Source organism: Hibiscus syriacus, unplaced genomic scaffold (genome assembly GCF_006381635.1).
Source record: "Hibiscus syriacus cultivar Baekdansim isolate YM2019G1 unplaced genomic scaffold, ASM638163v2 tig00110410_pilon, whole genome shotgun sequence".
Taxonomy (NCBI): Eukaryota; Viridiplantae; Streptophyta; class Magnoliopsida; order Malvales; family Malvaceae; genus Hibiscus; species Hibiscus syriacus.
Window position 1 is genome coordinate 983780 of NW_024062726.1, and position 72089 is coordinate 1055868.

At 33.8% G+C, this 72089-nt stretch overlaps 5 protein-coding genes and 3 pseudogenes across 7 annotated transcripts; 5 read left to right on the forward strand and 3 right to left on the reverse strand.

Annotated features, from left to right (window-relative positions):
- The first annotated feature begins 10357 nt into the window (after positions 1–10357).
- On the forward strand, positions 10358–12558 carry LOC120124038 (annotated as a pseudogene).
- Positions 12559–12762: 204 nt separating this feature from the next.
- Positions 12763–14774, reverse strand: LOC120124039 (annotated as a pseudogene).
- A 106-nt stretch (positions 14775–14880) lies between these two features.
- LOC120124040 lies at positions 14881–19078 on the forward strand (annotated as a pseudogene).
- A 3684-nt stretch (positions 19079–22762) lies between these two features.
- Positions 22763–23952, forward strand: LOC120123991 (tropinone reductase homolog). The gene is made up of 4 exons (XM_039142765.1): positions 22763–22871; positions 22953–23160; positions 23263–23586; positions 23670–23952. Exons 1-4 carry the CDS (start codon positions 22783–22785, stop codon positions 23877–23879), a joined length of 831 nt encoding a protein of 276 aa, XP_038998696.1. The 5' UTR covers positions 22763–22782; the 3' UTR covers positions 23880–23952.
- A 90-nt stretch (positions 23953–24042) lies between these two features.
- Positions 24043–28665, reverse strand: LOC120123990 (transcription factor EMB1444-like). 3 transcript variants are annotated; one of them, XM_039142763.1, is made up of 10 exons: positions 28210–28665; positions 27682–27882; positions 27280–27373; positions 27138–27179; positions 26882–26941; positions 25388–26470; positions 25172–25273; positions 24794–24925; positions 24555–24680; positions 24043–24466 (listed from the first exon to the last, which is right to left on the reverse strand). In XM_039142763.1, exons 1-10 carry the CDS (start codon positions 28305–28307, stop codon positions 24356–24358), a joined length of 2049 nt encoding a protein of 682 aa, XP_038998694.1. In that variant the 5' UTR covers positions 28308–28665; the 3' UTR covers positions 24043–24355. The 3 variants fall into 3 exon arrangements, with proteins under 3 accessions (XP_038998694.1, XP_038998693.1, XP_038998695.1); XM_039142762.1 differs by having other exon boundaries at positions 24794–24940; positions 28210–28664; XM_039142764.1 differs by lacking the exons at positions 27682–27882; positions 28210–28665 and adding an exon at positions 27456–27505 and having other exon boundaries at positions 24794–24940.
- Positions 28666–54790: 26125 nt separating this feature from the next.
- On the forward strand, positions 54791–56888 carry LOC120124041 (wall-associated receptor kinase-like 20). The gene is given in 4 exon segments (XM_039142802.1): positions 54791–54986; positions 54989–55579; positions 55677–55739; positions 55813–56888. Coding segments are annotated over 4 exon segments (1911 nt in total). The 5' UTR covers positions 54791–54805.
- A 566-nt stretch (positions 56889–57454) lies between these two features.
- LOC120124047 (CASP-like protein 5B2) lies at positions 57455–60061 on the reverse strand. Its single transcript, XM_039142807.1, has 3 exons — positions 59575–60061; positions 58279–58411; positions 57455–57734 (listed from the first exon to the last, which is right to left on the reverse strand). Exons 1-3 carry the CDS (start codon positions 59703–59705, stop codon positions 57534–57536), a joined length of 465 nt encoding a protein of 154 aa, XP_038998738.1. The 5' UTR covers positions 59706–60061; the 3' UTR covers positions 57455–57533.
- Positions 60062–62081: 2020 nt separating this feature from the next.
- Positions 62082–64798, forward strand: LOC120124046 (uracil phosphoribosyltransferase). The gene is made up of 12 exons (XM_039142806.1): positions 62082–62267; positions 62405–62512; positions 62612–62690; positions 62826–62884; positions 63028–63105; positions 63208–63289; positions 63397–63445; positions 63667–63728; positions 63894–63961; positions 64428–64483; positions 64578–64625; positions 64708–64798. The coding sequence occupies exons 1-12, from the start codon at positions 62130–62132 to the stop codon at positions 64757–64759; spliced, it is 879 nt and encodes a 292-aa protein (XP_038998737.1). The 5' UTR covers positions 62082–62129; the 3' UTR covers positions 64760–64798.
- Positions 64799–72089: the final 7291 nt, after the last annotated feature.

Consider the following 72089-nt stretch of genomic DNA (forward strand, 5'->3'; position numbering starts at 1 on the left):
TTGAACTAGTCGATTCACTTGGTTATCCAACTCTTGAAAATGTGTCTCGGTTCGACTTTGGAACTTTTCTTGGGATGTAACCAACTTTTCTTGTGAAATTTCTAACTTTCCTATGAGTTCCTCCAATGATGAGTTTTTTGTTTATTGTTAAGGAGGAGGCATTGGTTGATAAGTTGGTCTTGATTTGCAGCAAAGCTAAAGTTTGGGTGGTCTCGCCATCCTGGATTGTAAGTATTACTGTATGGGTTGTATTGTCTTTGTAGAGGTCCTGGAAAGTTTCATACTGCATTGATTTCTGTATTGCCTCCTTCTTGTATCAGCGGGCAACAATCCGTTGGATGGTCTAGCTTCGTGCATATCCCACTTGCTCTTGTTACTCCAGATTTTCCTGCAACAACTGAATTAACTATTTCAGTTAATTTATCTAACTTATTTTCAAGATAAAATGTACTTATCTCGTGAACTCGTCAGCTGGGTTCACTTAAAAACTGTTGAGAGATGGCTGCCATAGTTGAAATCAATTCCCTTGCTGTTGTTAGGGTTATGTTGACTAATCCTCCTCCATTGGCGGCATCCACCATTTTCATCTCCATTGGTAAAAGGCCTTCATAAAAATATTGAAGTAACGTTTGCTCACTTAATATGTGTTGCGGATAACGTGCGCAAAGGTTTTTAAAACGCTCCCAATAGTCATAAAGACTTTCTTTGCTCTTTTGCTAAATTGAAAAAATGTTCCTTCATAACTCGCTTGCTTTAGCCACTGGAAAGAACCCATCAAGAAAAATTTGATTCATGTCAGCCTATGAATTAACTGAATTGTGAGGTAAATAAAATAACCAATCTTTAGCCAATTCAACTAAAGAGAAAGGGAAAACTCTCAATTTAATTTGATCATCGGTAACTACATGTGGTTTCATACTAGTGCAAACCATATGGAATTTCAACAAGTGTTTGTACGAATCTTCAGTGGAAAGCCATGGAAAGTGGGAAGAAGATGAATGAGTCTCGTCTTTAATTGAAACAGAGTCCTGGCACTAGGAAAATTGATACATAATGGCGTCTGAGTGACAGGAGTTGTGGCTAGTTCTCAGATTGTTTGTTCTTCTTCTGCCATCGGAATATTGTATGCGTCCGCTTCAGAGTCTGGATTTGATTCTGTTTCTGATCTCTACTCTTATTTTTCTTGTCTTTTTCTCTTTTCTCGAAGCGTTTTTGCGTGGATTCTTCGTGCTCATGCTTTGATCTCCGGATCTAGATCTACTAATTCACATGGGTTCCTTCTGGTCATAAATCAAAAACTAGAAAAATAAATCAGTATTTGCCGTTAGTCCCCGGCAACGGCGCCAATTTGATAACCGTCATTTTGTTATAAAAATAATGATGGCTTCTTAAATAAATATAAAGGAAAATGTAGTATAGAGAAGAAGGGTCGATCCACGGAGACTATGGTTTTTGTGATTTAGTAAAGCTGTTTCTTGATTTTAGGAAAATATAGAATTCCAGGTAAAATTGAAAAGGTATAAAAAATAAATAATTATAAATTTAAAAAATAAAATAATAAATAATGATTTAAAAATAGTAATGAAGATAAAAGGGTTTTAATTATTTAAAGAATTATAAAGAGATAAAAATAAAATAAACAAATAAATAAAATAAATAAATTGGGATAAAGAAAAACTATTGTGATAGCAGCTTCAGACTTCAGCTTCGCCTCAAAATCCTTGAATCATCGAAACAGATTTTTACTTCAAGATTAACGTCGGCTTACAAGGACAATTCTTCGCTGCCGACTCGGATTGTGTCGTTTCAACAATAACTGATTCTAATCTCAGTTTTCTCTTAGCAAATAACTTTGCTTAGCGTGTCCTCGGGAAGTTAATATGCTTCAATAAGAAAATCCTTCTTCAAATGTTAACCATAACAATATACGGACCAATGTCGAAATCGTTTTGATTTGAAAAGTATGCTCAGAAAACAGAGAGAAAAATCCGAAGCGATTTAAGTACCTTAGAATTCTCACGTTTGGAATTGAACCTTCGCTTTAATCTTCGGCTTGAAAGAAAATTAGCTAAGCATGACCAATGTCATACTTAGCATAATTGAAAACGAAACTCTAAAGAAAAATAAAGGAGTATGCGAAAATAGAGAAAAACTATAGAGAAAAAGAAGATTTTATTTTTCGATGAGATAGATATGTTTTTAGGCTTACCCTGAGAGGGTATTTATAGCCTTCAAATTCCTAAAAACAAGCTAAAACATCTTAAATCCTAATTAAAACACTTAAAATTATTTAAACTAAAATACCTAAAAATAATAATAATATTTACAATAATATTCTAAATCCTAATTAAAATACTAAAACCTATTTAAACTAAACTACCTAAAACAAAGATAAAATATAAAAATAATATCTTAAAACTTAATTAAAATACTAAAACTTATTTAAACTAAAATACCTAAAATAAAGATAAAATATAATGTTTAAAATATTATCTTAAAACAATTTATGTTTAATCTAAATCCGAATTCCAGCCAGCTTTAATTGCGAAAATAAAAAAATGCAAAATTCTGTTCTTTTTGTGTAATTTCTAGAATCTGACGTTCTGCATAGAAAATGAATCAAAATGAACAATTAAGCCACAAAAACCAATGATTAAGGAGTAATTTAATAGTAAAATATTAACTAAATTAAGCACTTATCACCCGAACAATCATAAAAAATTAGAATCGAATGAGGTAGATTTATCAAATATCAGTGCTTTGATATGGGAAATATAGAAGATAGCTAACCTGTTTCAATCATGCAACTTCAATTTTTTTCCTAGATCAGGAAATCAAGCGGCACATGTTTTAGCAGCTGGTGAAAGGGTTGGGGAAGGCGACAGATTCTGGGTGGAGGGGCCTCCTTGTGTGGAGGTACAAGCGGAGGAAGATAGGAGGTGTTTAAATCTTCCATGACTGACGATTTGGAGTGTTTGGAAGACAAGATCAATCTGTTTGTTTCATTTCTTCAAAGCTGCGTTCGTGTGTTGCAGATATGTTCTTCAAATGAAGAGGAAAGTTGGCGTTTAGTTTGCTTTATTTTTTTAATCGTTTTAGTTACCCAAGTTACGAACAGTTGTGTCCCACTTTATGGGCATGTTTTTTATTTAATAACAGCCAGTTTCCTAGGTAATTTTTTTTTAAAAAGGTTGAGCTTTGATTATGATTTAATTAATTATTAAAAATGATATTTGGAGTTTATATTTTCGGATTTGTAGGGTTTAAATTAAAATAGATTCCGGGCCACTTTGTTCATATAATAAACCAAAATCATTATTTTTCTCTTATTTTTAAATATGTTAACTTTATCCACAAATTTATTTAATTATATTAATTTTGTTCTTTGATCAGTGTTGATTATTACAATACTGACATGATAGTTAATTGTGTTGGTGTGACGATCTATTATATTGACGTGGCAGTCAATGATGTTGACATAATAGTATACATGTTGTTGTAATATTAGAACGATTATTGGTAAATAGATAAACATGACCGAAAAAATAAAAATAAAACAAGATTTATATTAATATGTGGACTTTATCATATAAACCTTTCTTATGACTAATTTTATATTATATTGTATATGGATTTAAACGTTATTTTAAATATGATTTTTTTTTTGAATAATATATGTAACTACCTAAATTTGAGCATAACGTTAAGGTTGGGTCTAGGGGGTTATACTTGGTGGTATCAGAGCTTTCAGTTTTAAATACTCGGACTGTGGATGAGTCCTAAAATCTAGATTTTCAGGATATTTTTGATATTTTCAAAAAAACTGTCACCTTATTTTACGAGTTTAAATATATTTAAGATTCATGATGTCAGTCTAACTTATGTTCAAATTCTTTCTGTAGAGCCTTGTATAATTATATGATGAGTGCTGATAGAGGTCGCAGGCCAGGCTATGGTCATGGTCGAGGGCAAATGACTCGACCTTCTGTTACTATAAACGATCTGATGTCATCGCGAGATCCTCCTATTCCGTATGTAGATCCGCCTATTCCCAGAGATGAGACCCTCCCGTCACTGAGGATGATGACACTAATATGGATAATGGATGAGGATGCCATTAATAGAGTTGTCTTTTGTATGTTCAGGAGAGCTGCTAGAGTCCCTGGTAATATGTATGCGTTCGAGATTTTGAAGTCTTTGGTAGATTTTGGAGAAGTTCCGTTCGAGGGCATTACTAGTAGACCTCCGACTGACGCTGAGTATTGGTTGGATGATACATATTGGATTATGGATGAGATAGACCCGAGGCCTGAGCAAAAGTTATAGGGGGCCTTAGCTATGCTGAAGAAAGAAAGTTTTAGGTAGTGGCAATCGATTTCTAGTAGTATTCCGGAAAATCAGTTGACTTGGGATCTTTTCAAGGAACATTTTTGAAGTCGCTACATCAAAGAGAGATACTTGTAGGAACAACGCCAAGAGTTTAAAAATTTGGAGCAGGGTGATATGTTTGTCATGAATTATGATATTGAGTTTATCAGGTTGAGTCGTCATGCTACTGGACTTGTTGACACTGAATCGGATCAGTACTTGAGGTTCGAGAATGGACTCAGGTATGAGATCAGGAGTCGAGTTGCTACTCACCGGGAGAGGAAACTTGATGTCTTGGTTGAGATAGACTAGACCGTTGAGGAGATAAAGCGAGTGGGTATGGAGTGCATGAGAGATAGAGACCGAGGCCGATTCAGGAGGCCTTATGGTTCTGTTGACTTTTCTGCACTTTCTAGCAAGAGGGCAGATGTGAGCCTTTTTCAGAGAGGTGGTGCGAGTGTCAGGCTTGTGCCGTCAAGTTCGTTAGTAGTGACACATTCTATTTAGAGTGGTACTTCTGGATCGCAGTCTTTGTCGTCATGTGAGCACTGTAGGAGACGTCATTTTGGTGAATGCAGAAAGAAATTGGGTACCTATTTTAGATGTGGTTCTGGTGACCATCTCCTGGTGGATTGTCCAGAGCCAACTCCTAGAGTTCAAACACCAGCTCGTACTCCTGCTCGTACTCAGAGTATAGTTCAAACTCCAACAGGGGGTCGTAGTCAGAAGAAAGCACTGATATTGGCTAGTAGAGGTTGAGATTCTCAGAGTAAGGGTCCAGCCAGATCTGAGGCCAGACAGCTTGTGTTGGTTTACGCTGCTAGACCTCGATAGGATTACGATGAGCCTAATATGATTGCAGGTACTATTACTATTCATTCAGTTCCATACTTTACATTATTTAATAATGGTTCTACCCATTCCTATGTGTCACATTCTATTTCTAAGGGTCTTAATATCTCAATTGAGAATATTGAGAGTTTAATGATAGTTCAAAGTCTCATAGGTTAGTCCCTAGAGTTAGATCGTATTTTTAGAGGGTGTCCTATAGAGATCCATGGGGAGATCTTTATGACCGACCTGATAGAGTTATTTTTGGAGGAGTTTGACTTGATTCTTAGCATGAATTGGTTGAGCAATTATCAAGTTAATCTCGATTGTGAAACCAAAAGAGGTGTTATGAAGACTCTAGATAACCGAAAGATTGTGATTATCGGGGAACATCGTGGATTCCTGACGAATGTTATGTTTACTTTGGTAGCTGAGAGGATGACCAGGAAGGGTTCCAAGACATTTCTTGCTTGTATTCTGGTTACTAGGAGTTCCCAATCTGACATTGAAGGCATTCAGATTGTTAAAGAATTTCCTGATGTTTTTTCTGAAGAGTTGGCTGAATTTCCTGAACAACTCCTGGATTGCCCCGGTTTGATGGCTCCTTATCGTATGGCCCCAAAGGAGCTTAAGAAACTGAAAGACCAACTCCAAGAGTTATTGGATAGTGGATTCATTTGACCCAGTGTTTCACCGTGGGAAGCCCCAGTTCTCTTTGTTAAGAAGAAATATGGGACATTGAGACTCTGTATTGATTATAGGAAACTGAACAAGCTCACGGTTAAAAACAAATATCCTCTGCCTATGATCGATGATCTGTTTGACCAGTTTTGAGGGGATTCTATCTTTTCAAAGATATACTTGAGGTCTGGTTATTACCAACTCAAGGTGAAGGATTCTGATGTCTCAAAAACTATTTTTCGCACTCGATATGGGCATTACAAGTTTTTAGTGATGTCATTCGGGTTAACTAATGTTCCTGTTGCTTTTATGGATCTAATGAATTAGGTGTTTCGACCTTACTTAAACCAATTTGTAGTTGTGTTCTTCGATGACATACTGGTGTATTCTCGAACTGAAGTAGAACATGATGAACATTTAAGAATTATTCTATAGACTCTGAGGGAAAACAAGTTATACGCAAAGTTGAGCAAGTGTGAGTTCTAGCTCAGCGAAGTGACTTTTCTTGGGCATATCGTTTATGTTGAGTGTATCCGGGTGAATCCGAGTAAAGTGGAGGCTATTCTGAACTGGAAGCAACTCAAGAACGTCTCAAAAATTCGTAGTTTCTTGTGCTTAGCTAGTTATTACAGTTGTTTCATTGAAGGGTTCTCCATTATTGCATCTCCTCTAACAAAATTGTAAAGGAAAGATATTCTATCTGTCTGGTCTGAGGACCAACAAGCTAGCTTTGAAAAACTGAAGATTGTTCTGACTCGAGCCCTAGTGTAGATTCAGCCTGAGTCTGGGAAGGATTTTTTTGTCTATAGTGATGTTTCTCACTCTGTATTAGGATGTATTTTAATACAAAATGGGAAGGTTGTCGCTTATGCGTCATGTTAGTTAAAGCCGCATGAGTGCAACTATCCCACTCATGATCTGGAGTTAACTGTTGTGGTATTTGCTTTGAAGATCTAGAGACACTATCTCTACGGAGAAAAGTGTTTTATATATATACCGATCATAAGAGTCTATAGTATCTGCTTACTCATAAAGAGTTGAATTTGAGGAAGTGTCGCTGGTTGGAGCTTCTAAAGGACTATGATTGTGAGATAGAGTAACATCCAAAGAAGGCTAATGTGGTGGTCGAATCCTTGAGTCGTAAGGCGATATCCGATATGAGAGCCTTGTTTGCCAGTTTGAGTTTGTTTGATTACGATAGCCTGTTAGCAGAGTTATAGGTTAAACCTACTTTGGCCAATGAGATTAAGGCCAAACAACTCCTAGATAGCCCCTTACTTCCTATGATTGGGTCGTAAAAGTCAGACATGTTGTTTATCAGCTTGAGTTACCTCCCCAGCACAGTCGCATTCATGATGTTTTTCATGTATCTATGTTGAGGCGTTATCGTCCAGAACCAAGTCACATATTTCATATTGAGGAGGTAAAGTTGAGACCTGATTTTCTTATGAGGAGGAGGAGTTCAGTATTTTAGATCGGGTTAAGAGAGTTCTTCGAAATAGGCATATTCCGATGGTCAAAGTTTAATGGAGTAATTGTGGCCCCTGATAAGCTACTTAGGAGACATTAGAGTCAATGGAGGCTCAATTTTCGCATCTATTTCCATCAGGTAAATTTTGAGGACGAAATTTCTTTTAAGGGGGAGAGTTTTCACACCCTAACTTAGGGCCTAAAAAGTTTCTTAAAATTCTTTCGATGACTAAATTGAAATTTTAACTAAATTTAGGGGTCAAAGTGAAATTTTGATTAAATTCAAATCTAAATTCGTAATGTATCAAAAACTGGAGGACCTATAGTGTAATTTATCCAATTTTCTATTTTATTGAGTTTTAAACCCCAAAATTCAGCAGTTTCCATTTTTTGAAACTCATTTTCTCTCTCTCTCTCTTCAACTTTTTCTCATTAGAAGGAAACCTTCAATTGTCGTTTCGTAGCTGACCGTTGCTTCATTTTTGACACCTTCCGCACCATCATGTTTCTTACGTTGTTCTGAGTCCACCGGTGTTCACCTTGTCTCCGTTGTCGTCGGTGTGTGGGGGGTGAGAAAAACCAAGTTTCCAATGTTTTGAAATCGAGCTCTCTGTCGTTCACCGCTGTCAATCGAGCTTGGTAGGTGTCTCAAAACCCCTTAAAACGTATGTAGGAATTTTTCTAGAATTTTTTTCACCCATGGAAACCCTGTACGCACCACCCCTAAAAGTGTGGAATTTCCACCGCCTTGTGGGTTGCTTGATAATGGGAAGACCCAACCTGACCCGCCTGTCTAACTCGACCCGTGTCTGACCTGATCTGACCCAACCCACAGTTAGCCGTTGACCGTTGACTGACTGTTGATCGTTAATCGTTAATCGGCATTGACTTTTTTAAAAACCTTCATCTTGATGTTTTTTGACGTCTTGAGTTCGATTTCGCGATCCGTTTTGCTAAATTCTGACCCGAAAGCCCCGAATCGAGCTAGTTAATTAAAAAATGCTTAGTATTTTTAGCATTTTTGCTTATTTATTTGGGATTTGATTATGGATTTGATTTGAGAATATATTTTTATGAAGGTATTCGTGTTTCAGTCGACTGAGGGTCAGTTAGATCTGGTGCTTCCCATTCGCCAGAGTCGCACGATCCGCGTTCCTCGAGAATAAATCGTAGGTATATGTATAAATGTTTAAATAGGGGTTATTATTATTCATATTAAGATTCCGATATAGATTTTTCGATTTGTATGATCTAGCGCTACCGCTGATCGTGATCGGTAGACTCATTAGTAGGCTTCCTTATCAAACTACTTAGACTGATATAGGTGTGTTTCCTGATGGTGTTACATTACTGTTTTAAATTGTTTTAGATTTTTTATAATACTGGATATTTTTACGACGCAATATATGATTTTCTAAATATTATTTATATGATATGTGATTTAATGTACATTTCTGATATGAACTCTGACTTCTGTATTTTTGTATATGATTTCTGAGTCTGTAATATTTTCATATTTTACTAAATTAAAATATCATTTTCACTCGAATACATACATGTTTAATACTGTAGTTGGGGTATTATTGGAGGAAGTATCTCAGGCCTAGTCTATGACTTGTAAGTCCTTACCGCAGGCTCCTCGTCTTTGTGCTTAGGGTAAGTTCTTACCGCACGCTCCTCAGGTTTGTGCTCAGGGTAAGTCTTTACCGCAGGCTCCTCTGCTTTGTGCAAAGGGTAAGTCCTTACTGTAAGTTCTTATGCTATGTGTATAAGGCCCTTACCCGGTGTACAGGTGGGTGTATGGTTCTGTGGAACCTATACATTTTGGTGATTGGATGAGGGTAGTCTTCATATTTTTAAAACATGTTTGATAAATTGATTTTATTAAAGTATTTAATTTGTATGTTTTTATACACCATAAGGAGCACACTGGGCTTTTTAGCTCATTCAGTAAATTTTAACCTTTTCAAATAATAAGAAAACTTAGGCTAGCAGATTTGGCATCAGGAGGACCTACTACTCCTATTTTTGTACCACTGTATATCTCTATATATCTTTTTGTTATATTTTGGTGAAACTTGTTTTTGCTTTTGTCTCGATATATTTGTATTACCGGTATTTTGTTATGTATATGTTTTATACAGTTTTTCTTATACATGTATATATTGATATATGGACGTTTATCATATGAACCTTTCTTATGACAAATTTCATATTATAATGTATATGGATTTAAAAGTTATTTTAAATATGAAAATAAATTTCTAAATAATATATGTAACAGGCTAGATTTGGGCATAATGTCCAGGCCGGGTCTAGGGGGTTACAACTTTTGATTAAAACTTGTCCTTTTTATTTTTGATATGATTTTTTGGCTAAAAATTTTATATCCTTAAATTGTTTTTCAAAAGGGGATTAAATGAAAATTTGAACGATATATAATTTGAAAATTTTATTACAAAGTTTGAATCAAGAAAAATTTTACAAAAATGTTTTGTTATATCAAAAAGAGGGAGATTGATAAACATAAATGATTTTGATATAACATTAAATATAATAACTTTTTATAAAACTAATTTTAAGTCCCTAAAATTTGTCAAATCTTTAAAATGAGTCTTTTAAGTTCAAATTATATTAAAAATATCATTGAAATACTTTAGAATAATTTTCAAAGTCTTATATTCTCAAAATGTCAAAAAAAATTATCTTTTTAAAAAAGCATTGACTAGAAGTTTTGAAAGTTCTACAAGAGTTTTTAAACTTTCCAGAAAAAGTTTCGATACTTTCATGTAGTTTTGAAACTATCTCAAGAGTTTCGAAACTTTCCTTAAAATTTTGATACTTTGGGTCCAACAGTTATATTTTCAATGCTCTTTCGAAAAACTTTCCCTAAAGTTTCGAAACTTTGTGTGCAGATAGGCTTAAATACGCAAATTTAATGCATCAAACGGCTTCAAACTCCCTCACAACAACCAAAAACGACTAGAAATCAATGAAAGCATATAAAATGGGTCTTCAAACAGCCAAGAAAAGACAAAAAAGGTATTCCAACAATCAAAGACCATTTATAGCCAAATTTGTAATTCATTTTATCTTTCTTACATAGAACACTATTCCATTCTTTGTATTTTTCATTCTTGTGTTCTTGGGTGTGTGAGAGCTTCAATTTGCGAACATCTTATCTTGTGAGGATATTCAATAGTTTGCTTCTTTGTAATCTCTTTTTAGGAAGGGTTGTACACTTGGGACTTTGGGATATAAGTCTAAGTGTCTTATAAGATTACACCTTGTCCTAAAAGGTTAGAACAAATTAGTGTATTTGTTGAAATCCTTAGTGTGGAAGCTAAGGTAGTGGATGTATACTTCATTGAAGAAGTTGAACAACTCTAAAATTGCTTGTGTCAAATTTTCTTTTTCTTGCAAAACGCTTTCATCATTTTTTTAATTACAAATTCACCCCCTCTTATCCATTCCATTGATTCGTTTGACTCAACAGTCTTACTCTGCTCATTATATTTGGTTTTGTTGCCTGTTACACTAAGATTTTGTTAAAGAGATGCTTAGAAAGCTCTCCTGGTCTACACACTTATCCCGATATTGGACAAGCTGCTTTCGGTGTGGTCGGTCGCTTTATTATAGTTGTAAGAGTGATTATTAGTTCAAATTGTGTACATTTTTTGTTTGCAATTGTATTGATGGAGACAATAACACTAGATACTTTGGTTTCAATTGCTGAAATGCAGGTAACTCTGTGTGCAGAATTATATGTAAGTAGAACGATTTCATATCTGTTGATTTCTTGGTTCAGTCTCGTGTTCTGCAGAATCTGCACTAAAAGATTAAACTCTGCCTATAATCTGCAGGCTGCGTACGTCAAGTACGTAATAATCATTAGCGGCAACCTATCCACGATTTCCCTAACATCTGTATACATATTGGTGGAATATATCTTAATGCTCATCAAATATTTCCTAACATAGGAATTCTAATTGTTCTCCCAACTGTTTATCTCCGAGACCTTAGTTTGTTGTCATACCTTTCAGGTTCGATTTTTTGTCCTCCTTAAAGAGCTTTAAAGCTATGAGATTGATGATCTTAACTTTTTTATATGTTCAGTTGGTGGAGTAAGAGCATCAATTTTAGTGGTACTTTGCTTGTTATAGGTCGGGGTTGTTGATCAAATCGGGTTTTGTAGAGCTGGAACTGCACTTAACCTCACAAACCTACCCATTTCAATTGGTATATACAGTTTCTACTATGCAGGCCATTCTGTTTTTCCAACTATACATTCTTCCATGAAGAGCCTTCACTTTTTCCACTTGTACTTATACTCATGTAACATAAAATTACACCTTAACTTATATATTGATAGAATTTCACATTCACTTTGTTAAACTTGTGTTTCTTGTGTTTCGGATTTATATTTTGTTGGTTCATCTGCACTGGGAAGCAATATCAGGTTTTCTGATATTTGGTGACGCAATTGAATCTCAGTTTACATTAAACATGCCAATAAAATTTACAGCCTCTAAAATCGCAGTCTCGACAGTGGTATGCATGTTCTTACTTCATTTTCATGTTTGTTCCCATTTCCAAGACCTTGTGAAAATGGCAATTGTTTTCCATCAGGTGATCATAACAATATCAAAGTATGCCTTGACACTCACTCTGATCGCATCGAGTCTAGAAAAAATTGTACCTTCAACATGGTCGAGATCTTAAGGTGTTTCCATACTCATCAGAACAACTCTGAAAAAAAACAGAGAGAACAAATTTGGATTTACAGTTCAATTCATTTCGATATCGCCTTTGTGTTCATTTATCAACCTTTCTTTCATGCAGTTTTTCTCATGGCATTGGTTGGATCTTTGCTCGCAATGCTAATTGTAAGTTGTTTAATTAGAAAGTTAAAAAAAAGAAGGGTATTTTCTTAAACAATCTCCGTGTTTACTGTTTTATTATACAGACTATTATATCCCCATGCGCCTTTTATATCAGTATACTTGGCGGTAAACTAACCAATTTGCAAGTAAGAATCGTTAATTACAGCTCTTCAAGGTTAGAGTATACAATTTTAGAATTTATTTGACATGAATATTTTGTGGCAATCAGATGGGAGTGTGCATTTTCATTGCCATTGTGGGGTTTTTGATTGCTTGTGATGGAACATATTCGGTGCTCATAAGATTAGCAGCAGACCAACGTTGATGATGAAGGGGGATTCCATTGCTCTACTTTGCCTAGCTTGTTTAGATGGTGAAAATGAAACATGCTGAATTCCTAGTCCTCATATCCAAAGTGGCTACAACTTCACAGTTCCACTTTGGATATGAGGACTAGGAATTCAGCATGTTTCATTTTCACCATCTAAACAAGCTAGGCAAAGTAGAGCAATGGAATCCCCCTTCATCATCAACGTTGGCCTGCTGCTAATCTTATGAGCGCCGAATATGTTCCATCACAAGCAATCAAAAACCCCACAATGGCAATGAAAATGCACACTCCCATCTGATTGCCACAAAATATTCATGTCAAATAAATTCTAAAATTGTATACTCTAACCTTGAAGAGCTGTAATTAACGATTCTTACTTGCAAATTGGTTAGTTTACCTCCAAGTATACTGATATAACAGGCGCATGGGAATATAATAGTTTGTATAATAAAACAGCAAACACGGAGATTGTTTAAGAAAATACCCTTCTTTTTTTAACTCTCTAATTAAACAACTTACAATTAGCATTGCGAGCAAAGATCCAGCCAATGCCATGAGAAAAGTTGCAGGAAAGAAAGGTTGATAAATGAACACAAAGACGATATCGGAAATTGAACTGTAAATCCAAATTTGTTCTCTCTGTTTTTTTTTCAGAGCTGTTCTGATGAGTATGGAAACACCTTAAGATCTCGACCATGTTGAAGGTACGAGTTCTTCTAGACTCGATGCGATCGGAGTGAGTGTCAAGGCATACTTTGATATTGTTATGATCACCTCATGGAAAACAATTGCCATTTTCACAGGCTGCGATTTTAGAGGCTGTAAATTTTATTGACATGTTTAATGTAAACTGAGATTCAATTGCGTCACCAAATATCAGAAAACCTGAGATTGCTGCCCCAGTGCAGATGAACCAACAAAATATAAAGCCGAAACACAAGAAACGCAAGTTTAACAAAGTGAATGTGAAATTCTGTCAATATATAAGTTAAGGTGTAATTTTATGTTACATGAGTATAAGTACAAGTGGAAAAAGTGAAGGATGGAAGAATGTATATTTGGAAAAACAGAACGGTCTGCATAGCAGAAACTGTATATACCAACTGAAATGGGTAGGTTTGTGAGGTTAAGAGTAGTTCCAGCACTACAAAACCCGATTTGATCAACAGCCCCGACATATAACAAGCAAAGTACCACTAAAATTGATGCTCTTACTCCACCAACTGAACATATCAAAAAGTTAAGATCATCAATCTCATAGCTTTAAAGCTCTTTAAGGAGGACAAAAAATCGAACCTGAAAGGTTATGACAACAAACTAAGGTCTCGGAGATAAACAGTTGGAGAACAATTAGAATTCCTATGTTAGGAAATATTTGATGAGCATTAAGATATATTCCACCAATATGTATACAGATGTTAGGGAAATCGTGGACAGGTTGCCGCTGATGATTATTACGTACTCGACATGCGCAGCCTGCAGATTATAGGCAGAGTTTAATCTTTTAGTGCAGATTCTGCAGAACATGAGACTGAACCAAGAAATCAACATATATGAAATCGTTCTACTTACATATAATTCTGCATACAGAGTTACCTGCGTTTCACCAATTGAAACCAAAGTGTCTAGTGTTAGTATCTCCATCAATGCAATTGCAAACAAAAAATGTACACAATTTGAACTTATAATCACACTTACAGCTATAATAAAGCGACCTGCTACACCAAAAGCAGCCTGTCCGATATCGGGATAAGTGTGTAGACCAGGAGAGCTTTCTAAGCATCTCTTTAACAAAATCCCAGGTAACAGGCAACGAAACCAAATATAATGAGCAGAGTAAGGGTCATCCACCCTCTTTTAACAGCGTAAGGAGTTGTAGGGAGTCCTATGCCGCTCAGAACATTGATTCCTACTTAAAGAAAAAAATCGATGAGAAGGCTTTATCAGCATGGAAGGCACATAAGTTGTTCGAACACTGTTTCATTGATGGTATTGATTCATGGAAAGATATTCCCCTTGATTCTCAGCCCCAAATTTTCGCGGTTGCCGATTCCTCCTTGACGGCGTATTAAGCAAAATGAGTATTGTTGTGGGTTGTAAAGCCGTGGGATCCAGCTAGTGACGGCTGTTGAATGGTTATTAGGGTGCATAGGGTGTGTGAGGGTTTTATCTAAGAAAAGACAGACTAATATACGGTTAAGAAACGACATGATCTGAAATTTAATAAGATAATTAACAAATTCGGTAAAGCGCTACTGAAAATATTGACAGTCTTATAATGTTGCAGGTGAAAAACACGAAGAACTATTAAAAAATATGATAACCGGTAAATTTTGATTATCGGTAGGTATTAACACACACATATATAAATATACATACTTACTTTATTGTAGAAAATATTAATTTAGGGTTACCTTTTGAGAGAGTTTTAAGATATTAATTTAGTAATTATAAGCGTTGACTTATTTTTATGTTACAATATATATTATTATTAAATTAAAAACAATAAACATAGATATTACATATTTATTGTTATTTTTAGTTAAAATTGTCAAATTTAAATTGTAAATAATATTTTATAAAAAATTTAAATAATCAAATATTTTTTGTGTAAATGAAATTATTAAATTAATGTTGTAAGTGTAAAACATAAAAACTATTAAAAAAATTGAAACATAAATTGCATAGATTTTATATTCATACTTACTCTAAAAGTATATATATTATTTCGACACTAAGATATGCCTAACTATTATTTTGAAAAAGTGTCTATATTTATATTGTATGTATCGATACTTATATTTAAAACTTAACCGGTTAAAATAAAATAGGTGCTATCAATTATGTTAAACTATCTATCGGTTTGTTTGAAGGTTACTAATAATGTAAACGGTAAAATAAAATAGGCGCTACATATTATGTTAAAATACCTACCGGTTTGTTTAAAGGTTACTAATAATGTAAACGGTAAAATAAAATAGGCGCTACCTATTACGTTAAACTAGCTATTAGTTTGTTTAAAGGTTAGTAATAATGTAAACGGTAAAATAAAATAAGTGATACATTTTACGTTAAAATACATATTGATTTGTTTAAATGTTATTAATAATGTAAACAGTAAAATAAAATATGAGCTACCTAATATGTTAAATAGGTGTTACCTATTACTTTAAATAAGCAGTACATATTACGTTAAACTAGCTATCGGTTTGTTCAACGGTTAATAATAATATAAACGGTAAAATATATACAATTTAACCATTTGAATTTTTTTTTTAAATTTGAAAGCATGAATACTTTAAAAATATAGATACTCTAAAGGTTAATAATAATATATTCATACTTACTCTAAAAGTATGAATATTTTTTTACGGTAATGTAAACGGTAAATTATATACAACTTAACCGTTTGAAATATTTTTTTTAAATTCGAAAGTATGGATATTTACTTTAAAAGTATGGATACTCTAAAAGTCAATAATTATGTATCCATAATAATAATGTATATATACTTACTCTAAAGTATTGATATTTGTTAAATTATCGACCATCAGATCATTGTAGTAGCAATATTTATTTTAAAAATAATTGTCATCCAAAGATACATAATATATTAAATCCTATCGATATCATTAAACACAACTTTAATATTAGAGATCGCAATCTACTTCTTTATTCAAAATAACATTACTAAGCGCAACCTAGTATGTTAATATTTATTTATAACAAAATAAGAAATTAACCTATTTTGTTGTCATTGGATTTCGAAAGTTTCATTAGCTTAAATTTTGGTAATATTTTAGGCGCTACCTAATATGTTGATAATATTAAAAACAAAATAAGTAATTAACCTATTTTATTATCGTCGGATTTCTAAGCTCCATCAGCTTAAACTTTGATAATAATTTAGGTGTTACCTAATATATTGATAATATTGATAACAAATTAAGTAATTAACTTATTTTGTTATCGTCATAATTCAAAGGCCCTATTAATTTTAAAAAAGTGTTATCTATTACATTAAATATGTTATTATGATTGATAGTGTTTCAGCAATTAACTTATTTTGTCATCGTCGGATTTCTAAGGTTCTATCAGCTTAAACTTTAGTAACATTTTAGGCGCTACCTAATATGTTGATAATATTGATAACAAATAAAATAATTAACCTATTTTGTTATCGTCGGATTTCTAAGGCTCTATCAGCTTTAAAAATGTGTTACCTATTAAGTTACATAAGCTCTACTTGTTATGTTATTATGGTTGATAATGTTTCCAGTAATTAACTGGTTATGTTAAATTCAATATTTTTTTTGCGCATTTTACATACGACGATAATATTCTCAGTTATTACCAACACATATAACATTTTCGGTGAAAACATATAACATTTCCGGTAGCACTTTTAACAGATCACCTATTTAATCAGTCACGCCATTTTTAGTCGTATATTAGTCCGCCTCACAACAAAACCTCACAAGTAGCTCGTTCATCAAACTGCGACATTATTAAATGAAAAACCCTCGTTATTTTTTTAAAAAAAACAACCTCTGCGTCAGATTAATTAGAAAAATAACCTCTAAACAGTCCACGTAAAATTATCTTACGTCCTATAAAGCGCGTTTAATGGACTTAGCGTTTTATAGGACGCGAGACTCATCAACTTTTTCAGATAAAACTATTTAATATTAGATAAAGAAAATAATAAATGTTTAAAACTTATTTTTCGTAAAACGTAAGGTATAATCTCAATTTTTGCAAAATGCAAGATATCCTATGTTGACAGTCTAGAAATTATTTTTTTAATTAATCAGACATGAAAGTTATTTAAAAAATAATAATTACTGAGGATTTTTCAATTAATAATGCCTGAAACTGCAACCATGACTTCTCTTCTTTATCTCAATCCTTCCATTTCCAAACCTTCTCTTTCCCTCCTTTCTTCTTTTTCATCTTCTTTGCCTCTTCTTTAACCTCTTTCTTACAGTGACAGGCGCACGTTTATGTTAGGGTAGGCACATGCCCACCAAATTTTTTAGAATTCCATTTTTTTTTTTTAAATTCGAAGTTTTTTTCATTAATATATATGTCCATACGTTGAAATTCGAAAATGTTCATCTTAAAATTTTATCCAATTAAATATTTTATATTATTAATATATATGTACGCAACCCTCGAAATATTTTCTAGATATGCTATTACAAGACCCAAACTTATCCACTGAGCTGAACCATTCCGTGTCAAATGCTGCTCCACCGTTCCCGTATCTAAATCCGACCCATCCGGTGCCCGACCCGTTTCCTCCCTCAAGATTGTCGTCATTGGTTTTGGAAACTACGGCTAATTCCTTGCTAAAACTCTTGTTTCTCAAGGACACAAAGTTTTAGTCCACTCGAGATCGGACTATTCCCGTACAGCTAAAAAAATGGGTGTTTACTTCTTTTTGAACCCACACGACATATGTGAGCAACACCCAGAAGTTATTCTCCTTGGTACTTCGATTATATCCATCGAACAGGTTCTAAAGACTCTTCCTTTACAAAGACTGAAACGTTCCACATTGTTCGTCGATATTTTATCCATCAAGGAGTTCGCTAGGAATCTGCTTCTCGTTGTCTTGCCTTATGATTTCGATATAATTTGTTCTCTTCCCATGTTTGGACCGCAAAGCGAGAGACAAAGCTGGAAAGAACTCTTCTTTGTCTACGACAAGGTCAGAATCGGGAACGAATCCGCCAGGGTTAAAAGACGTGAACAATTTCTTGGAATATTTCAAAGTGAAGGGTGTAGAATGGTGGAAATGAGCTGCCAGGAACACGACAGGTTTGCGGCGGGGTCTCAGTTCATGACACACACGGTCCGGAGAGTGCTGGACACGATGGAATTGAAGCCAACGCCGATCAACACAAAGGGTTATCGAGCAGGAACTACTCTTAACCTCGCAAACCTACCCATTTCAGTTGGTATATATAGTTTTTGCTATGCAGGTCATACGGTAATTCCAAGTATATATTCGTCCATGAAAGAGCCTTTGAATTATCAAATCGGCCATACGCAAGATTTTAAAATATATATATTTGGAATTACCGTATGGCCTGCATAGCAAAAACTATATATACCAACTGAAATAGGTACGTTTGCAAGGCTGAGTAGTTCCAGCTCGATGAAACCCGATTGATCAACAGCCTCGACCGATAACAAGCAAAGTACCACTAAAATTGATGCTCCTACTCCAACTGAACATTTCAAAAGATTAAGATCAGCAATCTCATGGCTTTAAAGAGCTTTAAGGAGGATGAGAAATCAAACCTTAAAGGTATGACAGCAAACTAAGGTCTCGGAGCCAATCAGTTGGCAGAACAATGAGAATTCCTATGATAGCAAATATTTGATGAGCATTAAGATATATTTCGCTAATATGTATGCTGGTGTTTGGGAAAATCGTGGACAGGTTGTCGCTCATGATTATTACGTACTCGACGCACGCAGCCTGCAGATTAGAGGCACAGTTTAATCTTCAAATGCAGATTCTGAGGAACATGAGACTGAACCAAGAAATCAATAGATATCAGATCATTGTACTTGCATATAATTCTGCATACACAGTTATCTGAATTTCACCAATTGAAACCAAAATGTCTAGTCGTGTTAGTATCCTCGTCAATGCAATTACAAACATAAAAATGTACTCAATATGAACTTATAATCATACTTACAGCTATAATAAAGCGACCGGCTGCGCCAAAAGCAGCCAGTCCGATATCGGGATAAGTTTGTAGATCAGGGGAGCTTTCTAAGCATCTCTTTAACAAAATCATAGTATAACAGGCAACAACACCAAATATAATGAGCAGAGTAAAGCTCATCCACCCTCCTTTAACAGCGTAAGGAGTTGTAAGGAGTCCTATGCCGCTCAGAGCTTTGATTCCTACGTAAAGAAAAAACCGATGAGAAGCCTTTAACAGCATGATAGGCACATAAGTTGTTCGAAAACTAAAGGTTGATTAAATGGTTTCATTACCATTAACAAGTTCTTTTGTAAATGAACACTTCTTCATTGATGGTATTGATTCGTGGAAAGATTCTCTTTGTAGTGGATCTGGAAGAATAGATATTGACATGATGGCTTTTTGCATGATATCACATCTATTAAATGAATCTCCAAATGAATCCTCACACGTCAAGTTTAGGAGAAAGTTGTTCATGGGTTGTTTCTAAATTTAGAAGCATGCTATTAGTGGGTTGCTAATTTTACTTTATTTAAATTCTGAGTATTATTAAATAAAATACAGTGTTCAATTTTCCTTCATCACTTCAGTTCATTTTTCATTAAAATACCAACAACAAATGACCCACTTGTCACGTTGAAAGAGTTATAGCATTAGCATAGAGTATTCATTCGTGAGCATATGATAACATGATTCATAACTGCGTGCACTGCTTTTCACAGGCACCAACATTATGCACAAGATAAACAATAAGATTAGATCATTATTAAGAAAACGAAAATTAACTTTTCAATAAATGTTATACTACCGTCATCTCCATGAATGTTACCGCGTGCCATTTCTTCATCATCTGTTTGGACCGCATCATCCCGTTCCACACCAGCATCCTCGTCAATCCTCATGTCTTGTCCTTTTTTGTTTGGTGAGATTAACACAATGTTCTCAGAAGGAGGAGGGGTGGTTTGCTTTGGTTTCTTCGACTTCAATTTATATGCAGCTTTTGTCAGTGCTGTAAACCTCGCCGTGCATGAGAATTGAGAGGGGTGCCTTACAAGGTACTAAACAAAGGGGTCGAGTCGAGTAAAAATTTTTTGAGTTATTCGAGTTGATGAGTCTTATTTTATAACTCGGAGTTGACTTAAAATTTTCTCAGAGTCAAGAGTCAAATTTTTGAATTCCCATTTAAATTTAATGATAAATATTTATAATATTATGATATTATTTGATTCCAACTTAAATGATATTTTATAAGCATAAACAATACATATATGTTTTTTTTTGTATTTTTTCATATATGATTCGCATATATCATACAAAGTCGAGGGATTCGACTCAAACTTAGAATCAAACTTGAAAATCAATCTAATAATTATTAAAAATTTCGAGTTATTCGAGTTGTAGTTTATATATTGATTTGAACTTAAATTTTTTTCGAGTCAAGTCGAGTTTATGGAATTATAACTCGAACTCAATTCGAGTCGAAAAAATCAATTTTTTTTAGTCGAATCGAGTTTTGCTCACTCCTACCAAGTGGTATCTTATTTCATATTTGAACCTATTGAGAAGGTTCAAGTTGCTGATGCTGGAGAAGGATGAGATGAAGAGGAGCAGGGAGAATGTTGAAGTATGAGCAGTATGAGCTGCTGAGGTCATGCATGGTGCGTGAGGTGAGGTGATGTGCTGTGCATGAGTTAACAAACTCTGTTAGGGTTGTTGTGCTGAAGTATGTTCAGTTGCAGATTTGTTAAAATAGCCTAGTCTACTATAAATAGATGTAGCTGGTATTTGTTTATTCACTGGTTCATAGTTATGTTGAATAAAATAACAAGCTCTCGTTTCTATATTCTCTGTGCGACTCAAATTCTTTGTGTGGTTTCATGGATAAGGGTGGTTCCTACCACTGTCTGAAGCCTTTATTCATATGTGATATTCGATTTTACAATCAGAAACAAGAATCACTAGCTGCTTAAACAGTCTGGCATGGCATGTCACTGCCACATGTTCGAAATCGAAGGAAACCAGAAAAGTAGACCAGTTGTTGTTGCAGGTAGGTTGGCTTCCAGTCAAGTAAATTCCAAAGAAACATGTGCAATTGAATCATGGGTAAAACATTGATACGGGTCTCGTTAGAAAACTTTCATACACCTAAATCGAGGGAAAAGAGTGAAACAACAACTACGCTCTGTCAATAGCCATAATCAAAACCAGCTCAAGACATTAGATACACAGGCTGAAGCAAAACTGGTGAGCAAAGAAAAATCAGCATTTATAAAAGCAGATGAAACTCGGCACGAAAGACAAAGGAGCCCAGCAAAGGTATAAGCCCAACAGATGAGCTCGCCTGACCCAGTGGACCAATCTACTAATCCCAAGCTTCAGTCCAAGTCAAGGACCAGTAGAGGCCCATCAATTAATAGTTGTCATCAAAACGAAATCGTTTTGGTGTGACAAACTATATTAACAACTGTTAGCCATGTCATCGTCTTATTAGTGATTTAATTATAAGAGTGACAAAACTGAACGTAAAATTAAAATTTAGTGTTATAGTCGACAAAATTAAAAAGTTTAATAATATAGACGAATAATAGAATTAAATTTATTATATCGTGTTGTTTGCCATTTAATTGAATCCATTTATAACTTCATGGCTGTATTGAAAATTAAAGGTTAAAAAATTATATATTAACAACTTTTTTATGAGCCTATATAGCCTCAATGTTGACGTATATTTTTTTCCCTTAAAGATCGTCGTTTTTTTATTAATGTTTATTTAAAAAAATCTTAATATTAAATAAGTTGGAGAAGCAACAATGAGAGAAAACCTTGTCTTTCTACTTACTAAACTCATGTTGGTTGGCTGCACTTCCTAACATTACATTACACCACTTTCTTGGGGCATGGTCTTGTCCCCTACCTTTAAAATACAACAGAGTAATGTTTCAAATTGAAAAGCGTGCATCTTTTTTTTTAATTTATTTTATCAACTTCAAAGAAATTTGTGTAATCAGCATTCCCGCAAAGCCTGTATCAGTATAAGGAAACAGAAAATGGTTAAGCTCAGGAATTTTCGCATGAAATTTCCTTCACCAGTTTCCTCCAAAAAAATTTTTTTTTTTTTTGCTGCACCAGAAACTGAACTGTAGGTTACTTTATATAGACCCTTCCTAGCTAGCTACTTAGCAAAGAATCAAATCATTGGTAAATGGGATTTCCAGATTTTTCAGCCATTGTCAAAGATTCTTAAACCATTTGGAACAGTCGACTGTTCGATATCCTTGGAATCAAGTCATAGGGTAGATTTCCGGTAAGAAAATTTTGAAACCTACTCTACATTAAACTGGTAGCTCCATATTTTCGACGTTTCTGGTCTGTCCTTTTCTGGATTCTTAATTTTCTTTGTTTTGGTTGACAACAGCCAATCATCATTTATTATTGAACTATTAGTGCATTTAAAATCGGCAGTGGTTAGTGCTTCAGTTCATTCAGGAACATGGCTGGGAAAGAACCAGGTTTTAAGAAGCAAAGGTGGTCTCTTCAGGGTATGACTGCACTTGTCACTGGTGGAACAAGAGGCATAGGGTTCGACAACCTCCACTTTTTTATCTATCTTTTTATTTTCCTGTTTCTTTCATCGAATATGATGGTTTAATTGTACGTCAGATGTGCGACTGTTGAAGAACTAGCAACACTTGGTGCAACAGTTCATACATGTTCCAGGAACCAGACAGAGCTTAATGAAAAGATGCAAGAATGGCAGAGTAAGGGGTTTAAAGTGACCGGTTCGGTTTGCGACCTTTCTTGCAGAGATCAAAGAGAGAAGCTTATGGAGACTGTCTCATCTGTTTTCGATGGCAAACTCAACATCCTCGTAAGTTTTTCTCGGCTCAGAGAATTCGGTTTTAGATTTCAGTTTTGGAATTCGGTTTTCCAAGTTGTCAATTAAGTAATCGAAAACTGAGTTTCTTCACAGATCAATAATGCAGGAACCATTGTAATCAAGTCTTGCTCAGAACACACTCTTGAAGACTACGCAACTGTGATGAGTACCAACGTTGAGGCTCCTTATCATCTTTGTCAGCTTGCACATCCTTTCCTCAAAGCATCAGGAACTGCAAGTATTGTGTTCATCTCCTCCGTGGCTGGTTCAATGGCTCTACCTCGATTATCAGCGTATTCGGCATCTAAAGCTGCGACTAACCAAATTACAAAGAGCTTGGCTTGTGAGTGGGCAAAGGATAACATTCGGACGAATACGGTTTCACCTTGGGGTGTTAGAACATCGATTATGAAACCAGTAAATTACTTCTAACATACCCTCAATAAGGAAGAATAGATATGTTTCTTCTCCTTTTAAGAATCATTTCGTTTCGATTTCAGGAGGCGGACACTGCATATGTTGTGGAATTTCTGAGGCTGATAGGTGGAACTGCAATGCCTAGGATAGCAGAACCAGAAGAGATTTCATCAATGGTGGCATTCCTTTGCCTTCCAGCAGCCTCATACATCACTGGTCAGGTTATATGTGTGGATGGAGGGTATACAGCAGGTGGCTGTTGGCCATTTCAGAACTTTAGCTTCAATCCTTGAAATCTTCAGCATCAAGCTACAAGAATGTATTAGACACAAACTTTGTGCAAAAAACTAATGGGGTTCAATGTAACCGCTTCTTGAGTGAAAAGTTGCATCCTTTGTTCTACTTTTCTAGGGTTTCAATAAATCTAATGGCAGATATTTAAAGATAAATGTAAGGTTAAGCTAAGCTAAGAGAGGAACTGTAATTTCTTCTTTCAACAAAGCACGAACTTGAGTCTTAGCAACAAAAATACAGAACTCGGAGTAGATTAGAGAAACAACAAAGGAGACGGACAATAATTCACATCCTAGAGATCAAGTTCTGAACAAAGGCTTATCATAGTCATCGGTCATATATACACCCCATGACCACATGAAAACCTACACCAATGTTTACGTTGGTTCTCCACCGAGCTACCAGACATATGTCATGCACGAATGTTGACCTGCTCGCACGAAGCTATGATCGCATCATTCCTACACAGGTATTCCTATTGATGGTTTTTCATCATTGAATCTTTACTCGAAATAGGATTTCTTTGACGCTGTAAAAGCTTCATCAAAGGCCAGAAAATATAGAGTCTGTGAAAGCCACTAGAAGTCTGCATGAAGTTTAAATGTCTCAGACATATATGACATTGTAAAAGCCCTTTTTGTCAGAACATAAAAGGTCTCCAAAATGAATTATACCTCAACAATGAAATGAGCCCATGTATTGTTTGAACAGCTCTCCATAACACCCTTCAAGATTGTTAAGTTGAAGCTTCGAATCACCTGAGCGATCTCTAGAAACAAACCATGCTCATTACAAAGCATCTGCAGCGGATGTGGTTGAGAAATTTGTTATTAGTTTGAAAACCAACAAGTATAAACGTTTAATTTTTTTTTTCTAAAAGAATTTTTAGTTGTGTTTGCCATGAAGAACTGACCTCGATGAGTAAGTGACCTGGATATGCAAGATCTTCAACAACAATGGGGCATACTTTCCGTTCATCTCCGATCTCAAAAGCCCAGCTTGTTCCGGTTTCGTAACCATCTTTGGCTTCAGACCTCCTCGTATTCTTGAGGTCAAATACCTGTAAATTTGAAATTCCCATTGCATTTTAACTTCATATCATCATAAATTCAAGCTACATCGGAACTAAAGCAACAATTTTCACATGTATTCCAGGGCTGGTGAAATTGGAAAAATCTAGAGCTCAAGCTTTCAATTAATCACAATTCTTCCGGTAAGTGCTCATATACATATAAGACGTCCAACAGATGCAACTGTTACATTTAATTTTACTAACATGGATTTTACAAACCTCACGATGCACCCATTGCCTCAGTTTCTCAGCTTGTTTGGTCACACTCCTCAAATACAGCATATGTTTAACGGTTTGGTCCAAGAGAGCATCAATGCTATACTAAATTCATCAGAAAATAATATTGGCTACTTTGATAAGTATAAAAAGTACAGGCGGAGAGTGTGAGCGACATATGACGACCAAAAACAGATACCGACTTTCGGAAGTACTGACCTTAGGACCATTTGGAACAAGTTCTCGAAGCTCCTTAAGCCGATCCTGGATCATCTGTCTATTCTTCGGCCTTGGCCTTGGGTTATCACCAGGCCTTCTCTTGCAGGCAGCGGACTGTTTTTTTCCTTTTCTAGATTGTATATAACAGCCATCATTTCCCAGATTCTCATAATCAATTACTGCGCTTACTGTACTTTTGAAAGAAGCTGAAATTTTAGAGATAGGACTACTTTTCACCCCACCAGCAAATGCAGACATAAGCCTGCTCGATGAAATTGAATCAGTCTTTACACCTTGAGGTCGAGGAGACAACGGAAGTTGTCCACTAGAGGCCACAATGCAAGCAGATCTATTAGCAATATCAACAGAAACATCATTTACATGATCAACCACAGCTTGCAACAGATACCCTGCATCACCTCGTTTTGCATCAAAGCCATCTCTAAATGCATCCCCACTAAGAAAAGATGACTCCAGCAAATATTTGTTGCCCTGTCTTTCGAAACCTTGTCCAAGTACTTTTTGCAATTCACAGTCTTTGGGAAAATTAAGGAAACCATCAATATCATAGTCTTCGAAAGGTGGTTCGAGAAAATATTGGACAGGGTAAGGATTTGTAACTTCATCTAAGATTTCTCCAGACACTCCTGTTCCGTAAGCATTACATTCAGGATAAGTTTCCAATTCCTCCTTAAGGAAATACAAACTAAACAATTCACTCTCCCCAATTGCAAGCAGGTCGACACTTACAGATTGGCTTAGTGGTGATGGTAATTCATCGAGGCTAACTGGTGGGATGCTTATCATATTTTCACACTCACTTTTACGAGTCTCAGGGAGATGTATTCCAGGCACAAGGAATTCATTCGGAAAACTTAACTGATCTAAAGCTAACAGCTTATTAGGCTCAACACTGTTAACAGCATTTGAATCTTCAGAGTTCAGTGGGCTTATTGATTCACTTGAAGACACTTCTAACTTCTCGAAAGGACTTAAACTTACCGGCGATGGTGACTGGGTGTTAATGTTCTTACAGGTAAATCTATCTTTGATGTATGCAGGAATATACAAATCTTCAGCAACCTGTTGATGTAAAGAGAAACAAACTGAATAGTATAAGATATTTATACAAGTGCACCACTTGCATTACTTCAATGCAATCACCTACCAATTTCCGCACAAAGAATTACACTCACGTTAAGACGTGTATTTTTTTCTAAAAGCAAGGATATAATATGGAGCAGAATACAGATTGTCGATTAGTGGTTGTGGTGTGGTAGGAAAAATAAGTTATCAGCTATCTGGGCACCACTAATTAGTGCACCAGCTGTTCACAGGGGTCTCAATTCTAAATAGCAACTTTCAGAGATCACAAATGTGAAATCATTCTTGTGCTCTTGTACATAGTTTAGGGGAGTAGAAGTGCATGACTGACAGAAACACCGGATATAATTCTAGCTAATAAGACAAATTTAGAAGAAAAAAAGTACAAACCATCTCCAATGAACCAAGCTGCAGAACTCCATGTGGAAGCACAGGTACCAGAACAATTGTCTGTAGGAGCATCACAAATAGTCAATATAACATCCATTTTAAAGGTATAAAATGGAGCGACGATCTTACCACCAAGCTTGTACCAATTAGCACATGTTTTCATGTGTACCGTTGTGTTCATGTGGAAGCATGTATCTGGAGTAGCTAAAATATGAATCTAGACTAGCTAGTAAGGTGCAGTCAAGGATTATATTACCTTGATTCCTGATGCAAACTGAAGTAACCATTCCTCTGGCCACTAGCAATTATAAAAAAAATAGTTTAAGTTCAAGTGTATGTTATTCATCATATATGTAGAAATCAATCAAATGTATCATACATCATTAATAGAAACCTACCTCAGGAACTAACTTCAAGTCGGCTTTGCCACTGAAAATATTATCATAGGGAACCCAGAAATGTTTCCCTGTATATGCTACTTTACCAACAAACCTGATAAATGTAGAGATGCAAAATCAATATTTGTTTCCATAACCCAAGAACCAGCTTGCAAGAGCACAGTTTGGCTCGGTACATTTTTCTAAGCAACAGAGACAGAGAGAGGAGCATGATCATAAATATAAGATAATGGTAGCGTTGAACCAGCGACCCTGTATGATAAATTTCCTGAAGTTCAAGCCTTTCCCTCAGGACGAGTCACAATCGAGGGAACTTTAACAGTAAAAGTAAAACAAAACTGTTATCCTATCACAAGAAATGAACACTAATGGGAGCATTAAATGTTGAGATCAAAATTTTACCCCTCTCCCCATGCATACTGAAGATGCGACATACGAGCTACCAACAGGTCGATTGGGTATCCTCCAAAACAACCATGAGGAATGCTCATCTCTAAGTGTGATGTGTTAATCTCACTGTTAGAATAAACATCAGCTGAGATACTTTCCACGGATTCTCTTGGTATTGGATAAACACAATACCCATCCTCCCAGGTCAAAACCCTGAAATCAACACTAGAGTCATCACAGCATTCTACATGGATACTTTTCTATATTTTTTTTTTAAAGAAGAAAACAATTATAGTCTAGAAAGAGTCGATGCATTCATTGTACCAGTAATGCTACTAGCATGAAATTACTAAAAGGTCATATATGTTATCAGATCATTTTCCATTAAAATTGTTCTAACAAGGGCAGTTTATGCCTAAAAGAGAATAAAGCCAAGCCCAAGATATCTACATCAATCATGGAAACAAGTTGAATTGCAGGTTAACGACGATTAGCACCATTACATGATCTCCTACAACTAAACTCAAAAGAGAAACTTACAAGGGGCTCCGGTGCCTAAGCTTCCAAAGCACAACATATTTCCAAGGTGAATTGGTGCAAAACCTCTTCAACAACTTCCTTAAAGCAGATTTCGCCATTGTTCTTCAACTTATATTCAACTAAAAGAAAAACCTCAGATGTCTGTTACACTCTAAAACCAAGCACTCACACTACACTCAAAATAACTCAAATTTAGCCTTCCTCTAGCTTCCACGGTATGATCCTCGACCCGCCTGTTTTATTCTCAATCCAGCCCTTCGTTTGATCGGTGGCCCCGTTGAACAAAGCAGCAAAAACCCCATCTTGCTTTAAAAGAACACACACACAAAAAATAAAATAAAAATTTAGCCAAAGAAACAAGTGGGTTCTCTCGCTACAAACAACAAAACAACAAAAAACGCTAAACCCAACTCCATTTCTGCAAATTCAAATGAAGAGTCCATTAAAAACCCAAACTTGTTTAAATGGAAGATAAAACAAGTTGAGATCTTTGTGTATCTAGAAACGACGAAAGGTATGGATCTTTATAATATATCAAAGAAGAAGGATATCTTCAAATTCGTTGGATTCCATTATCTTTGCTTTTGGGTGCTCTTAATCAAAACTGTAGAAACAAAGGTGAGAGATAGAAAAAATGGAATTTCCACAGTACGGCAATGCACTGCACTCTATAGTTTCTAAACGACTCTGAAGCTCTGCTTATTATAGCAGATTAGCGGTTCGCGCCACCGGTGACCGGTCGCATTATGAGTACATTTTAAAATAAATAAATAAATAAAACAGATGTCAAATTCGAGTATACTATATAATAAATAAATAAAACGGCTCTTTAATGCAATTTCTTGGCACTTTTACTCAAAAATTACGAAAATATATATTATTTACATGTCAGATATAATTTCTCTAAATATTATTCGATCTAGTCTCCTTTGACAGTAAAACGCAGTTGACCTAAACATGTCTTGCACACGTGGATAGAAGACGTGGATCATCAAGCGTGCCTTCTGTACGAGCTGGCGCCACGGGGTAAAGTACGAATCCTCAGACGTGCCTTCGATGGGATTCTGACATTCCATAAATATCCCTTTTAATACCGCTCAACCATCCCTTCCCCTTTAATTTCACCCACCCCCCTCCCCCTCCACATGTAAATACTCTATCATACAACCCTTAAACCACAAAAAAAAATCCTCCTATTCTTTTTATCAATTATTCTAGTAAGCTTTAAGTAAGTTATATTATCGTTTTTATAAGATAAAATTTTTATTATTATATTATAATCATTTAATATTTTATTATATTTTATTATACTAAATTTTTTATTACTTTTTGTAGTTATAAAATGGAAAGCGAGTTACTACGTTTAGATGGAAATCATTTCTCCAGTCATTTTGTCGATACAATAATAAATTTAAATTGTTATTTTAATTATTGTGAGTGTTTTATTTATTTATTTATTTTAGTATTAGTTTATATTTTAATTTATGTTGAAAACATTTTGATGTTTCGATATAACAAATTAAATTAAAAGAATTTTAATTTTGAAAAAGATTTTTTCTAAGCATATTCGATATATTAAATTGAATATCAAAATATTACTCAAAGTATTTCAAAGTTCATTTTAAATCCTTACTCAAGTGTAAAATTAAGTTTTAATCTTAAAATAATTTCAAAACGATTTTACAAAATATTTCGAACCATTTCAAAGCCAAAAATTCCAGATTGCTCATAGGGAACCGATTCCCCCCCAAGGGGGTATCGATTCCCTCCTGAATGGTTTGGCTCCGATAATTCCAGTATGCTCGAAGGGTACCGATTCCCTCCACTGTTCAACGGTCGAAATATTTGAATTTTACACTTAGGGAACCGATTCCCCTTATGGGGTACTGATTCCCCCCATGCTCCAAGTTGTTTTATTAATTGATTTCACACTAAAACGGCTATATTATCTTCACTAATCATCCCCAACATTCATAAGTGATTCAAGGTGTATTTAAGCAAGCTTAGAAGCCATTAATCAATATCAAGAAACATCAAGCAACTAAAATCAAGAGAGAATCAAAGAGAAAGCATCAAACCTCAAGTTTGAGCATTTCAAACCTATTTTTCATTCAATATTCATTTTGCTTTCAAGAACACTTATTGTGCTCAATTGTATTCATTCTTGAGTGTTCTTTTCTTTGTTCTAGAATTGTGCAAACAATCTACCTTGTGAGGATTTCCTTGTAAGTTTGTAAATTTGTATTGTTCTCTTTGGGAGAGAGTGTTCTCAAGAATTTGGGGTATAATTCTTGAGGGTTTGTAAGGTTACTCTTTGTCCTCAAAAGAAAGACAAATTAGTGAATTTGTGAAAAATCCTTAGTGTGGATAGCTAATGTAGTGGATGTAGACTTTGGTTGAGAAAGTCGAACCACTCTAAATCGCTGTGCAAATTTATTTCAATTTTCTGCAAAAGCTTCCACCAAAATTTTAATTGCCAATTCACCCCCCTCTTGGCCATATTCGTCAATCGATTAACTCAACAATTGGTATCAGAGCCTAACTCATTTGAAGGTTTAATTGCCTCTTGAGTCGATTCGGGAAGAGTTACATCGATAATCAAAGTCATCAATGGTCTCTACTTCAAACTTCGACTCTGGTCTTGATTCGATGCCTGTCAACAAGTCTTCTTTCTTCAATGGGGCTAACTATGTCTATTGGAAAAATAGAATGATGTACTTCATTCAAGCAAGTGACATGGGAGCATGGAATGTCGTAGAAGAATGATACTTCAAGCCTCTCACTCATCCAAGATTATGGAGTGAAGGAGAGACAAAAATGTTCCAGCTCAACTCCAAATCCATCCATATTATATTTTGTGCTCTTGGACCAGATGAATACGGAAGAGTTTCATCTTGTACAACCGCCAAAGAAATATGGGACAAACTTCAAGTCACTCATGAAGGTACCGATGAGGTAAAGAAATCTAAAATTAGTATTCTAACGCATAGCTATGAAAATTTCAGGATGAAACCAAATGAAGATATCAAAGCTATGACGGATAGATTCTCAACGATTGTCAATGGTCTCAAATCATATGGAGAGATCATTTCAAATGAAAAGCTTGTGAGGAAGTTAGTTTACTCCATTCCAAAATCATGGCAATCAAAGAAGACAACAATCATCGAGTCTAAGAATCTAACGTCCTTAACTCTTGAAGAGCTAATCGGTTCACTCCTCACTCATGAAATGATGCTTGAAGATGAGGTGGATCTCGATAAGATTGAAGAGACACCAAAGGAGAAGGAGAAGAAGAAAAACATTGGAGTTGTTCTCAAATCCACAAAAGATGAGAGTGATTCGGATGAAGATGACGATGACGAGGAAATGGCATTGTTTGCCAAACGGTTCAGAAAAATGATGAGACCTTACCGAGGAAGAAAATTCAAACGAAATGAAGGCCTAAAAAATGAACCAAAAGAGAATGACCCAATCATTTGCTATGAATGCAAAAAGCCGGGGCATGTCAAATATGATTGCCCACAATTGAAGAGAAATGGTCAATCAAAGAATAAGCACAAGGCTCATGTGGCTACATGGAGCGATGAAGAAGGTTCCGATGAAGAGGAACAAGAAGTAGCAAACTTGTGCTTAATGGCATTCGGGGAAGATTCTAAGGTAACCTCTAACTCATCTGATTTTGATGATTTATCCTATGATGAGTTATTAGAGGAATATAATGGGTTGGCTTCGGATTATGAGAAATTGTTTTTAAAATATAAAAATGATGTTTCAAAATTGAAAAATGAAAATAAACTCATATCCAAAACCAACAACGATCTTGAAAGTAAAATCAAAGATTTGCAAATCAAACTAGAAGAGTTTGAAAAGAAAAATTTGGATTTGCAAAATTTACTTTCAAAGGTCAATGATGATCATCAAAAGAAAATTGATGATCTTAAAGCCTCTTTTGATAAAGTTGGAACAAAACGTTTTGAAAATGGAGAAAATTCAAAATCCAACTTTGTTTGAAAAAGTTTTAAAAACTACAATCATAGAGGTCCCCAAAGAACCTCTAATGGAAAAATTATTAGAAGTATATGGGTTCCTAAAGAGCTCATTACTACTAAAGATAAGGATATCCTACACAAATGGGTACCTAAGGGGACTAGGATTTTGAAAACTAATGAATATGGACCCAAAAGAATTTGGGTACCAAAAATTAGAAATTAATCTATGATTGTAGGAAAATGAGCATTGCTACAAGGCACGGGAAACAAATCCAAATTCATGGTACCTTGATAGTGGATGCTCAAGACACATGACAGGAGACAAAAACCGGTTCATTGAGCTTAACGCCAAAAATGGAGGAGAAGTGACTTTTGGTGATGATTCAAAAGGTCACATTGAAGGTATTGGTACTATTGGTAATACCTCTTCCATACAAATTAAGAATGTTTTATATGTGAATGGATTAAAGCATAATCTATTGAGTATTAGTCAATTTTGTGATAAGGGATTCAATGTCATGTTTGATATTAATGGTTGTAAAGTCATTGACATTGTATCTAATCAGATTATGCTTGTTGGTCATAGAATAGGAAACATATACATGGTGCATTTAGATTCTATTGATATGACTAATTTGTGCCTAGTTGCTAAGGATGAACATGATAGTTGGTTATGGCATAAGAGACTAGGACATGCTAGTATGAGTGTTTTGCAACGGCTAATTCAATGTGATTTAGTTCGAGGGTTGCCTAAGCTTAAATTTGATAATGATAAAATATGTGATGCTTGTGCTAAAGGAAAACAAAAGCGAGTTTCTTTTAAATCCATTAATGACGTATCAACTAGTAGAGTATTATAATTGATCCATATGGATCTTTTTGGGCCAACTAGGACTACTAGCTTGGGTGGAAAACAATATGCATTTGTCTTGGTAGATGACTATTCTAGATATACTTGGGTTATATTCTTAAGTACTAAAGATGAAGCATTAGAAAATTTCATCACATTTTCAAAAGTAATCCAAAACGAAAAAGGTTACTCTATCACTAGTGTTAGAAGTGATCATGGCACTGAATTTGAAAATCTTGGATTTAATGAGTTTTGTAATTCTAATGGTATTAGCCATAACTTTTCAGCACCTAGAACCCCTCAACAAAATGGAGTTATTGAGAGGAAAAATCGAACTTTAGAAGAAATGGCTAGAACCATGCTTTGTGAAAATAATTTTCCAAAATATTTTTGGGCGGAAGCCACAAATACCGCTTGTTATATTGTAAATCGAGTAATGATTAGGCCAATTTTAAAGAAAACTCCATATGAAATTTTCAAAAATAAAAAGCCTAACATTAGCTATTTTCATCCTTTTGGATGTAAATGTTTTGTTTTAAATAACGGTAAAGGAAACCTTGGCAAATTTGATGCTAAAAGTGATGAAGGAATTTTTCTGGGTTATTCCTTAAATTCTAAAGCTTATCGAGTATTTAATAAAAGAACTTTAGTTGTAGAAGAGTCTATACATGTTGTTTTTGATGATAATCCCCTTCAGAGAATGATTCTTGTGTGAATGATGATGTAGGTATTATAAATACAAATGAAGTTAGACATGACGTTGAAAAACCATCATCAAATGAAAAAACAAAAGATGAGGTAACTCATGATCCTCTTGAGAATCCAACCATTGAAGAAAGGGAAGTATCTTATCCAAGAGAGTACAACTATGTCAATGATGGTGAGATTATAGGTGATCCATCCAAAGGGGTAACAACTCGATCTTCTCTTAGAAATATTTATAATTATGTTGCATTTATTTCATGCATAGAGCCTAAGAATATTAAAGAATCATTAAATGATGAACATTGGATTATGGCTATGCAAGAAGAATTAAATCAATTTGAGAGAAGTAAAGTATGAACATTAGTTGAAAGGCCTAGTAATAAATCTACTATAGGTACTAGATGGGTATTTAGGAATAAGCTTGATGAGAGTGGTAATATAGTGAGAAACAAGGCTAGACTTGTTGCTCAAGGGTATACTCAAGAAGAGGGCATAGACTATGATGAAACATACGCTCCCGTAGCTAGGATGGAAGCAATTAGAATGTTATTAGCATTTACATGTTTTCATGAATTTAAATTATATCAAATGGATGTTAAAAGTTTATTTTTAAATGGTTTTATAAAGGAAGAAGTGTATGTGGAACAACCTACATGTTTTGAAGATTCAAAATTTCCGGATCATGTTCTTAAATTGACAAAAGTGCTTTATGGTTTAAAACAAGCTCCTAGAGCTTGGTATGAAAGATTGTCAAATTTTTTAATTGAAAAAGGTTTTTCAAAAGGGAAGGTTGACACTACATTGTTTTTAAAGCATAAAGGTAAAGATTTATTAGTAGTTCAAATTTATGTTGATGATATAATATTTGGTTCTACTAATGATGTTCTTTGCCAAGAATTTTCTAAACTAATGCAAAGTGAGTTTGAGATGAGCATGATGGGGGAGCTCTCATTTTTCTTGGGACTCCAAATCAAGCAAAGAAAAGATGGCATCTTCATCAATCAAGCTAAGTACGTCAAATATATGCTCAAGAAGTTTGGACTGGAAAATGGCAAACCTCATGACACTCCAATGAGCTCTTCAACAAAGCTTGACTTATATGAAGGAGGTAAATGTGTAGATGTTAAATTATATAGGTCAATGATTGGCTCTTTGCTTTATCTAACTACAAATAGACCGGACATTATGTTTAGTGTTTGCTTATGTGCTAGATTTCAATCATGTCCTAAGGAACCACATTTACTAGTTGTTAAGAGAATCTTTAGATACCTTAAGGACACTCATAGTTTATGAATTTGGTATCCTAGAGACTCTAGCTTTAGCTTGCATGCCTTTTCTGATGCGGATTATAGAGGATGCAAATTAGATAGGAAAAGCACCTCCGGTACTTGCCAATTCCTTGGAAATATGCTGATTTCTTGGTTTTCAAAGAAACAAAATTGTGTTGCATTATCTACCACTGAAGCCGAATACATTTCAGCTGGTAGTTGTTGTGCACAAGTTTTATGGATGAAACAACAACTTTTTGATTATGGAATTGAAGTAGGTACCATTCCTATCAAGTGTGACAATACTAGTGCTATTTGTCTCACTAAAAATCCCATCCAACACTCTAGAAATAAGCACATTGAAATAAGGCAACACTTCATTAGAGACCATGTCACTAAGGAAGATGTAGTTCTAGAATTTGTTGATACTTTGCACCAATTAGCGGATATCTTTACAAAACCTTTAGACAAGGAAAGATTTTGGAAACTTAGGAGAGAATTAGGTTTGACCAACCTATCTTCACTTAGTGTTTAAAATAATTTTAGCACTTTTAAAACTAAATGAAAAATGCTTAGAATATTAATTTTTGATTGCATTCATTGTTATTAGTTAGGGGGAGTTTATGATTCTTGATGAAAATTAAATTTATGTTCAAATATAGTTTAAAGATTAATTTGGTTGTTTGAACGTGATTAATTTTCAATATATGAGTTGTCAATACCACTAGAGAAAATTAATTTAGCATTTTGTGTGTTTAAAATCAGATTTTAGCATTTTGGTACAGAGGGAATCGATACCCCCATGAGGGAACCGATTCCCCCTTTGAAGGGGAACCGATTCCCCCTAGGCGAATCGATACCCCCTAGGGGAATCGATACCCTCTAGGGTCCTGGATTTTAACACGGGCAGAACACCCAAAAATCCTAAACCCTATTCTTCTTCCTTGCCGTCGTTTCCCCTCTCTACTCTCCCTATCTCCATTCTTGCCTCAAATCAAAGTTTTTAATCAGAATTCACTTCAAATATCATCTTCTAAACCTGCTAGCATCATTAAAATCGTACAAACAACATCAAAATCCACTCAATCTCATCTTTCAAGGTAAATTTTTCTAAACTCTCTATTTCATTAATTTTGAACATAAGACTAGTTTTAAATAGAAATAGTGATCGGGCATTGCTTATTAGTGTTTAGAAACTAAATTTTTACAACTAATTTCATCAAAAACATAAGAGTTTTCCAAAATTTTTGAAATTTTTGAAATAAAAAAATTTTGTGTTTTGATTGAATTACGTTGTTATTATAAAAACTATACATATATTGATTTTCAAAACCTTATTTTTCAATAAGTTTTTCGAAAACTTTGCCCATTAGGATTGGTTTAGAGAACCTTGAAATATTGAGGACTCAATTGAGTTTTGGGATTGATTGAATTGCATATATGTGTTTTCTAAATTACAGGTTATCCATTCTATTCCTACTTCCTAAACCATGTCCAATCCTAAACGTGCTAGGTCATCATCTAGTCGCTCACACCGTCAACCAAATCCACCTCCAAATCCTCCTCCTATTCCTGAAATTCCAATTCCTAATCCTAATCCTATTAATCCTAATATGACTATCCAAAACTCGTGCTTCAATCATCCTGGTCCTAGAAATCATCGTTTTTGGTATTATCAATATTTTGACTCTTACAAAATTAGATAAGAACGTATCCCTTCTCGTCAAGCCATGTTAGATATCGATTTTAGATATCTTCCTCTTTTACAAGAGTGGAAGTTTGATAAACTTTGTGACCTTGAACCTATAGTTTACCATCAACTTGTTCGTATCTTTTATTCTAATGTCGTTTGTGTCAAAAACCGAGCTCAAACTGAAACCATAGAAGTTCATTCCTACCTCCTAGGACAATTCTTACATATTAACTCGGCTTACATAGCCAAAGCATTAGGATTAGATAATGATGGTATATCAAATGAAAAACAGATTTTAGGTTCTCGTTATAAAAGAAGGGATAGTACGAGTGTCTTAGACCTTCATGATCATTTTCTTCATCTAATGATTTCTTGGTGGTTTCGACCATCCGGAGGTCGTTACTATACTCTTCGTGCTTTAGATCTTTGGTGGTTACATTGTTTCCAAAACAATATTAAAATAAACCTACCTCAGATTATTTTTGCTGAAATCGTTGAAACCGTAAATCTTGTTCCTAACAAGAAACTATGTTCATCTCTAGTTTACGATTGTATTTTGAGTAATTTGTTTTCTAAAGTCAGGCTTAGCGTAGGTCTAGATGCCATCTTTCCTCTAAAGAAACAAATTAATCTTCTTTCCTTAACGAGAGCGGGATGGATAAAGGATAAGGAAACCGGTGAATGGGTTCGATCTTCTGAAAATACTCCGGGAGCTAGTTCTTCACGAGCTCCACCAGAAGCTGACGACGATCTCGAGCTTGAACAATTAATGCGAGACATCGATGAAGCCGACGATGAGCCTGAGCAGTCCAAGGAGCAAGCACAACAAACGAATCAAATGCCTCCATATTTTCAATCTTTTATGGAGACATTCGATTTTCGATATGCTACCATAGATACGCGCTTTACTTCTATAGAGTCCCATTTATCCACAATGGGAGCTCAACAATTGGAAATTCTTCAGAAGATGCGTGTAAACAATGAAGCAACAAACGCTCGTATTAATGAACTCACTCATGAGATGGTCGCTATGCGAGCTCATTTTCCTCCTCTCGATCCTCCTACGGATGCTTGATTCTTTGTTTTGCTTTAGTACTTTGAACTTAGAGCTTATTGTTTTAATATTTTGAATATTTTGGAATGTTTGATTTTTGTGGATTGTTAAACTTTGGATTTGTTTAGATATTTGAATATTTGGTTTAGTTAAATTTATTGCATCATTTACATCATTTTAGCAATATGACCAATTTTTCCATATCACATTATTTATGAATATTGATTATGAAACTAATGGCTAACGTTTCTCTTGATTGTGATCTTAGCAGCTTAAACTATATATATAATCAATTGGCCAAATGATTTCAAAACCTTGTTTAAATTCTTTTACGAATCTTTTTGATTTAACAAAAAGGGGGAGAAATGTTATTAAATTAAAAAGGGAGTTTTTGAAGAGGAGTAGTGTTAAAGTAAGGGGGAGTAGTATTTTTCAAAATCAAAATTTATTTTGAAATTAGAAAATCTTAAAATGTTTTGTTATATCAAAAAGGGGGAGATTGTTGAAAACATTTTGATGTTTCGATATAACAAATTAAATTAAAAGAATTTTAATTTTGAAAAAGATTTTTTCTAAGCATATTCGATATATTAAATAGAATATCAAAATATTACTCAAAGTATTTCAAAGTTCATTTTAAATCCTTACTCAAGTGTAAAATTAAGTTTTAATTTTAAAATAATTTCAAAACGATTTTACAAAATATTTCGAACCATTTCAAAGCTAAAAATTCCAGATTGCTCAGAGGGAACCGATTCCCCCCCAAGGGGGTACCGATTCCCCCTGAATGATTTGGCTCCGAGAATTCCAGTATGCTCGGAGGGAACCAATTCCCCCCAGGGGGTACCGATTCCCCCCACTGTTCAACGGTCGAAATATTTGAATTTTACACTTAGGGAACCGATTCCCCTTATGAGGTACCGATTCCCCCCATTCTCCAAGCTGTTTTATTAATTGATTTCACACTCAAACGGCTATATTATCTTCACTAATCATCCCCAATGTTCAGAAGTGATTCAAGGTGTATTTAAGCAAGCTTAGAAGCCATTGATCAATAACAAGAAACATCAAGCAACTAGAATCAAGAGAGAATCAAAGAGAAAGCATCAAACCTCAAGTTTGAGCATTTCAAGCCTATTTTTCATTCAATATTCATTTTGCTTTCAAGAACACTTATTGTGCTCAATTGTATTCATTCTTGAGTGTTCTTTTCTTTGTTCTAGAATTGTGCAAACAATCTACCTTGTGAGGATTTCCTTGTAAGTTTGCAAATTTGTATTGTTCTCTTTGGGAGATAGTGCTCTCAAGAATTTGGGGTATAATTCTTAAGGGTTTGTAAGGTTACTCTTTGTCCTCAAAAGAAAGACAAATTAGTGAATTTGTGGAAAATCCTTAGTGTGGATAGCTAAGGTAGTGGACGTAGACTTTGGTTGAGAAAGTCGAACCACTCTAAATCGATGTGCAAATTTCTTTCAATTTTCTGCAAAAGCTTCCACCAAAATTTTAATTGCCAATTCACCCCCCTCTTGGCCATATTCGTCAATCGATTAACTCAATAATTTATATACTATTTATTCAATTAGGGGAATGATTATATATTAGATCCATTTATTCATAACGTTAAGTTAGAGATACTGAATCGTGTCTGGTCGTATTTAACCGAGGATGGATTCGGTTACATAGCGAGATATGAAGGGCACTGTAACCTTAAACTTTCCCTTATTTCTGCACTGATTAAGAGATGGAGACTAGAGACACACATATTTCATCTTTCATGTTGGGAGTGCACTATTACGATGGAAGATGTTTCTATACATTTGGGGCTTCTGGTAGATGGGGTTGATATTTTTAGTGTGGCGGATGGTGATTGACATTCCTTGTACGAGGAGTATCTTGGAGGTATCCCGCCTACTTTCAATGGTGGTTGAATACCGTTAGCATGGTTGGCTATAAATTTTAAAATTTTGAGTGAAGATTGTTTTAGGAACATGCTAAACGATTTGTTCGGGCTTGTATATTACACCTCATATGAGGGGTCTTAATGCCCGAAAAATCTCACAACCAAATTCATTGTATGTGGTTGCGTGGCCTCAATGATTTTCATGTTGTTGGCTCACTCAGTTGGGGCTCAATAGTTTTGGCATCTCTGTTTAGAGAAATGTGTTGGGTAACTGATTATCGAAAAAATGCTATCGGTGGATGTCTCATTCTTTACCAATCTTGGGCGTGGTATCGCATGCCCTTTTTATATCCGATCATGAATAACCCATTGGTCTTCCCGTTATTGTTGAGGTAATTTCACTATTGAGTTCGTATATAAATAATATTTGTGAGTATATAATGAAATATTTTTTACATTGAATATGTGGTCATGTAAAAGGAAAGATCATCGTGATATACCAGAGGAATTGGAAGAAATTAGACTACTCATTGATCAGAAGATTGGTACATAGCTATGCATTTAAATTTTATTATATTTACCTTTAATTATCGTTATATAATTAGAATATTTTATTTATAAGAATTATATATATATATATATGTTTTAGTTTGAATGGACTCCTTATTCTATTGAACAAATGAGGTTGTGCATCCCACCTCACTTGAGTGGCTTATCAGATGTATGGATGGCGGTGGTCCCTCTGATATGTTATGCTATTGCCGAGTGTTATCTTGTTGATCGCATGCTCCTCCAATTTGGCTTCGTACAATATATTCCTGAAGAACATAGGAATCTTGACCACCTGCATAACGTCGATAGATGGGGCAAAAAGGATGTCAATTGGATGATAAAGCACAGGGAGTGAATAATGATATGAGAGGATTAACGTGGACGTATTTCCCCTAGGAAATTGATTTATGTGGATAATTATTCAATTACAACTGACTATTATCAGTGGTTTAACACGTTCTGGAAGTCATTCATATTTTTTCAAGGAAGCACAAGGTAGGAGCATTCATCAGCGCCGAGAAAAGCATCTACTGTCACAGCATCATCGTTCCCTGACTCGTGGACAGAGTGTAGGTGCTTCCGGCTTGTCCTCAGATGCCCAACAGAAACCATCACAACATGCACAATCTACATCGATTTACATGCCCAGCCCATCATTATACATGGGTACACCGCCAGTTTAGATGGCACCACAGTCATTTCAGAAGGCATCGTAGTCGTTTCAGGTGGTATCACAGCCATTTCAGATGGCACCGCAATCGTTTCATATGCCACCGTAGGGTTTTATGACACCTCCCGTCAGACATTATATTGTTATGCCTATTGATCCAGCGTGGGCTTCATATGCTGCTTATTTAGCGGGTGGTGCTTCACCACATACACAGACACTTCCGGCTCAGAATGAATCACAATCTTTGATGTCGATATTTTTGCAATTTTCATAGTTCTCTATGAGCGGTGGGATAGTTAGTCATATACCTTCAGGGCCCTTATTCTATGGAGGAACGACTCATCAACAAAATATAGCTGCTACTGATGATGATGATGAGAATGAGGAGGAAGACCAAGTTATACGAAGAAACCCTCATCGGAATAAATAGACACTGCCCTGTGGAACACATTCAAGATGCAAACATTGATAGACTTGTTTAGTTTGTAATATTTTTATTTAATTTTCTTTGTTTATCAACAAACGTAATGAATTATGGACTTTTTATTTAAATTGTTTCTTAATGTTTTTATTATTTTATTATTTGAGTTGTAACATTTGTATTTAATGTTTCTATTTAATTATTTTTTATTTAGTTTGTAATGTTTTCCTTTAATGCTCAAATGACATTCTCAGAAAGTAAAAAAATGAAATAACTGAAACTGAGATTTCAGAAACCAAAATTACATCGTGATACTCAACGGTTACATGATGTTAAAAGAGATGGACATTTTTTTCTTATTGTGGCCTAGGTTTCTACAATGTCCACATCTTTTGTTTTCTTTGGGTATCACGATGTAATTTTGGTTTCTGAATTCGAGTGGAGTTTGGCTGACATAGATCCCTTAATAAGGACAAATATGGTACAATCGGAAGCCAATTTTGAACCTCGTTTGGGTCTTTCTCATTGCCTATCGGGGGAAACTCAAATTCATATACCTTAAATACGGTTGAAAGTAGTATACGGGATCCACAAAACGGTTATAATCTTGTCGAATATAAGAGCAAGATGCTATGTAATGGGAGCATGAATACTTCAAAGCTTGAAAAAATCCACAATCACACCACATGTCTTATAGATTAACTCTGAACGACCTAGCTTCAATCCCTTGAAGAGGTCATGGTATTTCTACGACATGAAATAATTCATGGATCCGAGAAAAGCTTGTCACAGATATTCCATTTGATGCATCAATTCTTTTTTTGTAGATCTGCAACTAATCTTAGGTGATAAATATGGACATTTTGCATCCAAGTTAGAGTTTGTCCCCCGAGCTTGGCAAAAAGTGCCCCTAAATGAAAATATATCATTTTGACCAAAACTGTTACTGGTATATGGCGTGCCCCCTTTAAGATTGAATTGATTGTCTTAGCCAGTCATATGTTCATATCGATATCCACCATCGTATGAATTTGTCCACATTTCTTTATTGATGAGGCTCATATAATTGTATCGTTGCTCATTTTTTTCTTGCAAATCTTGAAGCATATACTTAAACGTTTGAGGTAATAGTTCGTAACATGAGCATCTAATGTAGTACTTACTGTTAAGTTTACTTATAAAAATAAAAATGTTTGAGAAATTAAATTAGACATCGTGACATACCCGTGCATACAAGTAATTGGCGTTCGTCATTCTTCTTAAATTTTCCATGATAGTTTGCGGTAATATGTCGGATACAATATCGATGTTGGACATGGGGTGGTTACCACATTAAACCCAAAGAGTTCATCACTGCTTTGATCCCAGCTCCGCAGTCTGAAATGATGCATATTTTTCCCTCGTGACAACATGTAAGAGTAAGTTTATGAGGAAAAAAACCTAAGAATTTGTATCTTCACCTTCAACAAGAGTAAAATCAACTGGAAGAATGTTGCGATTACTATCTGGGGCAACTGCCAATAGTAAACTTGCTTGTATTTTCCATTCAATATTGTCCCATCAATTTAGACCACGGGCTTATAGTACTTCACAACAATAATGCATTATGCGTACGTCCAAAAAAGTCGGGTAGAATTGGCATGGATCGCGAAGCACTCGATCGTTGTGGTATACATGGAAAGCTTTAAAGTCAACTTTTGTCTCAGGATTCAGTATACGCACTAAGTTAAACCAACTTGGTAGTTCATTGTAAGATGAATCTCAATCGTCGTGAATTTTTTTAATTGCATTATGCTTTACCTTCCATGTTTTCCTGTAGGAGACATTATATCCATATTGAGATTGTATAACTAAAATCAACACCGCAATAGCTATATGGGAGCTTGCTTTGACCATGGGCATGATGGCTTGGCAGATAATGTCAGTCCAAATTGGGATAGTCCTGATTGATCCCTCTAACACAACATGTATGAGGACTGTTGTGTACTGTTAGTTCTCATATGTTGTTTTTCCTATTCCTCTTTGATACGTGAACCATCCAGTTGTATCCGTTATCACGTTAGACGCAGTAGTAAACATACTTTTCGTTGGTTGATCGGTCAACTTTAGAGTAAATAGAATTATGAATATTGTAATTCTTAATTGCAATAATCACTTCTTCTTTGGATGAAAACTCCATTCCATTGATGAAAACTCTATTCCCTTATATAGCTTACCATCATTTACTAATGAGTTAAATCTGTACTCACCAACATTAAGCATATCCGTAAATTTTGGCCCGTACATTGTATCATAGTTTGCTTCATACATGTGTGTTGGAGGTTTGATGTGTATCGTATTTGTGGGAACTTCATCTACATCATCATCAGAGACCATGTTGAACTGCGGTGATTCGAACTCAACGAATAGTTTAGTATCAGCACCATCCTCACCTTGCTCATGAAGAGGTTCTTCTGGTAGAGATAAGGATTCCTCTATGATGTTGATATTTAGGTTGAACAAGTTGGCAGTTGAATGTATTCCCTTTGAACTTGAAGGCATCGGGTTTTGAAATGAGCATTGTGTCGCAGACATCTCCATATTGAGGTCGAAGAAGCTCATAGTTGAATGTCTCCCTCTGTAACTTGAAGGCATTTTGTCAAAAGGGTACTGAACAGATTGTTGTGTCGAGGACATCTCCATATACAGGTCAAAGAAATTGATAGATGGACAACTTCCCCTTGAACTTGAAGCGATGTTGTCATACGGATTATTCGTTGAGCCAACTCGGTAAAGATCGTAAGAAGTTATTGATGAATGTATCCCCATTGAACTTGATGGGATGGTATCAGGATGTGGATTTCCCATTAACGAGTTAAAATCATTACACATTATTTGAGTTGGGTTGTCAACTTGATCAACTTGTTGAGTCAGCCCATAGTGGGAGCATAATGACATACCACGAATCATAAATACTTTAACAAATATGTCATACATTTGTGTAACAGCATCTGAATTTTGATTTTGAGCATCAACCATTATGGTAACATCGTCATCGTTGGAGAGTTCGAACACTATATAAGTTAACAGAAATAGTGATGTTGGAAATTTATACTGAAGTGAGGACAGTCTTCTAGTACTTCTAACATGGACTTTCCTTGAAATTTTAGTAGTTACCTCCTCAAGAGTGATGTTCCTCTTGAAGGATAAGCTGACAGAATGATTTGATACAAATACAACACCGATTTCATATTCTCGAATTTCTCGATCATGTAAACAATAGTTGAAATACACCTCATTTTGAGAGTTTGAGAGTTTGAGAGATTGAGAGTCTTATATATGAAAAAAATGACGTTAATTATTTCTACTATACAATTAAAATATAAACTAAGACTAAAAATATTTAAAATATTCACAATAATTTGAATAACACAATTTAATATTGTTACTGTATCGACAAAATGCCTCGAGATATGATCCCACGTTCCATTTTAAAACCGCAAAAAGAAATAAAACATAATTAATACAATAAAATTTGGTCAAACAATTCAATATGAAATAAATATAATATAATAAAAAAATAATTTTACCCTCTAAAAACTATAAAAATTTCTACTTAGCTTGATAAAAGGAATTGATAGAAGAAAAGTATCGCTGGATTTGTGTGTGGTTTAATATTTATATTTGGGGCAATATTTACAGGGGAGGGCATGGCCAATTGTCGACATGGGAAAATAATTGAAGGGGCAATAATTTCGAGGAATAATGGAAGGTGCGAATTCACTATGTGTCAGAATCCTATCGAATACACACATGAGGATCCACGCTTTACCCTCGTGGTGCCAGCTTGGACGGAAGGCACGTTTGATGATCTGCGTCTTCCATCCACGTGTGTAAGGTACGTTTGGTTAACCACGCTTTACTGCCAAATGGTGTTAGATTGGTAATATTTGAAGAAACAATACCTAACAGATAAATAATATATATATATTTGGTGATTTTTAGGTAAAAAGTGACCACAAACTGTACAACTATTATTTTCGTGATGTTTTAATCAATTAATTATTTGTTTTTAAAATTATATTTAATGTTACGTTTAAAAATTAATAATACTGTTGATATAATTTTTTTATTTTTTAATAATGATGTGATGTTATCTTATTATGACATATTAATAACAATATTAATTTTTAATAATTGATTATCAGAATAAAACTAAAAATAACATTAAGCATGTTTTTAGAAAAATAATTAAATAACAAAATTGAACAAAATTGATAGTTAATGTATCGACCGTATATTTTACTCTTTCTTTTATATGAACTTTTTATTGTAGTTTTAAGGACAACAAATGTGATGTTTAATGACAACAACATATTGTATTTTTTTTATAAAAAACGATTTGAATTTTAAAATATTATTATTAAAAATAATCATAAATTCAAATATATAATTTTTTTTATTAATTTGGGGTAAATACAAAGTAGTATATGTTTAAAGATAAACTTTCAACATTTCGATATTGAGCGCTCATACCCCTGTCATCTATGGTGCTCGAATTCAGAACCTCAGAAATAACAACAATTTATTTATCACGGAGGTGACTTGGTTCATACAAATATATAAATTATTAATTTAACATAAATCTTATGAAACAAAAACATTAATTCCCATAAAAATAAATTCAATCATTATAAACTCAAAGAGTTGTGAAAAATTACATTTAATCGTTTCTAGAATCGGAAAAAATAACAGTTTATTATTATTATTCACATAAAACAAAAAGAAAGTCAAAGTTCGATATCGAAAAATACCCACCGAAAAAAAAGTCGAACTTTTGTAGGGTTGGGATTATTTTATTGGCAAAAGGGTCCAGAGACCCTCACTTTAAAAAATTAATGTAGCCCTTCAATTTAAAAAAATATCAATGTTGTTATTTTATCAACATTTTTCGTCGTTAACCGACGGGATAGTTATTTTATGTTGACATGGCATGTTAAACAGGTTAAATTAATTTTTTCTCTCAACCTGACCCTCTTATTTTTCTTTTTTTATTTTGGTTACCAAACTTTAAAAGTTTAGAATTTAATCACTCAACTTTTGAATTGTTTCTATTTTAATCATTATGATTTAATTTATTAATATTTATGTATGATGTGACATTTTTTCTTTTTAATCAAAGATTTCTTTTTTTTCTTTTATTACCAGATTATGTAAACCCATATTGAACTTGTAAAAAATTGAAAAATTGAGGACGAGCTACTTGACCGGGTAATGAAAGGAAAAAAAATCTTTGGTTGAAAAGGAAGAAAAATAAAATGAGATGATAAAGGAGGAGAGTGGAGATTTGGAAATATATGAATAAGAGGGAATATTTTTTAATTTAATTATAATTTTGAGAATATTTTTTTCAATATATTTTTAAAATTTTAATTTAATTAATACTATTTTAATCATATATTAATAAAATAATAATAATAAATGTCACATCATGCATAAATATTAATAAAATAAATCATGATGATCAAAATAGGATTATTTCAAAAATTGAGTGATTAAATTGAAAACTTTTAAAGTTTAATGATTAAAATTGAAGAGAAAAAATAGTTGAATGATGAATGGAGGCCATATTGAAAAAAATTAAATTGGAGGCCACGTTGAGAGAAAAAAAAGTCGAGCGACCCATTAATTTTTTTTTTAAGTGGAGGGCCTCAAGTACCTTTTGCTTATTTTATTCCAATATATGTCGAGCATGTATACAATGAAGTGGCATATATTGAGGTTCAATTAATTCAATAATAGAATTGGAAGTGTTGATTTTTCTAAACTTTTCTTTTATATTGCAAAAAATGGTATGTTGTACTCAACAGTTTTTTTGCAATTTTATTTTACTTTTTTTCTTGTAATGTTATATAAGAAAGGATAACTTTTTTATATATATATACGGTTATGATCCACTTACACAATATAAAACTCGTTAGTTTTATACATATTTAGGACTATTGGATGAATGAAATCAACGATTGAGTTTTAGTTATATATATATATATATTGACTTAATTGTAAAATGTTTTTTATTAATACCACTAACTATAAAAAAGTTATACATGAGTTAACAAAGTTTATTATTTTCTGTTAAAGAATTTATAGTCGTCTGAACTGAACGATAACATAATGATTGGGATTTAATACAATTATTTTTGTTTCACCTGATATCAATTTCAGATTTAAAAAAAAATCGAAAATAAATTTTATCTTTAAAAAATTAATAAACATATAGAATTTCTCAAACTTCACCATCTTCTCTTTTTAGAGCAAAACCACTGAAGCATCGAAGGAAAGTAAGAAAACGATGGAGAAAAACGAATGATAGAAGGAAAGAAGAAAAGAAATTTGAAGGATGGATGCACTTAAAGAGTTTCTGAAATGTAGTTGTGGAGTTGACACTCATCTAAAAACAACATACCCCAATAATCAGGGCAGGAAATTTTTTTTGGTGTTCCAATTATAGGATTGATCATAAATATAGTTAATTTCGATGTATAATCTAGATGTTAAGAATCAGAGAAAAAGGTTATTCTTGTTGGGTTATTGAGAAAATTTCCAAAAATTGAGGGAGAAAGAAAGAAAGAACAATTACGTGACTTATTTGTTTGATCGCTTGCATCACCAAAGATGAATTGAGGGGGTGCTGGGTGCGGTCGCACCCCCTAGAATTTTCAAATTCCCTTATATTTTCGATTTTTTTTCTTTGAATTTTCTATTGATTATCTAATTTCACACCCCCTACAATTTCATAACTCTACACCCCTAAAATTTTTAATACAACTTCTTAAGTTCGCACCCGCTAACATAAGTTTTTGCACCCGTCCTTACTTGCGTCTCGATGGTGTAACAGAATTTTTAAAATGAGTTAAGTTTAATAAAAATGAGATCTTAATGTAATCAAAGTTGATATTTTTATTTAAATTGGAACATATTTTCATATAAAACTAAATAATTGCACAACTAGTAAGTAATAATATAAACTGAGAAATATTTTTATTTATATATATATAATCTATCAATTTACAAGCAATGATCGTTTTATAAAACAATAAAGCTCAAGTAAACTACACCTGAGGTCTAACAAAAAATGATATGCTAAGGTAATTATAAAATATTTTCATTTCGAAGCTTGTAACTGGTTAAAAGGTTGGATAGGTTTTAACTTTTGACATTGAAATGCATAATGTTAAACACGATGGCGTAAGTGGAAAACATGAGGTGAAAAGATGGAATACAAAAATACGTAAGCAATGACATCAATCTGTCACTTTATCATTTGTAACCTTGCCTGTGTTTGTGCTTGAAATTGTATCAGTTCTCTCTTGGGCCGCGGCAATTACTAGAGGTCTAATTTCAGTGTTGAATGTCATCTTTTTTTTTTTTTTAATTGAGAACGTATCAAATTATCAAATATTATTCATCTTTTTTTAATTGAGAACGTTCATCAAATTATCAAATATTTAACGTTTAAGTTTATTTAGTTGAAAGTAGTTTTTTTAAAAAATATTTTTAATTCAATTTATATTTATGATTTCATTTTAAATATTTATTATGTGGGTTCATGAATTTTAATCTTTAAAAATAAAATTCTAGACACAATTCTAGATAACATTATTATCATGTATTTTATTTCTTTGAATTTTCACTTGAATAGATAAATTCTAAGAATTTATAAAATTTTCTTTAATTAGTATAATATTTGAGATGTTTGAGTTCAAGTCTTTGTGTGTGTAGAGAATCTCTACTGAGAGGATTACCCACAAAAAATCAAATGTGCGACATAGGTCAATCTGGATTAGTTAGAAAAAAGCTTTAAAATCAAGAGGGAAAAGAAATAGAAAAGTAACGCGTGATTTTATAAAACTCAAACAAAATATTATTACAAAATGCTTCTAGATAAACAAAATGAGTGTACTCACCCATAAAACGTGCATCAAGAACATCTAGTTATAGTTCAATTTTAAACTTCAAAAAAGTTGTAGGATGTATATAGAATTAAAGATGATATTCAATCAATAATTGTAAATTTTTAGTAAGTCGCTGGGGGCGAATGCACTAAGTCTCGGGTTAAGTGCATCCTCATTATTTAAGAAAAATATGAAATTTTTTTATTAAGCTAAGGTGATTATAAAGTAGTTTTTATTCTAAAATACTCCCAATCATTTGACAATAAATATTCAACTATTAAGAAAAAAATATGAAATTTAATTTAATATGTTAAGGAAAAATAAAAAATAAATAAATTTTTATGCATATCCATTATTTTTAAGAGAAAAATATTAAAATTTTAGAATTCATTCATAAATTTTTATTTTTAAATTTCTGAATCTAATAAGTGGCATTCATTCCTAAAATTTCAAAAACTCCACCGTCAGATCATTTCAAGAAGACTGCATTCACCATTTCACCGTGGCTTGTTACATCACCCAAAGAGGAGATGATGAGATTGATGAATTCAGAAAGTTGTCTGGCTAATAATGTGGCTGTTAAAAACTTTGTTTGGATTGGACCGACAAAGTTGACTATTTAGAATTATTAACCTAATAAGTTAACCACTTGGTTAATAACTAATTCAACTTTATTTGTGCACGGCAAGTACATCGAAATTCTTATAAATAATTTGAGTTTGATAAAAAGATACATACGCACATCATTAAATTAAATAACAGTGTCCTAATGATCTCATATAGGAAGACCATTTGACAAATAAATTTGAATTGTATATAGGTACAAATATAAGGACATTTAATTTGTAGGTTAAGTTGACTTTAAAAAATATTAATTAAGACACGCCGACGTACTTAATTTGCATAGCTCAACCAAATTATAGAGCTCAAAAAGTAAAACGTGATAATCATGTTATTATTTTGGGTAAATTACTTTTGATATCGTTAAGTTTTGTTTGTTAACTCATTTATACTATTTTTTTTTGATTTTGTTAATTATAACACTGAATTTTAGTTCTACATTCAATTATGTTATCGTTAAGTCATAACAAGACGATAACATGAGTAACGGTTGCTGATGATGACTATTAATGTCCAAAATAACGTCATTTTAGGCATTAAATTTTATAGGCAATTTAAACATTTCATTTTTTGGGTATTGAACTTTTCATTATTCCTTCTTCTCCTAAAATTAATTTTGAAGTAAGATCGATATTAAAACGTTCACATTTCCCTATGATTTCTTCTAAAATTGATTTTTTTTATGAAACCTAGCAGGAAACCTACACAGAATAGACTCCCCAACCTCATTTTTCATGTTCAAAGTTTACCCGATGAGATGTAGGGTAAAGGCCAAGGATTGCCATTAATAACCAAGCTAATTCCCATCACTCTACCTTGGCATTTAAGAAACACGCAACACCCTTTTTTAGAACCATTTTGTTGATGAACAAATTAGATATTTGACAAATGATAACTTGTTTCAACGGAAACCATGGGATACTTGAACACTTATGTTGCATGCGGCAACTCAATCATGAAACCAGAAATAAGACTGATTTTTTATTTTTAGGTCCGGAGGTTGGGAAAAATCAGGGAACCCCACTACAAGGGACCAGTTGTGATAGGGAAGGGCGCTTAAAAGTAATGTTGTGGAGTGCAAATTAAGGCAAGTAGGCGAAAAATGTTCTTTCACTGTGCTTCGTCATCAGTCCTCACAGGGTTTTCAGACCCACATTTTGAACTGCCGATGATTTTATAATTGTTCATGAACCACTGTTGAGATTTTCCCGGGAAACTGTACTCTATGTTTGTTGATTGGATTAAATAAGTTCCGATAATTATTGACGGTTTGATGGTGAATAAGTTTTTGTTGGTGTAAATATTTGAGAATAATTACATAAGTGTTTTTAGTCTAAAAACCCGTTTTAAACGCAAAAACAATCTTAAACAATTTATTTTCAGCAAAAAAATTCACATTTAAAAATTCATTATTGGCTAAAAAGAAGTTAGAAAAGCAATACTTTTGTGTTGGAAAAGCTCCGTTGGAGAAGCATTCCCAAACGAAGCAAGGTAGAACAGAGTTGAGCAATGGTGAGGTGAATTTATAGATGTTGCATCCCCTCTCTTAGCCTTGATCAAAAGGTTTATTAGTGGTTTTAGTGTGTGTAAGATGTAGGGTAATAATGACTACACATAGACTAACTGATTAGATGGATATAGTCATACAATAATAGATTTGATTATGGTAGATCATATGAACTTGTCAGAAGTTATATTAATAAATTGTGATGTCGCGGAGATGTTAGATATTCAAGATCGTTCATCTGGAGATTTTTTTTATATCTTTTAGAGTTCCTCGTGTACCGGAAATACTTTTAAATGCTCCGAAGATTATAAGATGCGAAAAATTAACGTACATTTGATGTGGTATAACAATGTTGATAAAACCTTTGCTTTTTTTATCCTTGTTTATGTTTTTCACATGATTAGAATCTAAAGTAGCCACCAGCCAGGGCCCTTGGCTTGGGGGATTTATGCACTACTACCAACATAATAATTCACAAACTGTTATAACTTGCATATTGTGCCCTTTTCACCATTGTTCAGCTTTTGCAGCAAACCATCTTTATTCTTTACATTATTACATAAAGGTTGCCCGCATCTTCCTTTTGGGACCATGCACCAGAAATGCAAAACAAAAGAAAGGAGCATTGAAATCCTCTCACTTTCAAGTTAACAACAGGAGATCGCATTCCTTGTATGCAATTCCATTAGAACAGGACATTTTAAGCACGCGTGCATGGGATTCTAAAATTATGAGCGACTAGATAGATCATCATGTGCCATGCATGGGATTCCTGCAAAAAAGGAGACATCATTGTGGTTTCCAATATGATTGGAAGCTTATCCGTACCGTACACGCATTAACATCCAATGCGAAGAGACGAATGTAAGCTGAGAATTGTGTGGGAAAACACAGTTGCAGCGATGGACATGGGAACTAGTGTGTTTTGGGATTGTAAACAAAGGACGTTGGGATTCCCATTAGAGTAAATAACTAATGAAAGAAAATTTGAATTTCAAACTGAACATATAGTCACCCTCATGTTAATGTAGATCCGCCACTGACCATATAGGTGCAGGGTATGAATGAATAAATGATGCATATTATCAGGCATTGCCAGATTCTTTTTTGTTTCATCGAGGGAATGGGAAATGCATGCCATTGGTGCTGAACCTATTCAAGATAAGGAAATGCATGAGAAAAACCAATTCAAGATTTAGACGTACAACTAATTTTAGATTTCGAGTCTTTAACATATGCAAAATTTTCATATATTGGACCACCGAACAAAAATAAATAAAAGATTTACAAAAAAAAAAGATAAAGAATTAAAAATAAAAATTATATAAAATTCTTTTAAAAAATCGATAAAAATATTAAATTATAATATACTTTTTCAAAATGAAACCTTAAACAAATAAATTGTCAAATCAAGTTTACCATATTAGATCAATGAGTTTGGTTCAAGTGGTAGCCATATTGCTTAAGTATGTCTCGAGTTTGAGTCTTTGTGTATGCATAAAATTTATGTTAGGAGACTCTTCCACTAAGATTAAATGTGTGACATGAATCGGTTTGAATTAGCCAAGATCAAACCTCGAGGATCGAGAAGATAACCACAAAATATTTAGTTTTAAAAGAGTCTTGAAATATTTATGTTTTTAAATTTCATAATGATAAATTTAGTTCTTAATGTTTATGCTTTTCTCAATTTTAATTATCTTTAATTAAATTTAACTCTCAAACTTTTTAAAAAATTAATCCTCAAATCTTTTAAAAGTAAGCAAATAGCTTTTTCTTCGATAGAAATGCTAATTAAAATGTTAATCACTCACGACTCTAACACTGTGGCCTTCGTAATTGTCCATGTATACTTTATTTTATTTATTTATTTTTGACAAAAAGTCAATAATTTTATTAAAAATAGAAAATATTCAGAATTACAATAAATATTTACAAGTACAAGGTAAACGTAAATAAAATTATAATTAGGATATTTTCCTATAACCACTGACATAAAAACTAGTCACCTAGATCACACAAGAACCAAATAAGGAAAATATTAAAAAAAATTAACCAAAAAACTTGAATAAAATAAAGATAAGAACAAATATAACTTTGTTAACAAACAAACCATAAAAAGGGATAAAGCTTCTGAAGGCTACCAACAAATCGTAAATCGGAGTCAAGCGACATGAAAAAACTATCAACGAATACAAAACGCGTATCCAAATCAATCTGAATGTCCAAAGCAGGAAAAATCATTATGATAACAAATAAGCGTCATTTTGATCAGTCGTGGTGATATCAAATCAAATATTGAGAAAAAAAATAAACGAAAATAACGGGAAAAAACAATAAGCTACCAAAAGGCAGATAAAAATATGCAACAAAAGTAGAGATAAACGTGCCACAAAAACATAGATAAACGTGCTACAAAAACAGAGATAAACGTGCTACAAAGGTAGAAATAACCGGCGGGCGACAATTAACATCAAAATTGGTGTCACCGACGGTTAAACAAAATTAAAGAACAAAAAAGTTAGATTGATCAATAAATTGATAAAAATTGAAAAGAATAATAAGAATGAAAGGGAGAAGAGGAGGAAGAAAGCGGTTAGTCTAAATAATTACTTTATTTTATTTTTTGAATTCTTTTAAAAATCATTTGAATTTTTTTATAAAACTTAATTATTTATTGATACATCATCATAAAAATTAAATAACATCATGTCAATATAAAATATACATAAATTATCATGTTAAAATCATTAAAATTTGATGTTTTAGTCAACATCTTTATTGAAAAAAATAATTAGAAAGATTAACCAAATTTAATTAAAAATAAGAATTAAATTACCAAAACGTTTACTCTTTAGGGCTAAATTTGTCCCTATACCTTACAATTTTATTTACTCTATTTTTTTTTTTACATTTTTAATTTAACTTCGATTAAATTTACTTCATTGGTTCAATTCAAATTCACTTTATTATATTTAAAAATTAAATTAAATTAAAATAATAAAATATAACATATCGATCGTATTAACTTAAAATTATTTTTGTTCATTCAGTGTTATGAATCAAACACTGACCCCTAGTCAACGGCTGCAAGTACTTGACCATTTCGAAGAAAAGTAACTTCACAGAGTTATGGGGAGCCGAGATCTAAGGAAGAATATACTAATCATTATGGCGTGGAACTTCAAAGCATTAACATATGATTTCAGAGCCGTATCATCTCAAGAAAAATGTCATCTTTATTGAATAAATCTAAATCAGTTTTCTACTTCAAATTACACTAACCCTATGTGAATCGACACCATATCCTTTGAAATACGTGAAATAGATTTCTTAACTTTAAAATCACAAATTTTGCATTGGTTTATACAAGTAACCTGGCCAATATTCATCCTTAAAGTTTCAGACTTTAAATCCACCAATTTTCCTGCAATGGAGAAATCTGTATTCTCAATGTTGATCTTTATGGTAGAACTGCTTTCATTATCTGGGTGCACGGCTGCCGTAGTACGTTGCAGTAATTGTGGCCGCATTCCGGTACCTTACCCTCTCAGCACGGGGCCAAATTGCGGTCATCAAGCATATAGGATTCGGTGCACTGCGGGGACACTATGGTTGATGCTTTGAAGGGATCTTATATGATCATATCCATCAACCCCATGACTCAGAGGATAGTTCTCCGGCCCCCGGATCTTTTGCGTGATAGTTGCATTTCGAGCGATATCGGCACACAGGGAATCCAGCTTGATGATGATCTCCCCTTCAACATCACTAGCAGTAACACTATTTTGTTGTTGAACTGTACGAATGCAATGTTAAACTTGCAAGCACCCATAAATTGTAAATCAACAAGCTTATGTCATAACTATATAAAGGATAATGCTACGGCATGTATGAGGAGTCCGTTGTGTTGCGTGTTCAAGACTGGTGGATCGCAAACCGCTTATGTATTGAGGATTCATAATGGAGGTTGTCTGGCATATCAGAGCTTTGTGAACATTGACACTGTAAATCCTCCAAAGAAATGGCCTCAACCTGGTTTGGAGATAGAGTGGGCATTGCCACAAGAACCGGTTTGCAAGACTCCAGTGGATTGCGATAACTTGTTCCATTCCAAGTGCTTAGCTTATCCCGCAAATGTTGGAACAAAAAGGTGTTTCTGCAACAAAGGGTTCAAATGGGATCCTTTCAACGGATTATGTCAATGTAAGTAACCATTTACCACTTGAACCAGCAAGAACGACTTTAGAAACAGTTCTTAACGTGGCCATAAGCATTAAGATACAATCTTCTCTTTGTTTAGGTGCAGAATGCCGAACGGGTAAACGCTGCAAAAGCCGAAAGAAGCATACAGTGCTCATTTCTGGTATGCGCCTGAAAAAGCCGAAATCATTACTGTTTACAAGAAGTGACTGTGATGGTGGCCTTATGTTTTTCAGTTATATCGGCTGCACTGGGAGGAACTTCACTTGCTATAATGATCGGAATTCTAGTTTACAAGCAACGCCAGCGCGTAAAGAATGAAATGCAGAAGAGGCTGGTCAAGGAAAGGGAAGAAATGTTAAAAGCTAGAAACAATGGCAGATCAGCCAGTGTTTTCACTGGCAAAGAAATAACGAGAGCAACTGATAACTTCTCTACGGCGAATCTCATAGGATCAGGAGGTTTTGGTGAGGTCTTCAAGGGTGTTCTTGATGACGGAACTATATCAGCCATCAAACGTGCAAAGCTTGGGAACACCAAAGGAACTGATCAAGTCCTTAATGAGGTCCGAATTCTTTGCCAGGTGAACCATAGGTGCCTGGTAAGATTCCTTGGTTGCTGCGTCGAGCTTGAACAGCCACTCATGATATACGAGTTTGTCCCTAACGGAACCTTGTTTGATCACCTCCATTGTAGTCGTTCCGGAAAATATGCTCCCTTCACATGGCAACACCGGCTTCGTATTGCTCACCAGACTGCAGAAGGCCTTGCTTATCTCCACTCTGCAGCAGTTCCGCCCATTTACCATCGAGATGTGAAATCAAGCAACATTTTACTAGATGAAAAGCTTAATGCCAAAGTTTCTGATTTTGGTTTGTCCCGACTAGTAGAGAGAACCGAAGGCGATGCTAGTCACATCTATACCACTGCTCAAGGAACCATTGGATATCTTGATCCAGAATATTATCGTAGTTTTCAGCTTACTGATAAGAGCGACGTTTATAGCTTTGGGGTTGTTCTTCTTGAGCTCTTGACTTCTAAGAAAGCTATAGATTTTAACAGAGAAGATAAGCACGTGAATTTGGTGGCTTACATGAAAAATATAATGGATGAAGAGAGACTGGTGGATGTTGTTGATCCAGTGATCAAAGAAGGAGCAAGAAAGTTGGAACTTGACATCATTAAAGCACGGGGGCTATTGCCAGCATCGTGTTTGGATGACAAGAGACAGCACCGACCTTCGATGAAAGAAGTTGCCGATGAGATTGAATACATGATCAGCATTACTCTAGGAGAGATTTCTGAGAAGTAAATGTTATAATCAATAGTGAAAGTAAAACTAAACCCAGAGCTGATCAAACAATTGATCTTTCTAACTTACATTTGAAGTATAACAGGCAGATTCAACCATATTTTGCATAACATGATAAAATTCAATTACAGTTTTGAAATTCGGGTTCAGTCCCACAACTCTACACTGCAGTAAAGACTACCACGCATGTTTAAGCAGTGAACCACTTGAAGTCATTAGACTGCAAGATTTTAAAGAGCATGTTAACTAAACCATTCCAGAAATGAAGTTTGATCCATGATTTCTTTAGAAGGATCAACTGCCCAGGAAAATAGTGATGTTTCTTAGATGAAATCCAAAATATAAATCACCAACTTCATATCTTTCAAGCATATATATACAAAATATTGATGGCAGGCATAAGCTTGAAGGATCTCAGTGCTTCTCTTGATCAGACATGACAGTACACAACACTACACAAAATTGATGTCTGTTGAAGATGTAAGAAGAGGCAAGTCACATGCCTTTCAATTCAAGCTCTTAGTTAATTAAGATCAAACAGAAAAATCTAAGGAATGTGAAGCAAAAGAAAAAGAAGCATTTACATGTTAAATGGGAGATACTATTTTGTGGACATATGTTATGAGCAAGGGAACCTCGAATCCTTCAGAAAGAGGCTAAGATCCAGAACATGACATGGGATGACATAGCGACCAAAATCCATGTGATGAATGCCAAAATTATTGATATTTCAAATTGATTGCATGGGAGGTGACTTTGAGCCCTGCAGAAGTCCAAGTCTCTTGCATACAGGACTATAACCCCTGCTGATGAACATGCAGCTGCCAATGATAACATAGCTGTAACCTGCATATTCAAGAAAGGTTAGCTAAGTAATATCCAATTTAGACCAAATGAGTTTCAAGGGGAAAAAAGCGCAAAAATTAAGCTGCATGTAGGAAAATCCAATAGAAAAATAATAAGATCGAATTTTGAAGACCCAAATAACAATCGCTAGCACCACTTAAAAAGATTAAAGCGAAATGAATAGAGTTCAAATAAGGATGATGAAGACACTGATCCTCTCTCCATGTAAGATTACCGTCATTCGCAACTGGGGACAGGTCACCATAGAAACAAGCAATACTGGACATGGAAAGGATGTATTTGATAGAATAAGAACCGCTCTAAATGGTCATGTAAACCATATAAGGAATCACAAACAGCCTGAACATGAAAAAACTAATAATAATATGGGGAATAAGTGATAACTAAGGTGGAATATGACAAATACCAAATAGCACTATAGCGGGCAATTTTTGGTAGCGAAAACCCGACTCACAGTAATGTTTATACATCCATTTAGGGACTAAAGGAGACTAGAGGGGATTCTTAGAGAAAAGTTGAATACCCAATCACCTACAACAAATAGGCTCACTAGAACAGGATTCTGAAGATCTCTCTTTTTCCTCAAAGCATAAACATCGAGACATGCAAGACCAAAGCTCCATAGCAGTTGAAGCCCCATAGATGCAATCAAATAACTGAAACAGAGAAATAAAGAACATCAAAGCCGCATCAAATCAAAATTATTGCAGTGCATTTCTACTCTACTTTAACCATCCTTTCCACCCCATCAAACCTAAACATTTTCCCCCTTTCCCAGGAATATAGAAGTAGAACTATAAGATTCCACAGGAGAAAAGCTTAAATGCTATCTTACATCTAGTCAAAACAGCAGTTTTCAACATTTTCACAATAGAAACTCACACTTTGTGAGACTTCAAAAATGAACTAGAACAAGTTCCAACACTGTAGCATATTTGAATTGAGACTTCAGTCATGAATAACAGAAGACACAATACTTCTAGGCAACTATGTACTCAAAGTTCATTCAAACCTATATTATGCCTCTGTCTTGTGTGTCATTGACACAAACAAATGGCTCTGTCAAAGACTCACTATAAGCAAAAACAAGTCTTAAAACAAAGTGACTGCACCATTCATTCATATTAGCAGAAAAGTTGCACAGAAATCAATTCATTTTTCCTGCTGTGCTGTTAACCCCAACATAATCACTCAGTTGAAAACAAAATTTTGCTATTACAAAAACGATAAAAAGCACGCTTCAAACAACCAACTTTCAAATATTTACCTAGATACCACAGTGACAATATTATCAGCGTGTAGATGTTTCCTTCTGCTTAACCAAGTAAGTTACAACCAATTTGCACAACTTCATATTCAACTTAAAATACAGTTTAAATCACACCTTCTAATACCTTATGTCCTTATCCAATAGTATTGCAAATTGAAGTCAGCAATTCTCATTCATTTCCATTTTATAAGAAAAAAACAAAAAACTCAATATTTAGAAATGAAACCCTCTTCAAACTAGGGCCCAAAATTGATCGAAACTTTTTTTTTTTTTGATATACGATCGAAACTTAAAAGACTAAAACGGGTCCTCTTTTTACCCAATAAATTCAAACCAGAAAACCCAAAGTAGCAAATTCCAGTTGCATGATTCATATAACTGTTATTACTTTTTACAAATTTGTACCAACAAGCTGACTAACAAATTATGCTCCCCAGCTGACTAAAAGTAATCTGATTCAAAGACGTCATTTTTACTAAAATTTAGTTGATCTAAAAGGTAAAATTTGAGAGCAAACCGAACGAAGGGGAAAAGGAAAAACAGAAGTACCAGAAAGCAGTGTAGGAAGAGAAATCAGAGGCAGAGACCATGACTGCAATGGAAGCAGCTGCAAATGCACATTGATATACCCTTAACATTAACCCACTTATCGTCCCTGGACTTCCAATAAACACTTTCATCCTCTTCCTTCAAGCTAAGAGCAGGGTACCCACTATTCCCTTAATTCAAAGTATCCTCCTTCCACAAGAAAAAGGATAAAATCTGGAATCTTAAACCGCTTCTTCCATTAATGACAACCCAAATCCAGTGTCCAAATCAGCTCCTTTTTGGTTCCATCAAGAAAAAGAATTGACAAATGGAAGTGGGGATTTGGAGATCCGGAGTTCGAACCTTTTTCAGCTAAAAACTTAAAAAGCGTCGGATTTAAGAAATACCCTGAAATTATGATCAGTTTAGCATAACATAATTTATATAAATTGATGTTTTTGATTTGATTAACGAAGGAAATAAAGAGAGAGAAAGCTCTGTCACTTCAGTTGGGTTGATGAGTGTAATTATATACTATGTGGATTTTTTTCAATCGAGTAAATTATATATTTAATTACTCAATTATTATTAGATTTTTATAGAAATTAGTTAATTTTATTAAAAATAAAAATATAAAAAGTTACATTAAAAATTTACAAGTATAATCGTAAACCTAAAAATATAATTATAATATTTTTTTATCATCATTAATATAAAAACTAATCATCTAAATCATATAAGGACCAATAAAGGAATCTAACTAAAAACTCAAAAAAATAAAGATACGAACAAATCTGACTGCATTAGTAAACGAACCACAAAGAGGATGGAGCTATTGAAAGACTACCGACAAATCGCAAAGCAAAGTCAAGCGACGTGAGAAAATTACATATGAACGCAAAACGCGTATCTAAATCAATATAAGGGTCCAAAGCATTGAAAATCATCATTATAATGAATAAGTGTCATTTTTATCAGTCGTGGCGATGTCAAATCCAATCCTGAGAAAAAATATAAACAAAAACAACAAAAATCGTAAACAACGACAAAAAATTGTAAGCTACCAAAAGACAGAGAAAAATATATTACAAAGACAGAGATTAATGTGCCACGTAAAGATAGAAAACATGTCACAAAGATATAATTATTCTTGTTAAAAAATAAAGAAATAAAAAGATAACCGACGGGAAATAACTAAAATTAAAACTAGTGTTGTTGTCGGTTAAATAAAATTAAAAAAGAAAAAATTAGATTAATCAATAAAATTTACATATGCTATAAAGAAAAGAAAAAAAGGGAAAAGAGAAGATGAGTATTAGAATTTTATTTTAATTATTTAATGTTTTAAAATATTATTATTAAATTTACGTTTTCTAATACGATCACTCGACACTTGTTAATAAAATAAAGTAGTAAAATTGATATGTCATCATAAGATAATTTTTTAAATTGAATACTACCTTATAAATTAGGCTTAATTATAAAATAAATGTCTAAACTATAGTGTTTTTCACGAATATGGGCTTAAATTATTTTTTTGAATGATCCATGTGTTTAATGTTACAAACATTATCATTTTAGGTGTATTGGTTGTAACACTGTTAGTTTTATCCGTTACGTAACACGTGTCACATTCTGATAATTTTAAAATTTATTTTAAAAAATAAAAAATATTATTATATTTATAAAAAATCATAATTTCTCTTAAATTGTAAAAAAAAAACTAAATTCCTAAAAATCCTAAATTCCTAATCCTAACCTGTCGTCGCTGTCCTTTTCGGCCACGATCACCGTCGTTGATGTAGTCCTTACAATCCTCCTAGTCATACGTCACCGTAATTGTCACCAATTGTCCGTCGAAACTGTGTGGGATCGCGATTTTCATCTTAGGATTCAGGGGTACAAAACATCGATTGGTCGTTAATCGGTTGTGATTTCATAGGGTTATTAATCATCGGGGAGGTGAGGTTGGGTGAAGCTTCGTTGACGGTAAAGGACAGCAATTGTCGTGGGTTTAAGGGTTAAAATGAAGGTTTTCAAAAGTTTAGGGATATTTAAAAATGTGTGTGTGTTTTTTAAATACGATTTTAATTTTTTAATTTTAAATAAAATTCTAAGATTACTAGAAAGTTACACGTGTCACTTAACAGGAGAAATTAATAATGTTTACAGTCTAGGTATCTAATGTGGTAATGTTTGTAACGTTAGACACGTCAATTATTTAAAAATTAATTTAAACACCTATTTATGAAGAAAAAAAACTATAATTTAAGCACTTATTTTATGATTAAGCCTATAAATTATAATCACACATACTAATAGAGTTCACAATGTTAAACTCAACCCAAAAAAACTTAAACAATTCTTGAAATTAGAAACCCAAAATCTGCCATGAACTTAGAGAAGAAAGGCTAGCAATGGCCCAGACTAGCCAAAAAAATCTGATCCGAAAGACTGGGAAAAAATACAAAATTTTTGTTCCCAAAAAAGGAAAGAGTCTTATCTCGCAAAACGAAAACGAAGAGAACATAAGAGTTTGCAAATTTGGGTCGAAGAGATCGAAAATCATTGAATGCATGGCTTGCCGTATCAATTTTAATCTCCGGTGTTCTACTTCGGATACGCCGCGTTTCGTGGCCTCATCTCACGCCTTGAAAAACCCTACTCTCATCCTTCCTTTTAAACTCCGCACCAACCCTACTAATCTGCCCAAGGTTAACTCCTAATTTTATTCCACCTTCCTAATTTCTATCCCCACCTTTTTTTATTATTCTTATAACTTTATATATAAAAGGGCACTTCATTCATCAAATTATCCACTAATCATCTTTTTTTTTTCCTTCTAAAAAAGCTTTCTTTATCGACTTCTGGGTGGCTGCGGAGGCGACGGATGGGTTTTGTGTCGATGAATTCTCATATGGCCACCGAGGAAAAGTCTGTTTCTGGGGATAGGATGCTTGTCGGTTTTCTTCTTATGCTTTGTTTTCTGTTCCGTATAAACGACGTAGTTTCTTTGTTTTCGAGTTTGGTTTATTTGGTTTGTTTCGTTTTCTTATAGGTGTTTGTGCCTCCGCACCCGTTAATTAAGCACTGGGTTTCGGTTTTGAGAAATGAGCAAACTCCTTCCCCCATTTTCAGTGAGTTTGCTTCTAATTTAGCTTGAATTTTGATTCTTTTTAGCTTTTAATCATCGGGGTCTGTTTCAAAATCTGTTCTTATTAAGTTTGTATATGATACGATGAGATCTCAATATAAGTTTTTGTTCTTATCAGGAAATGCTATGGCTGAGTTGGGGAGGCTACTTATGTATGAAGCTTCAAGGGATTGGTTGGTAAGTCACTAGAGCGTGAATGCCTTTCCTTTTTGTTTTGGAAAGATATTCTCTTTGTTTTATCTTCATTATAAATTTTATTGGCGTTAAGAATGTGTTTTTATTAATTGCAACTCATATGTCTTTGGGCTTATTGCTGCCAGCCTACTGTATCAGGAGAGATTCAATCGCCAATGGGTATTGCTTCAGTTGAATTTATAGATCCAAGGGAACCTGTGGCGGTTAGTCTTCGCCTCTGGCTTTTTTAGTCCTGATGTGTCTGAATTGGTTGAGCAGAAATTTGTGTTAAATCTGTGTCTAAGACCTTTTCTTTAGTTTCTCAGATTGTTCCAATCTTGAGAGCTGGTCTTGCTCTGGCTGAACACGCATCGTCCATTTTACCGGCAACAAAAACATATCATTTAGGTAAATATGCGGCAAAATCGTTCTTCAAGACTAACTTTTGTCCTTCACCTTCTTTATGTCCTCAACTCATATAGGTTTTTTTATTACTTGTGGTTGTATGAATGCAGGGGTAAGCAGAAATGAAGAGACGCTTCTGCCAACTGTTTATCTAAACAAGTAAGAACTCACTTCACTTCTCTTGGTGTTATATGGATCTAAACCTTGAGTGTGTTCTAAGCATGATCTATTGGAACATTGTCTTATAGTTGAAATATATTGTACCATTTTAGTATGAACAGTTTCATTCCATCCTTTTGCTTGGCTGGTTTGATTTATTGTTCATTGCCGTTGTTTATGTTGGGGTGTGTGCATGTAACTTATGTTAATGTCCTCTGTAGGTTGCCTGACAAATTTCCCGAAGGATCCCGAGTGTTTGTGGTAGATCCTATGTTGGCAACAGGTTCTGATCTTCATCTCACTTCTGGAAATCTTATGTCGCATCCATCCTGTATAGCTATAAAACTTTCTGGCATTATCCTTGTGGCAGTGCATCACAGTTCATCGGAGATGTGTTCATTGTCTTTTTAGTGATTGTTTTCGCTAATTTTCTTGCTATAAATTTCAGGTGGCACAATTGTGGCTGCACTCAACCTCTTGAAGGAACGTGGAATTCAAAACAGGCAAATGAAAGTGGTAAATAATTTGGAAGAATCCTTTATGTTTCCAGTTGAAGATACATTTTGGTAGTTGAGCTCTTTGGGTTACTTGATATTTAAATATTTCAGTTGATCTACTTAAATATTTCTTTGTCATGTTGTTACTAATGCAGTTATTTTATGATATCGAATTCTCATCGATTCGGGGCGAAACGCTTATAACTGTATCTTCTATTGTTCACCCGTCCTGGTACATAAAAAATATTAGATGACCACGACCTCTCTTAGAATTTTTAAGACTATTCATTTAGATTGAACCCCCCCCCCCCCGGATTAGCAATCGAGCCTCTGTTATTAACTTGCGCACATTGTAAGCTTATGCAGACTGCAAAAATACTAGATCAGATGTATGAAATTGTTTACATTTTCCTATCTTGAGCAGTCATTTTCTATATACATATGTTTATGCCTCCTTAACAATGAATTGAGCTGTTGTATTTCAGATATCTGCTCTGGCAGCTCCTCCAGCTCTTCAAAAGCTGAGTGAGAAATTCCCCGGGTAATTAATATCTGAATATAAAAATCCACTTATAGAAAACTTCAGCAGTTGCATAGCATTTAAAATTCCTGTCACCGGATTATACAATTTTCAGGCTTCACGTGTATACTGGAATTATTGATCCCACCGTCAATGACAAAGGGTAAGTTCTGTCTATTCACCGGAGTTGGATTATGGATTGCTCTGAGCGGGATGTACATTTGATGGCTGTTCGGTGCTCTCAGGTTTATAATTCCCGGACTCGGAGATGCAGGAGATCGGAGCTATGGTACATGACTGGAAAGAAAGAACAGAAGGAGGCAAAAAAAAAAAAAATACTATCTATATGCAATTTTGATTTAAATTTGTTGAGCCTATCACCAGGTTTAGAGGGCATTCTGAATTTTTTAGCTATTTGATTGGTTGCAGATTTATAAGTCAATGACAGAGATATTTGTGTATTCTCAAGTTTTGTGTTAAATAAAGTGTTCTACCGGTAGACGAGCATTGGCCTATGTACATTCATGTAAAGCCCCATCCCCACTGATCCTGAGAATTCATCACAAGAGATGTCTTTCTTCCACCAATCTTAAATCATTTTATAGTATTCCCTCGACGAAGAGGGAACAAATGTTGTACCTCCTTCAGATCTCTCATGAAGCCCCACCCCCACTGGCACTTCCGAGCGCTCCAAACTTCCACGAAGCCTCTAGTGTAATGATTAGGATTTTTGAGTCATTTGAACATTGATCCGAGCCTCGGGGGTGGTTCTGCGGTGCGACGCCTAAAAAACGGCTAATATACGGTGTGACCGGTTAAACAACTGACCGGTTAAAATTTAGACCGGTTATGTTATATTATTTAACCGGAAATATTATAAAGTACAATAACATACTAGGTAGCGCTTATATAATGTAATAGGTAGCGCTTATATTGACCTATTTTATAAGTAAACCGGTATATTTATACCGATAGCATTGCAAATTTACCTATTACATTATAATATTTGAAAGTGTCTATACTTTTTATAAAAAGATCGATACTTTTTTAAAGTTATGTAATTTATGTTTCAATTTTTTAATAGTGTTTCATGTTTTCCACCTATAATATTAATTTAATAATTTCATTTGCACAAAAAATTATTTGATTGTTTTGATATTTTATAAAATATTATTTAATATTTAAATTTAACAATATTAACCAAAGATAATAATAAATATGTAATATATATGTTTATTGTTTTTAATTTAATAATAATATACCGTAACGTAAAAAATAAATCATTAGACGCCTATAATTACTAAATTAATATCTTAAAACTCACTCAAAAGATAACCTTAAATGAATGTTTTCCACAGTGAAAAAAGTATGGACACTTTTATAAAAAGGATAGATAATTTACAATATAAGCACTACCTATTACATTATAAACGCTACCTATTACATTATATAGCGCTACTTATTACATCATATTTTTACCTATTATATTGAAAGTGTCTATACTTTTTATAAAAATGATCGATACTTTTTATAAAGTTATGTAATTTATGTTTTAATTTTTTTAATAGTGTTTCATGTTTTCCACCTACAATATTAATTTAATAATTTCATTTGCACAAAAAATTATTTGATTGTTTTGATATTTTATAAAATATTATTTAGTTTAAATTTAACAATATTAACCAAAGATAATAATAAATATGTAATATATATGTTTATTGTTTTTAATTTAATAATAATATATACCGTAACGTAAAAAATAAATCATTAGACGCCTATAATTACTAAATTAATATATAAAAACTCACTCAAAAGATAACCTTAAATGAATATTTTCCACAGTGAAAAAAGTATGGACACTTTTATAAAAAGGATAGATACTTTACAATATAAGCACTACCTATTACATTATATAAACGCTACCTATTACATTATATAAGCGCTACCTATTACATCATATTTTTACCTATTATATTGAAAGTGCCTATACTTTTTTATAAAAAGGATCGATACTTTTTATAAAGTTATGTAATTTATGTTTCAATTTTTTTAATAGTGTTTCATGTTTTCCACCTACAATATTAATTTAATAATTCATTTGCACAAAAATTATTTGATTGTTTTGATATTTTATAAAATATTATTTAGTATTTAAATTTAACAATATTAACCAAAGATAATAATAAATATGTAATATATATGTTTATTGTTTTAATTTAATAATAATATATACCGTAACGTAAAAAATAAATCATTAGACGCCTATAATTACTAAATTAATATCTTAAAACTTACTCAAAAGATAACCTTAAATGAATGTTTTCCACAGTGAAAAAAGTATGGACACTTTTATAAAAAGAATAGATACTTTACAATATAAGAACTACCTATTACATTATATAAACGCTACCTATTACATTATATAAGCGCTACCTATTACATCATATTTTTACCTATTATATTGAAAGTGTCTATACTTTTTATAAAAATGATCGATACTTTTTATAAAGTTATGTAATTTATGTTTCAATTTTTTTAATAGTGTTTTATGTTTTCTACCTACAATATTAATTTAATAATTTCATTTGCACAAAATATTATTTGATTGTTTTGATATTTATAAATATTATTTAGTATTTAAATTTAACAATATTAACCAAAGATAATAATAAATATGTAATATATGTTTATTGTTTTTAATTTAATAATAATATATACCGTAACGTAAAAAATAAATCATTAAACGCCTATAATTACTAAATTAATATCTTAAAACTCACTCAAAAGATAACCTTAAATGAATGTTTTCCACAGTGAAAAAAGTATGGACACTTTTATAAAAAGGATAGATACTTTACAATATAAGCACTACCTATTACATTATATAAACGCTACCTATTACATTATATAAGCGCTACCTATTACATCATATTTTTACCTATTATATTGAAAGTGTCTATACTTTTTATAAAAATGATCGATACTTTTTTTAAAGTTATGTAATTTATGTTTCAATTTTTTTAATAATGTTTCATGTTTTCCACCTACAATATTAATTTAATAATTTCATTTGCACAAAATATTATTTGATTGTTTTGATATTTTATAAAATATTATTTAGTATTTAAATTTAACAATATTAACCAAAGATAATAATAAAACTCACTCAAAAGATGTACATACCTAAATATGTAGTTATTGTACATACATAAATTTAATGATAATATATACTTGTAGTTATTGTACATACCCAAATATGTACTGCGAATTTAATGTTGTACCCACCCTTTAACTACCACTACCACATCCTATTGAAAGCAGCACGACTGAAACGTGTTCAAAATGAACCTTTGCTTACATCTCCATCAACTCCTGGACCACTGAACTTGCACAACAAAATTTTTGCCATGGATAATACTGATGTAGACAATGTTAAGCCAACCGAGGAATGCCATGAAGTACATAATGTTGATGAATCTGACAGATTGGTTGGTCAGCTCTTCTGTTCACGTGATCAAGCTTGGTACTTTTACAAGGGATTCGCACGGGAACATGGGTTTAGTGCACGTAAGGGAACAACACGGCTTGACGTGGAAGGGAATGTGAAGACACAAGTTTTTTGTTGTTCCAAAGAAGGGTTTCGAGTATCAAAAGTCAATAATGTTGATTGTCAACGTGCTCATACGCCAGTCACAAGAACATGATGTAAGGCTAGAGTCGTAGTTACAGCAACAAATACAAACGATCAGTGGGTTATAAGTAAGTCTGATCAGAAACATAATCATGCATTGTGCACACCTGCTATGACACCATTTATGCATTCTAATAGAGCTGTAAGTAAGGCTGATATCGATGAGGCAACAACATTGAAAGAGGTCGGTGTTGGCACGCCACAAGTAATGAACTATTTAACGCAGCAGGCAGGGGGCTATCATAATGTTGGATTTACACATAAAGACCTCTACAATGCACTTCAAAGAGGTAAAGCAAAGGAAATCGTCGATGGGGATGTGAATGCGCTTATTGCCTACTTTGATTATAAGAAACATGATGATCCCGGGTTTTTTATGACATACTCGGTAGACGAATCGGGGGCATTGTATAATCTTATTCGGTCGGATTCTACATCGAGATCGGATTACACATGCTTCGGTGATGTAATTGCGTTCGACACAACGTACAAAGATAATTTGTATGGTCAACCAATTATGCCTATTGTTGGTGTCAATCATCACCATAACACAATTGTGTTTGCCACTGCCATAATCGCTGACGAGATGTCTCAATCTTTCGAGTGGGTGCTACAGAATTTTTTAGAAGCCATGATGAATAAATCACCTATTTCCGTTGTAACCGATGGGGATAGGGCAATGCAGAGGGCTATCAAATCTGTTATCCCTTATGCTAAGCACAGATTATGTTCTTGGCATCTTTCTCGCAATGCACAAGCTAACATTGGTGACCCAAAGTTTACAGCAGCATTCTCAAAATGCATGGCTTCCTGGTGGACAACCAAGGAATTTGATATTCAATGGCGTTCGGTTGTTTCAGAATTCAACGTCCAAAAGCATCCATGGGTGATTGAGAAGGGAAATACACGACACTTATGGGCACAAGCATATCTAACCGGTCATTTCTTTGCCAATATTCGCTCAACACAAAGATGCGAGTCTATGAATGCTTCACTAGCTATTGCACTGAAACACAAGAAGACATATTTAGATGTTGTTCGTGCAATTGAAGATGGAATTAGTAGAATGCGTATGAACGAGTTGAAAGCGGATTACTTAAGTTCCCATACGAAGCCCTTCCAGATCACAAAACTGGTCGACCTTGAAAGCCATGCCGCTGCAATTTTTACCCGTGAATCTTTTCGTGTGTTCCAAGATGAACTTATACGGGAGACATTGTACCGGATTGAGGCAGAGATTAAGTCCTTATCAGATGAATGTCAACATTATATTTTGTCAAAGTACGCAGAAAAAAATAGGAAATTTGAAATTAGTTTTGATTCTCGTACGAAAACTCTAATTTGTTCCTGCAAAAAATTTGAGACCGTTGGACTTCCGTGTCGCCATCAACTTCACATTTTGAAGCAATTGGACTACATATATTTTCCCGGGACTTTGATTCATAGTAGGTGGACTAATGATGCGAAGGCTTCTGCACCCAGCTATGTTGATTTGAATGTGTCTCCAGAAGTGATGCAAATGGCAAGGTTCGCTGCTCTACGTTCAACGTCAAGTAGGTTATGCTACATTGCATCAAAGACAGACGAGTCTTTCAAAACCGCAAGAGATGAGATGAAAAAACTAATAGAAGAATTAGAAAACTCGTTTGGTTTGAATGATTCAGTCAACCAGAGCATTGTTGTAAACAATGTTTGTGACCCTCAACGAAAACAACGCAAGCGAAAAGAAGTGCCGAAGAACAAGGTCGAGAAGAAAATTAGGCGATGTGGGTACTGCAACGGTGAGGGACATAACAAACTAACATGTCCTCAAGTCAAGCTCAGTTTGAGTACAAGCACACAGCCTACATCAACTGATTTTTTCGAAGACGGAATGGAATGACAACGATCTCCATATATCGTAAGTATCAACATGACTCCTATTGTATGTACATATAAATATTTTGAATGAAGGAAGAAAAACCGCGTTACTTAAAATTACCGACACAATATTAAAACGTGTCGATATAGGTTGTAAGACCTATTCGCTCATAAAACCGGTATATTTATACCGGTTATATTACAAAATTATCTATTACATTATAAATCTGGGTTCCGATTTGTAAATGTCGACACTTTTTGACAATGTATCGACACATTTTTCTTCCAATCTGGACATAAAGTACCGACACAATATTAGAAAGTGTCGATATAGGTTGTAGACCTATTCGCTCATAAAACCGGTATATTTATACCGGTTATATTACAAAAGTATCTATTACATTATAAATCTGGGTTCCGATGTGTAAATGTCGACACTTTTTTAAATGGTATCGACACATTTTTCTTCCAATCTGGACATAAAGTACCGACACAATATTAGAAAGTGTCGATATAGGTTGTAGGCATATTCGCTCATAAAACCGGTATATTTATACCGGTTATATTACAAAATTATCTATTACATTATAATTCTGGGTTCCGATTTGTAAATGTCGACACTTTTTGACAATGTATCGACACATTTTTCTTCCAATCTGGACATAAAGTACCGACACAATATTAGAAAGTGTCGCTATAGGTTGTAGACCTATTCGCTCATAAAACCGGTATATTTATACCGGTTATATTACAAAAGTATCTATTACATTATAAATCTGGGTTCCGATGTGTAAATGTCGACACTTTTTTAAATGGTATCGACACATTTTTCTTCTAATCTGGACATAAAGTACCGACACAATATTAGAAAGTGTCGATATAGGTTGTAGACATATTCGCTCATAAAACCGGTATATTTATACCAGTTATATTACAAAATTATCTATTACACTATAATTCTGGGTTCCGATTTGTAAATGTCGACACTTTTTGACAATGTATCGACACATTTTTCTTCCAATCTGGACATAAAGTACCGACACAATATTAGAAAGTGTCGATATAGGTTGTAGACCTATTCGCTCATAAAACCGGTATATTTATACCGATTATATTACAAAATTATCTATTACATTATAAATCTGGGTTCCGATGTGTAAATGTCGACACTTTTTTAAATGGTATCGACACATTTTTCTTCCAATCTAGACATAAAGTACCGACACAATATTAGAAAGTGTCGATATAGGTTGTAGACATATTCGCTCATAAAACCGGTATATTTATACCGGTTATATTACAAAATTATCTATTACATTATAAATATGGGTTCCGATGTGTAAATGTCGACACTTTTTTAAATGGTATCGACACATTTTTCTTCCAATCTGGACATAAAGTTCCGACACAATATTAAAAAGTGTTGATATAGGTTGTAGACCTATTCGCTCATAAAACCGGTATATTTATACCGGTTATATTACAAAATTATCTATTACATTATAATTCTGGGTTCTGATGTTTTTTCAATCGACACTTTTTTAAATGGTATCGACACATTTTTATTCCATTCTGGACATAAAGTACAGACACAATATTAAAAAGTGTGAAAATTTTGTTGTGGATATCATCGAAAACAATGCTATAGTCATGTGTTTCGATACATTTGCAAGCAGATGTAAAATACATTAGTATTGATATTTCAACAATCCTCAAATGTATATGTACACATAGAAACAAATATGGAATAATTAATGAAAATATACACACAATATAATCACACCAAAATATAAATACACAAGAATGTTCAAATAATGTACCGACAAACAAAATTAATCCGATGAAAAAGGGTTATTTCTAACGAAGTCCGGAACATTAGAGGCCTTCAACAAATTTTCCAAATACTCTCGTATGTTTCCGCATTTTTCTGAGGACATACATAAATAATTTCAATTATCAAACTAATGAGGTGCAATTTTACTAACTATAAACTAAATTCGCATAAGCATGAATAAATTTGTGTCATACCTAGAGCATTGTCGTTCGAATGGGAAGCATCGTCAAAGGTATGTGGAC

Coding starts and splice junctions, on each gene's coding strand:
- LOC120123991 (XM_039142765.1), top strand. CDS start 22,783: ATGGCTGGGAAAGAACCAGGTTTTAAGAAGCAAAGGTGGTCTCTTCAG. Junction 22,872..22,952: donor GGTGGAACAAGAGGCATAGG/GTTCGACAACCT, acceptor ATTGTACGTCAG/ATGTGCGACTGTTGAAGAAC. Junction 23,161..23,262: donor ATGGCAAACTCAACATCCTC/GTAAGTTTTTCT, acceptor GTTTCTTCACAG/ATCAATAATGCAGGAACCAT.
- LOC120123990 (XM_039142762.1), bottom strand. CDS start 28,307: ATGGCGAAATCTGCTTTAAGGAAGTTGTTGAAGAGGTTTTGCACCAAT. Junction 27,883..28,209: donor CTTAGGCACCGGAGCCCCTT/GTAAGTTTCTCT, acceptor TGTTGATTTCAG/GGTTTTGACCTGGGAGGATG. Junction 26,471..26,881: donor AGCTTGGTTCATTGGAGATG/GTTTGTACTTTT, acceptor TTACATCAACAG/GTTGCTGAAGATTTGTATAT.
- LOC120124047 (XM_039142807.1), bottom strand. CDS start 59,705: ATGAAAGTGTTTATTGGAAGTCCAGGGACGATAAGTGGGTTAATGTTA. Junction 58,412..59,574: donor TCTTCCTACACTGCTTTCTG/GTACTTCTGTTT, acceptor TCTCTGTTTCAG/TTATTTGATTGCATCTATGG. Junction 57,735..58,278: donor TATTTGTTGTAGGTGATTGG/GTATTCAACTTT, acceptor TTGAATATGCAG/GTTACAGCTATGTTATCATT.
- LOC120124046 (XM_039142806.1), top strand. CDS start 62,130: ATGGCTTGCCGTATCAATTTTAATCTCCGGTGTTCTACTTCGGATACG. Junction 62,513..62,611: donor TTTCTGGGGATAGGATGCTT/GTCGGTTTTCTT, acceptor GTTTTCTTATAG/GTGTTTGTGCCTCCGCACCC. Junction 64,484..64,577: donor CTGAGTGAGAAATTCCCCGG/GTAATTAATATC, acceptor TACAATTTTCAG/GCTTCACGTGTATACTGGAA.